At 39.3% G+C, this 72,089-nt stretch overlaps 2 protein-coding genes across 2 annotated transcripts in view; one reads left to right on the top strand and one right to left on the bottom strand.

The window, feature by feature from the left end:
• Positions 1-23,172: 23,172 nt before the first annotated feature.
• On the bottom strand, positions 23,173-48,371 carry LOC145996764 (uncharacterized). Its single transcript, XM_083133294.1, has 4 exons — positions 48,309-48,371; positions 44,687-44,758; positions 30,132-30,278; positions 23,173-23,308 (listed from the first exon to the last, which is right to left on the bottom strand). The coding sequence occupies exons 1-4, from the start codon at positions 48,369-48,371 to the stop codon at positions 23,183-23,185; spliced, it is 408 nt and encodes a 135-aa protein (XP_082989420.1). The 3' UTR covers positions 23,173-23,182.
• A 14,144-nt stretch (positions 48,372-62,515) lies between these two features.
• The window catches only part of LOC145996928 (soma ferritin-like), a 10,524-nt gene continuing 950 nt past the window's right edge, over positions 62,516-72,089 (top strand). The window contains exons 1-2 of the mRNA XM_083133501.1: positions 62,516-62,797; positions 67,702-67,926. Coding sequence (XP_082989627.1) covers positions 62,699-62,797; positions 67,702-67,926 — 324 coding nt within the window. The 5' untranslated portion in view covers positions 62,516-62,698. The remainder of the gene's footprint in view (positions 62,798-67,701; positions 67,927-72,089) is intronic.

The raw sequence follows: 72,089 nt of genomic DNA, 5'->3' as shown, positions 1-72,089 counted from the left end.
AGAATCATTGAACAGAATTTGTTCTTGTTTATTTCTAGGGTGCTGCACGTACACTACAGACAGTTGTGACCGAGAAAGCTAGAGCTTTGTCGACCATATTCACAGGTGCAGCTTCTGGTGCCCCTGCATAGGTACTTTTTCCTAATGCAATATGCAAGTTTCCCATTTGAGATACTTTCAAATTGTAAGGAAGACAGTGAAAGAAACTAGTAGGAAATTCTCCTGTAATTGTCAGACCAATTTTTCTGGTCTTTAATCCCAAACTGACTGTTAGTTATTTATGGCTCCGCATTGTAGCTAAGCCATTGTTAATGTTTATACAGGGTGATTCTAAAGGTATAGTACAAACGAAAACCACAGATACCTCCCATGAAATAGAGACGAAAGTTCCCCTTCCACTTTGCCGAGAGATGCCTCCGTGAGGAGCTAGACAACGCCGAAAACGTGTGAAAATGAACTTCACACCCCTGTACAGCCAGTACCAGTGAAGATAGAAAGGCGGAACATACGAAGTCAAAAGGAACACCAAAGTCGCCCATCCGAAAAACACTAGGCAGCAGCTGCGCAACGCATGCGCATGGGGTTCCACAAAGGAAATAGGAGTGTCCCGCAAGACAAGTGAAGGGAAAGGGTAGCGATCGACAACGGTAGGGACAAAAGAAGCAATGAAGCATGAAGTAACAATTGCACAGCGGGAAACAAACACCATGACTGAAGCAGTGCAGTCGAGAAAAGTAGTGCGGGGTTGCAGAACCACGGGAGGACGACGTAGGAAGTAAAAACACACCGAGAATGCAAGCAATGTGGTCCGTGATACTCGACAGGCAACAGACGCGTACATGGTTCGGGGCAGAAATGGCGGCGCTGGCGGTGCAGCGCAAAGGGAGTCCCCAAAACACAGTGGGGAGACACCGCAGCAAGAACAAAGCACGGTTCAACAAAAGAGAAAGAGGACCCGACGGGGAATGGTACCTGCCAAGGAGACAACAAATGCGGGACGAGGGATTCCCCGTAGCAGCACCGAGGGGATGTCACACAGAGGTCGTGCGCCAGCAGGACAAACACAGCAACTACGGGCACAGGAGGTTATTGCTAATGAAAAGTGCACGTACAGATAGGACCACGGACCCCGTACTGACGTTGTAACAAACGTCGTGATGGGGCCCAATCAGCCTCTTAGAAATGAAGCCGGAGGCACATCGCTGGGTGGGAGCGGGCGAAAGGCTGCTGGAGTGTCGTACGGACCCCACCACTCCGTACGGTGGACGACACTAATGGACGAGGTCGGAATGTTTCCATCCCGATCACCAGGTCCACCGTTCCCAGACCTGACGCGGCTGCTTGCTTCCGAGCGCAACCCCAGCCGAACAACTCGAGTCCCTCCTCGGCCGCAGCCTTCCGCTCCGAAACCAAGCGTGGCCTCACACCACCGCAGCCGCACACTGCCGCGTGGGTGTGAGACCGGGCCGAGCAAGGCTGGACAGATAAACTGCGTGGGACAATCGTGTAATGAATCTACGTGGGGGTATGCACGTCTGTTCAACTGCTGGGTTACCCCACATTGGTATACACAATCACCACACGATCGTACGTAGTGCTCCCCGTCGGCTCGAAGACGGACGAAGTACGTGTTGTTGGTGAATGGGGCAAGAATGAAGGACGCTACATGTTTTCCACGATGACAAGGCCCCAGAGTACATGGCCCCACCTGACGGCAGTGGTCAGGTAGTGAAGAGCACAGGCACGGGTGGTTCAGGAACGTCAGCTGATTGTACCACAGCGCCGTGCGGACGTGTGGGCTGATTGGAAGTGCAGCGTCAGGGAGCGTGTCAGTGAAAGAGCCGGTGCGGTGGTGGTGTGCTTGACGTACGACAATTGAGTACGTTGTTTCGAAGCCGTTGTGACGAGTATGTGTGTGTGTGTGCCACCTGTGCACTGCAGTACAGTATTCCATAATTGGCACTATCCTCACCGTACCATGGAACGCTACACATTTGTAGAACTGAGGGACATGCATTTTGTCTACGGCCTTGTAGATGGCAATGGCCGAGCAGCTGCACGCCTTTATCGCGGACGGTATCCGGAGAGGCGACAACCCGACAGCAGGTTGTTTTCGAACGTGCACCGTACCCTTGGTGAATCGGGTGTGTTACGTGCAGGCCATCATCCGGTCACCCAAGACATGTGCGCACCGCGGCGGTCGAGGAGGACGTACTTCCTCGCGTGGACGACACACCGTCCACTAGCACCCGTAGCATTGCACGTGCAGTGGGAGTATCACAGTCGACAGTGTGGCGTGTCCTTCATGATGATCTGCTGTATCCCTATCATCCACAGCGAGTCCACGCGTTGCAGGCTGGGGATTACCCACGACGTGTGGAATTCTGTAAACGACTGTTGCAGTTTTGTACCGACGATCCCCGTTTTTTGCGCCATGTGCTTTTCACGGACGAGGCAACATTCACCCGTGAGGGCATCTTCAATTGCCGAAACAGCCATGTGTGGGATTATGAAAATCCACATGCAGCAGTCGAGGTGCACCATCAGACCCAGTTTGCAGTGAATATCTGGGCAGGTATCATCGATGAACAGATTATCGGTCCATACCTGCTGCCACCACGTTTAAATGGCCGCCTCTATCGCACCTTTCTTGCATCAGTCCTTCCAGAGCTGCTAGAAGATGTACCCCTCAACGTGCGACATTGTATGTGTTTTCAATTGGATGGAGCGCCTACACATTTTGATGGCACAGTGCGAACCCTTTTGCACCATACCTACCCACAGCGCTGGATCGGCAGAGAGGGCCCCGTCCCCTGGCCCGCCCGTTCGTCTGACCTCACACCAATGGATTTCTTCCTGTGGGGTCATGTGAAAACACTCGTCTACGAGACCCCGGTGCCAGACAAGGAAACATTGGTAGCGCGGATACTTGCAGCATCGGCCGAAGTGTGTACCATGCCAGGGATTTTTGATAGGGTTCGCCAGAATTTCCTGCGACGCTGCAATGCCTGCATTGAATGTGGTGGTCGTCAATTTGAGCAACTTTTGTAACAACGTCAGTCCGGGGTACGACTACGTACTACGTACTATTCCTATCTGTAAGTGCACCTTTGCGTGGCAATAAACCTCCTGTGCCCGTAGTTGCTGTGTTTGTCCTGCTGGCGCACGACCTCTGTGTGACATCCCCTCGGTGCTGCTACGGGGAATCCCTCGTCCCGCATTTGTTGTCTCCTTGACAGGTACCATTCCCCGTCCGATCCTCTTTCTCTTTTGTTGAACCGTGCTTTTTTCTTGCTGCGGTGTCTCCCCACTGTGTTTGGGGACTCCCCTTGCGCTGCATGTGTTTGTTTCCCGCTGTGCAATTGTTACTTCATGCTTCATTGCTTCTTTTGTCCCTACCGTTGTCGATCGCTACCCTTTCCCTTCACTTGTCTTGCGGGACACTCCTATTTCCTTTGTGGAACCCCATGCGCATGCGTTGCGCAGCTGCCGCCTAGTGTTTTTCGGATGGGCGACTTTGGTGTTCCTTTTGACTTCGTTTGTTCCGTCTTTCTATCTTCACTGGTACTGGCTGTACAGAGGTGTGAAGTTCATTTTCACACGTTTTCGGCGTTGTCTAGCTCCTCACGGAGGCATCTCTCGGCAAAGTGGAAGGGGAACTTTCGTCTCTATTTCATGGGAGGTATCTGTGGTTTTCGTTTGTACTATACCTTTAGAATCACCCTGTACAGTGATGAAATGTCACTCTGTAACTGGAACTGTCTGCCGAAAATGAATGTGTGACAAGTACATCGTGGAAGCAAAATCATTGTTTTTATTAGTTTTGTGCTTCGTAATATAGTGACAGAAAGTTGTGTAGAAGAAGAGTTCTAAGAATCTATTAGCAAGTGAGATGTTATACACTGCGACATCAGTGTTCCCTTGTTTTCAGTTATTTGTTGATAGATAATGAGAACCTTAGAAATATGAGACTCTTTGTATAGGTGATACTATGCATAGTATTAGTGCTATAATTTTGATTAATTTTTTAGAGAACACTTGAGATAATATCACTGACTACTATACCATTGTTCAAGGGTTGCTTGTTTCCCCACACACACTAAATTTGCACGTTTATTAACATTTTCAAGTTAATGTTAATCTCCTCAGACCTGAGAAGCAAACTAAGGAGTAGTTTTTATGATTTTGCAAATTTAGTAGGTGCTATTTTTATGTGATAGATTTTTTTTTGATTCTGACCTCCTAAACTTATAGGTTCCAAGTTGCATCAATAAACTCTACTATTCTCTGCACAAGGAATAAGAGTAGCTTAATTTGTGGCATTAGGTTTCATTGTTTCTAGACTATCACCACAATGGCAATTCTTATTAATTTGTGAGAGTTTGAAGTAAATATAACTATTGAAGATTTAAGTTCGGTTAGAAAACTTAGTAATAAATTGTAAAGTTCCTTGTACATTCTAAATGAATATTTTGAATAGGAATTATAAACCATAAAGTTACTATTTTTTAAATTAAATTCTAGGATATTAAATTGAATTTGATTCTTTGTGCAATCACGTATGAATCAAACAATAAACGGCTTTTAAATTGAACTTTTACCTTGAAAATGTGTATTTTCCATTAGTTTAAAATCTAAGGCTGTAATGTAATTTAAGAACATTTCAGTACATTTTAGTACTTGGCATAATCAACATGTCTTAAATTAGTTGAAACTAGAAAAGGAAATTTGAGAAAACATGATGAAATTATAGTTTATATTTACTACCTTCTTTAAAAAATTGTACGTAATATATAAGGTGCTAAATTTATTTACGTTTATTTATAAAATGACAAAAGTAATAATAGAACTTGTATATATAATTTGTTCCTATCTCTTTCATTTTATAAACAGAATTTCATGACAAGACAATTATATCATTTTATTCTCTTTGAATGGACAAGAAAATATCATTAATATAAAGGGTATTAGTCTACTTAATGCTGAATGAAAATATGTGAATAGTGTATATATGTTTGTACTAAGTATCTTGTTGGTCAGTTGTGAATTGTTGAGGCCTGATCTGAGGATAATTTTATTGTGATGATATTAAATTGTAAAACACTTAACTGTATTGAAACAGTATTGAAAAATGTAAGAGTATTGCTCAGTGTAGATTAGTTTGGTATGTAAACTGGTGTAAAAAAATTATTTTTAAATGTTACAGTGAACTATCTAACTTAGCATATTTTCTCCACATTAGCAATCATCATGACAAAAAATGTTATGAATTTTTTGTAGAATTTTTACAGAATGTTGATTGTTAAAGAGTTATTGCAGTGCTGAATGTAATTTTAATAAATATCACCGAAGTGTGCATGACTGATTGTACTTCATAATTAAGTAATTTCATTAATAACAACAACAAACAGTATTGATATTGAATTCATGTTGTTAATGTAACATGTACGCTGTCTACAGATTAGTAATGTAAGCATGGACGTCCGCAGGATTTTTTCCAGGGAGGCGCAAGGAAGGTATGTTTTCCAGGGGGGGCAAACAAAGCACATTTTCCCCAAAAATAGTGTTGTTCCCTAAAAAAAACATTGCTTAAATTTGAATTTATGGTGTTCATGCAATAATTAACAAATATTATTGTGGCTAAAATGAAATTACATGTGTGAAATACATAATTTTTGGTTGACTTTCATTTTCCAAGGTTGGCCAAGGACCCCCCTTCCGGACGCCCATGAATGTAAGTATATTTGTAAAATATGTGTGAAAATTTCTTTGAATAATAATAAATGTTATTTTTATTGAAATAATGATTAGTTTGTTGTGCTAAAACTTTTAATTACACTTTAGTTGCAACTATACTTTTAATTGGGTAAGATTTTTTTGTGACTCTCACTGATGTCAGAGTTAAGTTTGTTAACTTACAATCAAAATATTTGTAATTATTTCATACGTGAAGATTTGCTTTTCTGCATTGTGAATTTCACAATGCTATAACACCAATCTTCACGTATGAAATACTAAAACCATGTTTACCACATCCACCATGAATTTTTTTAATTAACTGGAGCTCAGATTAATTTAATTAACTGAAGCTCGGCTTAATTTAATTAACTGGAACTTAGATGTTTCATATTTCACATTCTTTTACAATTTCTGTGTATAATGTAGCTTAACACCAAAACCAGCAATGTTTGATAATGATGTAAGACTTAATTTATTTTTTAAAAAATGTGGATTGGTTTTTCCAGGTAATTTCCATATATCTTTCATCCTGTCATTTGTTCTTGATATCACTATAATATCAAACTTTGTGTTCTACATTAATTTAGTTATGGAAAGATCGGCTTATTGATTGTCTAAGGTGAGTATCTCAACATGCAAATTAAGTATTGTACTCATGGGAGTGCAAGCTGTGTCTGTGGCTTTCGTTAGCAAGATCATGAATTTAACTTAATCTAGGTAACTCAATCAGTAAGCTTGGTGTCAGTTTACTATAAAGTATGGCTCTATTCAAAATATTAAGCAATGTGTTAGGATGGAAAAGTCAGCAGGTTAGCACTCTAAGGAATCTGTGAAAATAGAATTTGCAATAGAACTACTCCAGATCTGATATGTCTTGCATTTTCAAAGATCTGGTCATGAGAATTTTGAAACAGTTATTATGTGTATGCACTTGCAATGTCTCACTACCAGGGTCACATATTGCGTGAGATGTCACAAAGATGGCCTTACTTACATTGTTGAGAGAAAGTAACTGTGCTACACTCAGGACTTACTGGGTTAAAGTATTAACTCATCTTCCGCGTGTATGGTAGCTAACTGTAGCCAGCCGCTGATGAGGATCTGTCTTGTACAATCAACATAGCAAGAAGCTCATATGTTCCTATCTGCATGGATAATGTTGGAGCAAACCAAGGGAAGCTCAAAACTGCAAAGTTGGGAAGCAGGAGCATACTGGGTAAAGTGTCAATTGCTCATAATCTGCACAGCTGAGGGCTGGGGCAAGCCGAGGAAACCTGTATCTGCACATCTGGAAAGCAGTGCCAGATCTACAAGCCTCAAAACCCTGCAGTGAGGGGGAGGGACGAAACAAGAAAGCCTTTAGGGGGCCCTCAGCCATGCGTATGTAAAGAAATAAACGTTGTTACTCAGGGGTACAGAAACGAACACAATATATACAGATAAAGTTAAGTTTCCTGTGCATATAGCACCATGCCATGAAGGCACATTTAGGGCCCCACATATTTTCGATGTCGAACATCTTGGAGGTGATGTGACCAACACCACGCTCCAGCTGCCTTTACACCCCACCGGGTACCACTTGAATTGAGGCTTCGTGGGCCATAGAGCTACTTCATGCGGAGACAAAGCTGGAAAAATTCCAACATTAGATCACCCACCCTGGGTCTCGCGCGTGGCAGTCAGACTAGAATCAAATCAGGCTAGAATTTCACGAGAAATGCAGTGGTGAAGGTCTCTTCAACCTATCTTAATCAGGAAAAGTTATGACTGCATGATTGTAACAAATGTGTCGTTTTTCATTTTCCAGGTGTGAGAAAACAGTGTTATATATATATATCACATCGCCAGGGGCACCGAAACTGGGGGCACCTCCAGTTCTCGTTCACCCAACCACCCTATAGGGGGACCAATAACTTTCAACATATTACATAATTTTGCACACAGAAACTTCACACACAACAGGTGGGAAATTATGCAGGATTCTGGTCTGAAATGGGTAGAATCAATGGGCGCCTCCAGGATCACTCAGCACTTGCTGCCTGGTTGTTGAGAAGGAGCGACCACGGCTTCACTCAACATAAAATTCTCTCGCTACTTGCCGTCAACATAGTCGTCTGCACAGGTCGTCTGCTATACCCTGTCCCAGCTAACTGTAGAGCAGGGCCATGCATGTCTGCAGAGGGGAAGGAAAATCGAGTGGTGAAAGTGCAGCGTTGCCAACCGTATGGTCCTGACCATACATGTACGGACGTACGGTCCAGACCTTATATTAGTCCGTATGCTAAATGCACGGCTTGTCAAAATTTGCTCTTGCAGTTTTATCCCTAATATTTCCCTAAGAAAATCTTAAACCAATCATACGGACCTGGAGACAAGAAAACGGTCCGTTTGCCATGTGCGTTCGGTATTATCCTTTTCAATAGTTTGCAACGCTGCTTAGGAGGAGGAAATCGGGTAACTCCCGTCGTCCATTACACAATCCCGTTTCTCTCACTGTTCATTGGTGGAGACGTCTCGCGTCACTACTTGCACAGAGACTTGTTCTCGTTCGCCTGGTCTACAGTTAGCTGGTACGGATAATAGTTGCAAGACTGCGGAAAGAAGATGCATGGGATACAACACATATACCCGCTACCTGCAAGTTTGATTATTTAGCCCGAGTGTACCTTTAGGTCGCGTATACGATAGACCAACTTTTCCGGTACCTTTTGGAGAATCATCATTCGTCTATGGATAATTATGCACTGGCTTCAACTGAGGTATATTTAGAATTACCAACCAAATACTGCAGTTAATAAAAAGTAATGAACCCAGTACTGCTCACATGAACTTTTTTTTTTTTTAAAGGGATGAACATGCTCATGCAGACACGTGTCCAGCTTGAGGCCGATGGTATGATGAAATTTATGAAGGGAAACTCAAAAATAACACCAATGTCCAGGCTGGGATTCGAACCCGGGACCCGTGGCGCCGTAGTGCGCTGTCTTAACATGAATGTCCCTTCTTCAAGTACATGTCCAGCTTCTTTTCCAAAGTATCGAGGCTATTTCCTGTGTGAAATAGAACTGTACATGAAGTCAAGAAATGCACCTTTTAAGATGTGTAATATTTGAAAATCCATTAACTTAAATAAACGATGACCATGCGCTGTTAATCACGAAGAAAACTAAAAATATTGGCATATTCCTATATAAACGCAAGTTCGTACATATTTATTTAACACCAAAATGGTGGGAGGGGTCAAAATGACCCCTACCTTCACCGTTTCTTTAATAACTATCCCGTTTTTCTTATTTTTCCATCGAAAATTTGGGACTTTTCATAATTCTTTGGCCTTTTTAAGATGGTATATTAAAATCTACAAAATATAATTTCCAGCTGTGAAATTTCATGTTATACTCCTAGAACAGCGGGAGGGGTCAATTTGACCCCTGCAACGTTTCATTTATGCGTGCTGCAATATCAGCATTAGGTTGCGATTCCTGTGTCAACCTGTCTTTAGCATGTTTCCACTTGTCACACTTTACATGTCGTCATGTATGTAGTGTTCTTGGACCGGGAAGGACGTCTCTGAACATATCGCATCAAGTACCAGTTTCTCATGGTCAAATGTTAGTATTCTGGAGTGTTCAGTTGTTGATGATTATAATTTTTATTTCTAATCAAAATGTATGATAAACCGCCTAACACTTTGATTATGTAAAGCACAGAAAATAAGATAAATTATAAATATGTTTCCACTCCAAAACAATTAGAATTGTAGCTAAATGCATTTCTACGAGGGTTCAAAACAACCCCTTTCCGCTGTTCTAGGGGGTATCAGATCCTTCGCCGTTCTAGTGTTAATTTATTTTATTTACAGAATTCTTTCTCGGCTATGAAAGCATTATTTTAAGCAATAATTTTTCTGTGCTTTAATTATATAAAACATTATTAGGGCCTCCCAGATGTCGCAGTGGTTGCATCGTGGCCTTGTAAACAAGGGGTCCCGGGTTCGATACCCGGTGGAGGCACATAGTAGTTCGGATCCCACTTTAAACTGTAGGTTCAGTTCCGATTACCCTTACGGTGCATAAAGTGGACTTTAAAAAAACATTATTACGTGAAAAAAAGTTGATAAACACAACACCGTTATACAATTTTGCACACATTTTGCAACTCATACCCACTGATTAACATTTCTGTTCTTAAGCAAACCTCCGTGGCGGAGCGGTTAGGACAGCACGCTACGACGCTAGGATCCCGGGTTCGAATACCGGCCTGGGAATGGCTGTTCTTTATGAGTGTCCCTTCATAAATTTCATCATGTCTTCACTTATCCTCATCGTCGTGATTAGCCAAAAGTGGAAGAAAAACGACACTAAATTTTAAAAGACAAATAAAATTTCTGTTCATAATTTTTATTTATTATTGTCCTATTAACAATGGCAAGCAATAACGATCCCACTCCAAAGGACAGTTTCGAAATTAATATTTATTTCACTTTTAGTGTAGCGTATGTTATAACAAAGGTTTAAAACCGATAAGGTCACACACACAAACATAGATCCTTTAATTCAATTGGCCACCCACAACCTTTCTACACTCAATGTCACTCTTTTGTGGTTATTAATATTTTTGGAAAGAAAAAATTGTAAACACAAGGAATTTGTTGTAACTAAAGCTCTCAAATTGGGAATATACGATTTCCCCTATCTCACGTGTCCCTTGCAATTGGTGATATTGCATGATACACGAAACACTCCGTGGTGATGTGGTTAGCACAGCTCGCTACGAAGCCAGGTGTCTCGGGTTTAAATCCTGGCCTTGACATTGGTATCATTTGTTGTTTCATCATATCATCCTCATCTTCGCGATTAGCCAAAGGTGGCAGAAAAGCGAATTAAAATAAACAAAACCAATCAATCAATCAATTATGGAGATATTTTAGAATGAGTAATCTTGAATTTCAGTCTGTCCATTATTTGTCTTGGTCAGTTTATGAATACTGTCAATGCTTCTTACAACATCGCAAGTATCATTAATGTTTTGGATTACTCAGGCAAGACTCCCAAGTTGTTGTTTTGAAGTCGTCTTTCTTAACGAAGAACGCTAGTGGCAACCCTGCCACGCGCCCCTAGTAGTTATGTAAGAGCAAGCGTTTGCTGTGTTGGGTTGCATACGTACAGGATAGATTTTAAGCGCTTATAGCGCAGAAACTAAGCGCTTCTGAGGTAAACTTTATCGGGAAAAGTTACTTGTTTTTGTGATATCTACCAGCACCCAAGCGTTGTTGAAAGAGTTTTGCGACACCCTGTATATATTATACAGGGTGTATCAGAAGTCCCTTACCACCGTTTGTAAAATCCGGAGTGATGTATTTTCATGGAATGTGATATGGGCGATACAAAATAGGCCTAGGGGGACACCTTTTGGATTATGTCACGGGGACGGCCGCCATCTTGGTTCCGCTGAATTCAACTTTTTTATTTAAAATGATAGGTGGGCCATGTGATACATGACCATAGGCTAGAATTTCGTCAGGATGTCAAATCTGAAACATATGCAAAACTGTTTGCGGCATTGAACTCCTGACGAAAAAACAATTGGAATTGATATGTCACTTGCCTATGGTTCCATTTAAGAAACCTAAGTTGCGTTCAAGATGGCGGATTCCAAGATGGCGACCGGGGTTGTCACATGTGTCCTTGGGTTCGCCCCACCCCCCAAGCATCACACGTTTCCAAAGTGGACCTCCAACACATCAGCCTTTCCTATGACAATGCTGTCACCTGACTTTGGCCCACCCTGTATAGACGTAAGTGTATAATTTTTTCACGTGACCCCCAAATGTTAACTCCAGATACGTTACCATGACTGCATATTTAATGAATATAAGAAGTAGGAAAGAAATTGGAGAAATTCTCTGTATTCTTCATTCTTACCAAATAAGCTTAGTTACTCAGTGGTACAGAAACGAATACAATATGTAAAGGTAAAGTGCCCTGCGCATATAGCACCGTGCAATGAAGGCACATGCAGGGTATGTGGGGGTAGGCCCCATATATTTTCGATGTCGGCTATCTTGGAGGTGATGTGATCAGCACCACGCTGCGGTCGCCTTTATTCCCCGGGTACCATTTGATTTAAAGCTGGGTGGGTCCTGCAGCTTTATGCGGGGACAAAGCGAAGAAAATTCCGAACTTAGATCACCCAACCCGGGTTTCCCGCGTGTCAGTCAGACTAGAATCAAGTGAGGCTAGAATTCAGGCCCGTACCCAAGGGGAGGACAAGGGGGCCATGCTCCCCCTCTCGAACCATGAAATATCTTAACGCGAACCTATAAAAACCTACAAATTTCAGATTTTCGATTTTCTTCTTGTATAAATGAATGGGTTGTTTCTGAAGAGAGTCAGACTCCAGAAGGAAGTCTGCAGTCTACCATATTAATAATTTTAGTTTTAGAACCATTTATGCCCACCCGATTGCCCACTTGAACAAATTTAAGACGTAACTGTTTAGGGAAATATGTAACTGTTTAGGAAATACCTGTCAAATTTATCTCATATTTAAAACTTGAAACATAATCTAGTTAATAGGTCTGTGGCTAGAAGCAGTGTAATATCTGACTACAGCCAAACTGCACATTTTCCGAGATAGAGAGTACAAAATCATACAGGATATAACAAATATCTTGAAACAACCAAACACGTAAATAAGAACACCTTATACGCGTTACTTCCATATGGTATGGAAAAAGAACTTCGATCCATGACAAGGCTTCCCTATCCTAGCGTTTGGGTAATGGATATCCTGTTTCGACAGTTTGATTATCAGAGGATGCCAACTTCATATAAACATTAAGGGGGGGGGGGGCTACGTTGTCAACAATAACTTTTTGTATATTGTATGTATAATGTATACTTCTTGAGGAATTGGGGGAGAAAGTGCCATGCCCCCTAAATCGAATATTGTAAGTAAATTAAACTTTTCCCAAGAGGTTTAAAGTGCTATGAACAAGAGAAGAATTACTGTAAATGTTATTAATTTTTTGGTCTAAATTACTTCCCGCAATATAGTATACAATAGTATTTGTTTTCCAAAGCGGGGCTATGCATATTTCTATTGAACCCTATAGAACATGTTTTTTCCTGCATTGGCCAGATGAAGATTTACTTCAGTAAGTGATCGTTCTGTAATGGTGTCAATCTTTCGATATTCATTTTGCGCAATAATTTTTACAATTTTTCAGCGATATCTTGTGTGAAAATTCTAGTTTTTCATGCGGGGAAAGTTTAATGCAGAATGAACAAAACATGCGCGTTCCTTCTATGTTTTAAAAATTTCCAAATAAGACATTAATTAAATACAAAGATTCATATGCACTTAATCAATTTGAAAATCCTCCATGAGCCAAGTAAAATGATCATTCATTAACCCTCATCCAGGAAGCAGTACTCTTTCCATTTAAAAAGTAATAATATTAAAACTGCATATTAAGATCATTCATTTGAATTATTCAGAAAACAGCAACAAAAAAAATCACCACTGTTTTTTGTGTTTACATACTTTCTGTCGCCATCCTTGAATATATAATATACACACAGCATGTGTTATATTTAAATAAAAAACAAAGTATTTATTTTATTAAATTACATTAATACTGGCAAATAATGGAGGACAGTTGAAACTTGTGCAAGTGTAAATGTCGAATTTTGTCATAACTTGCTTCCCAAATCTAAAACGCTAAAATTACATTACAGTTGTTAAGTCCACTTTGTGCACAGTAAGGTTAATGGGGACTAGACCTACAGTTTAAAGTGGAATCCAAACTACTATGTGCTTCCACCGGGCATAGGTGCCGATTTCTTCCGACAATTTGGAGGGGAGGGGGAGCTCAGCAAGGCCTAAATACCGACTTCTTCCATTTTGCGGGAAGAAGGGGGGGGTCCGTTAATGTGGATCTAAGACAAAACACTTTAGAAAAGCATTTGAAAACGTGTAATTACAATTAGTTAGCTCTGCAAACTTAAACATATACCTATATCAGGGTACCACGAACTTTATTAGCTGAAGAAAATCACCATGTTTCATTATATAATTACCGGTATACAACATAATACTTTACATGTAACTCTTGATTAAGAATTTGATTATCGAGTTCTATTTATAACACTTATTTCCATCTATCCTTTATTGGAATTTAATTTAATTTTGATTTGATTTTTGTTATTTAGAGTTGCTTTTCTTCCATTTTTGACTAATCGCGACGATGAGGATGAGTGATTAAATTATCGAATTGATGAAGGGACACTCATAAAGAACACCCATACACAGGCCGGGATTCGTATCCGGAGCCCCTGCCTCAACTGGGTACAATCCTCCATATTGAGTTGATATGCCCAGAATCCTGAGTAATTTAACGCCTGTTTGTATGCAAAATTCCTGTGTGTGAAAGTTTTTATAATTATAAATAAATGAAATAATTCTAAGTAGAAATCTGAGGAAATAGGAGTCTCACAAAATCCTCAATTAAATTTTGTTTGAAAACAATGTTGAAAGTAATACATTGGGCCCCTCCTACGGGAGCTTAAACGAACTTTGGGGGGCCGCCCCCCATCCTGGCCCCTTCGCTTTCGGCGTCCCTGATACCGGGTATGCTACAATACCATTTCAAATATTTTTTCTGCTAGGTGGCTTCCCTCCATGTAGGGCGAAGCCTTGTCCCTCTCCTAGGGGCGGCGCTGGTTTCACAAATATAGATACTTCTTGTAGCCAAATAACTTCCATTGACAAATTCATAATTTTCGCATGAATTAAACAGTGCAGCCTGCTGTTATTTGCTACGTTTACCTAATAAAGTAGGTTGTGGAAAATTCCTTAATAATTTAAGAGGACAAAACAATATATCCACTATACAACGCGAAGTGCACAGTGAGCAGTAGAAATCACGGACAGGCAGATACAATGAAAGAAAGAGGGACTTAAATGAGTATTAAATAGGGAGATTATATCAAGACTGACATAGGAAAGACTGTAGAAGTAATAGAGGGGAAAACCCCCGAGCAGCAACAGATCTTTGAGGGTCTGTACCTGCCAAGTGTTTCTTCAATAGGTGATGGTATCGAGCTCCTTCGCCACCTTTTTCTTGAGTGGAGGGGATAGAGAGAATACAGATGATAAATTTGATTAGAAGAATTGACGGAAGTATTACGCGTGCACGTATGCGTGTGTGTGCGTGTGTGTGAGAGAGAGAGAAAGAAAGGCAAAAAGAAATGAAAGAAATACCGTGCGTCCAGTTCCTTGCGAGGCCGAGAGATCGGCTGAAGTGTGGCGGGCGGCGCTAGCGGAGATGCCGACATTTTCGACCAGTAACGTCTCGCTTATTTTTATAGACATATCCTTAGCATGCAGATATTTATATTAATATTGCAAAACGAGCACTAACCTATGTTATAAGAGTTGTTCAAAGTGATGTCCACATACAATCACACATTCCTGGCATCGTTTGATGAAATTTTGATTCACACGCAAAAGTTCTTTTTCCGTAATTCTTCCAAGTTCTACTCTTATGTTGTCTTTCAGTTCGTCGATACTATGAGAATTATTTCAGTAGACTCTATTTTTTAAGGTCTAACCGTCTCTCTACCTGGAGGTGAAACGCCAGGGAATTTCCGTGCAAATTGCCTACACACGTCTCGACACGAGTCTGCTTTCACGTAAGTGTCATACATAAAAATTATTTGTTCTAACGTGAACTTTGCGGCTGACATTTCAATCGCCTCACTTACACACTTACACACAACACACACACACAATGCAATTACACAAAGAAGTAGCACGGCAAGAAACCAAGAACCACACAGTACGAAATTAACACGCTCTTGGTTCAAGGTCTGTTCCTCACTACATTCGCAGCTCTGTCCAGGGTACCTGTAGTCGCGAAGGAAAGAACAACTCAAGCTCGGAGCTTTCAGATTGCAAACAATGCTCACGAAAACCATTGACTTTTAACGGTTTAGTCTGCAACGTAATCTTGATACAGTGTTACACATTCGAAACCTCCAAACGATTCCAAGGGAAGCAAAACGCTTTCGAGGGTAAACTTAAGCGGGACGTTACTAGGGATGGCCGATATCGGAAATTTTATATCGCGATATATCGTCACAGACGATGCGATTTTTTTCCGTATCGTGATATCGGCGATATATCGCCTACCAGATAGGCTATATATCGCCAAATTATCGTGACTATATATCGTCTAGTTAATATCGCCTGGACGACATTATTTCAATATCGCGATATATCGTCTGTACGATATATATTGCCCAACACTACTCTTGAGTTATTCTCTATCCTTTATCCCCCTGTGTGTGCAGGGTTGGTTTCGTCTTTCAAAATTTAAAGGGAAAAAAGTCATCAAAATTCAAGATGGCGGAAATTTCTGCAAAATGACCACAAATCAGATGATGTGACTGCATATTGTTGTAAGCCCGTTTTACCTGGGCTTTGAGGTACAGGGAAGTTTCATTTAAACATTTTAGGTAGAGCTTAATAATGTTTGATGGCTGAACCTGCTCCGTAGGAGGGTAGAGATATGGAAAGTTGGTGTAAAAGGTTATTCACGCTTGTTCATACCTGGTAGATGTGTGTGATGTCTTGTCCTAATGCTTCTCGCAGACCGAATCGTGAAAGTTCCAAGGTTCTATCCAGCGATCCTCAGTTCACCAAGCCAAGCGATCCCTTGCGCCTTGTAGCATGCTTAGGCAGCGGTAACTCCGTGTTCCATCGTCGTAGTTAGCAGTGTAAAGTGTTGTAGAGTAATCGGACTAGTTATCCATGTAGCGTCGATGAGTGTCAGAATCAAAAGAGAGCTAGCTCCGGGTAGGAGCTTGCTTTTATCATTACAGGCGTCGAAAGGTTGTTAAACCTTTCGAACGCGGTAGATCCTGTTTAGATCCACGCGTTTGCCTTTCCAGTTCCTGGTTTTTACGGAAGTTACAAGCTAGCGCATTCTTGAGATCGCTCGCTGGTCGGACAAGTTCAGGAAATGAACAAGTGTGAATATTAACATACGAGGTTTTCTCGGTCTAATGGTCTCCATATCTCTACATTCCCCTTGTTGAAATAATCGAACCACTCTGTGATGGTCGACAACTTCATCCGGAGTAGATTATATTTAAAAAATTAGGATTTATTAACAAATCAAACGTGTAGAAGACCAATACAGGAAACCAATCAGTAGAAGAATCACATCACCGTAGAAAAAAAAATGGTAATCACCAGAAGAGTCATATCATCGAAAATAACGTGGCACTAAACATCGTTGAGAAAAAAAATATAAAAACACGTAGAATAATAAAAAAAATGAAAACTGTAGGTTATAGCCTCATATAAACTCAAAAAGTACGAGCACAACAACTAAGTCTTGAGGCATGGATAAAATAAATGCTTAAGCGTAACACTGAACTAGTTTTGATTGAGTGATGACAGCACAATAAAAAAAAAACACATGTCAGCACAGTGTGAGGAAACGCCGGGAACCGCAAGCGGTTGTTTTTTTTTTTTCTGTTTGGTGAGTTCAAAGTACACTCGGCGGATCATACACAATGCTGGGCGGAGCCTTGAGGTATGTTACCTATGGCAACTCTGTAAACTGCATGCCGCCATAGGCTGGACGTGCTGTGCAGCTGACGATAATAAAAAAAAACACAAAAGAAAGAGACGTATCTCTAATCCAATATGGGTAGCATTCATGGGCACAAACTTTGGCACTGTAAATGACATATGTTTGTATTAATTGCGTGTGCCTTACGGTACTTGAAATAGCTGAGCACCGGAACACTTGTAGCCGATGTAAGATAACAATAAGTATCATGTGTCGTCGGGAAACAAGAGCAGGATGCACTCAGTGGGCGGGGCCTGTCGATGAAGATCGCCGTGACGTCAGCGAAGTTGAGTCTGGAAGTCAAATTTGCAATGGCGCTTCGGGGCAAGAAACGTCCTGGGTAAAGCGCTCCACATCCGGGTCGCGGCGTGAGAGATGGAAAGATCAGCCATGAGTCCAGACGGGAACGGGTCCTTGTTGGTGCTGGAACTCCACAAGATCGTTGTTGGTCTCTGCGATGAGCCTAGGTCTGTCGCTCGATGGTCGTCATGGGTCGAGGACCATCCGTGGCGATGAGATAATGAAACAAGCGTAAAGGGAAAATTAGGAAAAAGCAAAAGGTAGTGGAGCAGATTTTACAATAAGTGATGACGGGTTATAAAATCGATTGAAAAGGGACTTTCAGTTAAAACTGGTGAATCATTTTGGGGGGGAGGGGAGGTAATATCTAATTTGAATGACGGCGAAGGGGCGTTATTACTTGTATGATGTAGAGTTTTGAAGGGGGCCTGTTTATGATTAACAGGTTTACCATGTTGTAGGGAAAGTTCGCCGGGGGGGAATGGGGGGGGAATAGGTGGAATAATCGGCCTAGCCGGATTAGGGGCCGGGGGCGACGGTGGCTTGACCTGAGGTGCCGGAAGTCGGCGTCCTTTCGAAAGAATGGTGGTACATTGAGTGGAAGTATTTATTTGTTTCGTACCAGAGATGAAAGGGGTCGGTGGAAGAGGGGGTGGTGTGGGAATGACTGTTGTCTCCGGGGCATGTGAAAGTGATTGTAAGGCAATTGGGGCACTGATGGAAGATTTCTCTAAGCGTAGTTGGGGTGTGGTGACAGGTGATTTGGGGGAACGACAGCAAGATATAATTAATAATGCCAATAAAATAAGTATGCCAAGAAGAGCTATTACGATGGATGCGATAATGGCATAATGAGCTGGAGACATCTTGTTGTAGGGGTCTGAAATGAGAAAAGAAAGGGGAATTCAGCGATAATAGAACGAACTAAGTGATTACGAGACATTTCCTTCTGTAATATGTGTAAATGTCGTTTATAAAAGCAATTGCAAGAATTTTACGTGTCTTGTGGACAAAGGTTTAAGCGCCTTCGATTCGCTGCTAATAAAAAAAAATTGAAAAAGAAGTGAAAAAGAGTAAGTAATATATTTGTGTAATAGTTCATTGAAAAATAAAGTAAGTTTGTAATTTCATGGGATATGAGCTATACCATGTTGTATGCTATCAATATTTGAACTATAAAATTAAAGGAAAGAGTGGGAACATTTGCCTATTTTTATTATATGCTTTATTAACATATTTAGTGTATTGCAGCTTTCAAAGAAGCAGTTCGCGTTACACCTGAGCGTAAATAAAAAAAAAATTGCTATGGCCAAAAAGCCAAAAGTTCAAGCAAGTTCTACGCAGTTCATTTGTTCTTTAAATCACTGATCTTGTTCTATCTTAGTTCATTCGTTCTTTATTTCTTTGTACTTTTTTCTTCATTTGAGCGTATATGTACCAGCAAATGGGGAGAAAAAAAAAATATTTGCTAGTTCGGATCATAAACACACTAAGTACTTATTAGTCAAATCAGCTAAGTGATATGTTCTGACTATTACTATGCGTTTAAACGCAAAATATAAAATAACATTAAAATATCTGTAAAAAAAATTAATTATTAGGCAAGAGATGTATTATAAATGTTCCGACGATTGAGATAGCATTCTGTAATCCTGATCTTGTTAAAATAAAAATAACCATGTTGTATTAAAAATAAAAATGAGTTCGTTCTAACGCAGAAATGCAGTGCGTGCACTGGGAGTGGAAAGAGGGGGGAGGGGAGTCGATGAGCGTGAGAAAATGCTGGATCATGCTAGCACGTGCAATGTAGGCAACGACGAGCGAGGAGGCTAAAGCGAGTGACAACGGAATGGCGTGTTAATGAATGTTAGTGGGGTTATCATGGCACTAGTCGTAGCGGGCTTTGAGTCTAGAAATAGTAATAGTGTCAGATTTCTCCTTGTTCCTGCCGTCGATGTAAGTTACCTCGTAGGAATTCTCGTTAACTTTACGAAGAATAGTTCCTTTGTACTTATAAGAGGACGCAAAGGCTTTTGACACGCCTGGAGTTGGAGTGGCATCTAGAATCCATACATGTTGTCCTGGTGAGTATTGTATTTTCCTAGAAGTGCTGTCTACGTACTTTTTCTGCTGTTCGTAACGCTTGTTCAAGTTGTCATGTGCTGTCTTACGTATGGAGGTCAGGAGTTCAAGTCTCTGTGCGTTCGTCTGGGAAACATTGTCGGGGTTCGAAGGAAGGACTGCGTCAGCTAAGATCCTTGGATTGTAGCCAAATAAAGTAAAATACGGGCTCTGGAGGGATCCAGAATGGATTGTAACGTTGTGGCTAAACGCTGCGCTAGCTAGATAATCACACCACGAAGCTTTCTTTTCTAACACAAAGACTCTCATAGCTTTCTTTAAGTAACTAAATGAACTCTCAACTAATCCATTCGTGAAATGGGCACAAGTATCTACATATTTTAGTTGTACACCTGTAATATTGGCTAACTCTCGTAAGAGTAAACTTGAATTGGGTGTGGAACGATCTAAATAGATCGTCTCTGGGATGCCATGGACTAAAAAGACTTTCTCAACTAAAGCTGTTGCTATGTTTTGTGCATCGTGATTAGCCAAAGGAGCTGTAATTACATACCTTGTACAACTATCGACTACTGATAGGAAATATTTGTATTTGTGCGTTTTTGAAGAGACTAAAGGACCACATACGTCAATATGGATTCGTTGGAAAGGAATTTGGGCTGGTTGAAATGTTTGCAGCGTATGCGGTTTAGAACCTTGTGGTTTCTTTGAAATCTGACAAGGGATGCAATGTCTAACCTTATCGTACACAAATTTCTTCATATTGGGGAAAAAGTAGCGCATAAGCATTAAATCCATATCTCTACAATATAGTAGAGTCCATACAAACAACCAGAATTTCTGGCTCTCAAAATTCCAGCAGAACTCTCCTAGCTCCTAGATTAAGTGGAAACTGCAAGATTTCGAATACGTGCCTGCTCTAGCCATCTCATCACTTGGAAAGAAAAACATTTTTTTTCAATATATCAAGGAATTTAATCGTTGATCCAGGAAAAGGGTACAGGATTGTGTTTCTTCTCTCAGAACTAGTCCTCAGCCGGTTGCTCCTCTCTCTCAGCTTGTAGCATCTCACACAGGCGGTACTGTACCTTGCAAGAGAATTGAGAAAATAGAAATTAATAATACCATTCATTAGTAAACTTCAATGCAATTCAAACAAAATATGTATAGGGTTCTGCCACGACGAAGCCAATATCTATGATTGTGAAGACAACGAAGGTTCCAAGTTCGAGTCTTCGTGTGTGCATGGGCATTTCTTTCAGTGCCCTTTCGTCAATTTCATTTCGTCATTCATCTTCATTCTTGGCATATTAACTCATTTGTGGTCTTCATGTGTCATTTAGTCTGAAACATTCCAGAACTCAAGTAGTCGGTAGCGTGACAGAATTTGTTCATCTAGTATTCTTGCAGATTTGAACGCAACTAAATTGGCATATTGGGGGTGGAAAATTACATAAAGGTTATAAGATTAAATCTGTAGGAATTGTAGTCAGTCAGAAGATAAGAGCTTATTTTCAAATCACATTATTCTAACATTGTTCCTGAGCAGTTTTAGGATACACAATTTGTGAAGAAACGGCATAAACCTCAATTACAAATCAATGCATTAATAGTAAATTAACGAATAAGAATATCGTAAAATAAACAGGGTTTTCTAAAAGTCCTTTCCTCATTTAAATTCAACTGTCAACACTGCGCATTGAGAGGATAACGTGACTGCGAGAGATCAGGTGATTCAGTAGGCAGATGTATTGGCCGTAGAGGAACCACATCATGGCCCGCTAGGTTGCCAGATCTGCATCCGTCTGACTTTTGGCTGTGGGAATATGTCAAAACGGAAGTTTACCCGGGAAACCCAAGACATCTGGATGACCTCAAAGCAAAAATATCTGCAGTCATTTCAGTCATTGCGGGAATTTCGGATTCAGGACGAGATTGCAAGAATGCATCGATGTGAATGGTGCCCGTTGGAGGTGTGCGATGAGGACGACAAACATGCAGTGTTTCCAGGAAAAACTTTAAATACTGCTGTGAAGTACAAACTTTATTTCACTGAAATATATCTGCTCTTTATAAAGTTATAGTGAATTTAAATGTAGGAAGGACTTTTCGAAAACCCTGTATTGTAAACCATCTTGATAAAAAATTGACGGTGGTGACTATTTCGTGTCTATATAGTTTATATAGCAAAAAAAAATGCCCATTATTTTAATTTACAAGGTAAATTATGGTAATAGGTCCCAACCTAAACAGAAGAAGTAGCCCTGTGCTCAACTATTACACTATTAGAAACTTAAGACCACTATACACCATTGTAATAATACCACTACTCCGTTTCCCTTTCTCTGCTTGGCTATAACTCTTCCTGGCAGGGCTAAGAAAGCCAACTTATTGTACACGTTCCATGGCCAATCAAAATGATTTTCTTACCTCAAAGGCATGCCCCTTTCTTTTAACAGTGCCATCTATTGGTGGAAAAACAAACCCTTGGTAAAAGTAATGCATGGCCATTCATTTACCTTTCTCCCTTTTTGGAACTTAACATCATAATCGTAAGCCAACAAAACATATATAACTCAACATCCTACAACTTATCTCCAAAAATATGCTATTTTATTTCAAACTCTTGTCCTGTGTAACATCAGATGTATAAGGATGTCCTCGATGAATGGAACGTACGGTGTTCATCGCTTTCGCTGTGTGACCTCCTCTCTGGTGTGAAAATGAGTCCACTTTCACAAGCATTTGTAGTCACCACAAGATTAAATACAGAAACGATAACAATTAAGAACAGGTATATCTACAACAAAAACTCAAGACAGTACAATTTTTTAATTAAATAAAGTTTTTCCTTTGCACGTAATCTTCTAGCATGGATTTTGCATACATTAGATGTTTTATGTAGAGCATTTACAAAGTACTGTTTCATAAGGAAATAAAATTAGCTAATCGAAATGCATACCAACCAATGTTGTGAAATACGATGAAAAATTTAGTGAAATCTTCTCTTCTGGTCTACCCTTTAATTTTTTCTTATATATATTTGAATTGGTCCACTTTATGCACAGAAATGCTAATCTGGACGAGCTACAGTTTAAAGTGGGATCCGAACCGCCATACCATGTGACTCCACCGGGTTTCTTGCATATAATGTGGGATGCTGCGACGCCCTACCCCACGACGTACAGTATGTGGGATGTTAATCGTATTGATTTAATTTTGTGCACTAGATGGCAGTAAATGTAATTACAAGAACTACTTAATTTTCGTGAGAAATATAGTACAACTAATTCCTAAGAACCGACATTAGTTTGTAGTAAATAATACAACTTATTTCACAAGCAGTTCTTGTGTGAATGGTTCGAAGATGATGTTAGTCTGAAGAAAAAGATCGTACCTGCTTGTCAATGTCGGTTATTCAGAAGATAGCTTCATAGGGAGAGAGACTGCAAGTTCATGTACTTCCATCTGAGCATAACGATAACGCGTTATCGTCAAATCTTTTTGTAAGGGCGTGGAGAGTGCACTGTCCGCACCTGACTAGAGAGAATCAAAAGCACGTTTAGCACCTGTGCTGTGCAAGTGGGGCACAATGTGCACCAATTGCAGAATCAATCGAAATCGTAACGACAAAAGTCGCATTCTCGTTTTGTCTATTTTGAGAATTTTTCCATATTCATCTTATTCGGTGTTTGTTGGTGTCCCTGTTCCTACGCACCTGAATTAATACGAAATGAAAAGATACTATAAATAATACTATAAATAATTTATTGGAAATACGCAGCTTGTCCAAAATGAGAAAACCTCTGTGGCGCTTTCGTCGAATTTTCAACCGCAAGGGAGCGGAGGAAGCATGGGCGATGCAATCAGCTGATTACCGTGCCAAAATGTGCGGTATTTTCCCATACGTAATCGCCAGTGCGTGGTTCCACTCAATAACCGGAACGCAAACCACAAATGGATAGCCACGAGTAGTAGTTGCAGTAATGATAGTAATAAATAATATTAAAATACGTCTTTGTCTTTTTGTACTTTCGTATGATCCACAGATATTAGACACAGGCCAACTAATTTTATGTCCTTCTAGGCACCTTACGGAAAACAGCGTTCTGTCTCTGGTGCAACATTTTATAGTTATTTTATTGGTACAACCTCTAAATCACAGAAAACATTATTTCTAATAAAAATATCGCTACAATTTCACTATTCGAATTACATGAAGTTTTTCTAGATATCTCAGGGAGGCACTTGGGCACAATTGAATTTGAAATGCGAAGAGAAAACAAGGACATATCCCCTTTAGTTTGCGAGTTTGCCGCGGTTCTTCTCATCTCGTTGATTTTATTGATCGATTGATTGATTTGGTTCACCTTACTTTGTCTTTCTGCCACTTTCTGGCTAATCACGGAGATGAGGATGAGTGATATGACGAAATTGATGAAGGGACACTCACATAGAACACCTACGCCCAGACCGGGATTCGAACCCGGGATCTCTGGCATCAGGACGCTTTGTGCTAACCACTCCGCCACAAGGGTCGGCCTTTCTCATCTTGTTTGAGCTCCGTTATTGAGCTCAAGTATCGTTTCTTTGCTACAGCACCCCTCTTGAGAATACATCGAAGGAAGATGATTTCTATGAATTCTAAACCGTCGTTTCTCAACCTATGGGGAGCAACCCACTGATGGGTTCAGAGAGGTTGTTTGGTGGGTCGCGAAGTCGGGCTCGAAAAATTATTGAATGTGTATTATAAGCTCTTACATTTAAATGACTGAGATAATTATATTGTTTTAACTATTTAAATTCAACCCATTTTGTACATTTCTGTTATTCGCGCTACCATTGCACATGAGTCACATTAGTTCGGGCAGTAAAAGAAAAATGTTTTCAATTTCAGCATGTGTGTGTAGTTAGATGTTAGACTGGAGTAAATTAGTATTTCAAATTACATATTTACTTTTTTAGAATGAAGTATGTGTAATTTGTTTAAGCAAGCATAAAGGAGGGCTTCTTAAATTACTCGATGTGAGAAAAAACTATGTTTTAAACTGGTTGCACGCCCCTACAAGTAATACTGCTGTCGCCCATGCTTGTGGGTCCCATGAAGTGTAACGTCCTTCTAGGTGGGTCCCGGACTGAAAAAAGTTGACAACCACTGATCTAAGCCCATTCGGGTAAATATTCGAAAAAAACTCAACCGCGCTTTATTCTCTCGAGTCAGGTTTTTGAGAAAAACAAGTAAGGGGCCTCCACCGGGATCCAACCCGAGAACCCTTGACTACAAGGCGACAACCTTAACCACCAGGCTGTCGAGGAGGCCCGCGTTTCATGACTTCGTGTTTCTTCTTGCTGAAAAGGAAATGCATGAATTAAGGATCTCTATACAGCAGTACGTACAGTCATGGAAAAAAGTTCTTCCCCATAAGGCTTTAATAGGAGCAAGTAATGCAGGAGGGTAGGCAACACATATTGCACCCTTCGATGATCGGGTGATTTTGCCTGTCTTAACACCGAGAAATGTGTTCCACGCGAAGGTCAACATGACAGGAAAGCAAAGAGGGTCACGTGACTATTGGTTACGTGGAGTGCTTCTCCACGTCCCCAGTTCTTGATCCACATTGCAGAAAAAGTAGAGCTGCATGCAATATATGAAAATAGGTTGTTTTCAACTACACGCTTAATTATGATTTTCCCAATTGTAAATCTATCAGACGTGTCTCCCGATTTAGTCGGGACAGTCTTTTACTTTGAATTCCTGTTTGTCATAGGCGTAACTTGACGGGAGCAGAAAGGGCATTTGTAACCCCCCCCCCCAAAATCAGGTTTCTTAAAGCTGCTAAAACAGGAATTAAATACTATGATTTGACGCGTCCAAAAAAAGTATTATATTGAAAGATTTTTCCCAAATACGTAGATAGCAATTTAATACTTTGAAAGTGTCTCAGATTTGTTTATTACGTCACATCTTAGTGTGGCACAGGTCTACTACAAAAGTGGAATTTCGTAACAGAAATATGAACCCACTCCTTTTATTTCGTAGCCGATTTCATCTTGAAACTGAAATTAATAATATTAGTTAACAATGTCATTGGTAAACAATAAAAAAATGTGTTAGAACCAATTCTTTAATACCTTATCATAATCTTTATCGCAAGTTTAAATTTTGTTGTAAGTCCACTTTATGCAAAAAAAAAAAGGTAAAGTTCTCACCTGTGCTTGGCGCTACGCCATGAAGGCGTATAGGGGGTGTGGGGGTAACGCCCCACACTTTCTTGATTCGTTCGTGAGTGGGAGTGATGTGACCGCTTTTACTCCCAGGGTTTCCCCCAGGTACCCATGTCATTCGACGCTGGGTGGGCGCTGGGGCCGCTTCCAACGTTAGAAAAGTTCCCGGGCTTGAACCGGCCGGGAATGGAACCCGGGGCCTATAGCATGGTAGTCAGACGCGTTACCGACTGAGTCACCGGCACAGATAGACTAATCTGAAGTGCATACAGTTTAAAGTGGGATCCGAACCACTATGTGCGATCACCTGGTATCGGCCATCAGTGAGGCGCACACAATCTTTGTATTTCGACCTTTTTAAACCTATATGTATCATATAAGAGGTTGTTTAACGTTGCTATGCCTCTATGGATTATATTTAGCCAGTATTCGAGCACATAGAGTCAGATTTCATAGAATATAAGCTTCTCTTCCATGTTTATGGTTTCCTGTCTGCAGTAGAAAAACTGGCAGGTTCCCATAGCTTTTCTTTCAATAGTCTTCCAATGGTTGCATATCATATCACTCAAATTTGATTCATTCGTTTCGAACACAATCCCCGATGGCGCAGTGGGATCGTGGGCGCCTTGTAATTAAGGGATCCCGGGTTCGATACTCGGTGGAGGAACATAGTGGTTCGGATCCCCCTTTAAACTGTAGGTCCATTCACGATTAGCCTAACAGGACATAAAGTGGACTTAAGACACCAAATCAAGCAACCAACACAATCCCGTTATTGTCCAGATTATCGAATCCAGAACCTTCGTCGCGAATAACATAAGCAGGAAGACAACGTGAAGTAACCGAACAGAAACAGAACCTAAAACCTACATCGGATAGATTGGATTAAGTCGACGATACAGCACGGGTTCTGAAATGAAAAAGAATACGAAAGTTGAAGGACCTCTATACGCACCCACTTTTCCTCCACTCAATGGGGAAGATATGCTTCTAGCTGAGAAGCCTTTACGCAGAAGTGCCCTGAGGGAACTTCAAGGCCACGATGATAAAGTGTTATACGTGCAATGACGGGACCAAAACATACGTCAGATAGCTGTGTTCCTCCTTATTTCGTACGCCATTGATAACTGGAACACGTGACCTCGTCTTTGGTAGAGCAGAAGCCTGCTTGCTTGCCACCACCCTTTAGTTCAGTGACCTTCGCCCGTAGTCAGCAAGAGTGAATGACTCACCATATACTTGTTGTCTGTGAGGCTACACAAGAATAGATATTTCGTCAGTGGCTGTAAGTATTGTTTCATCTGCAGTTATATCAGTTAACATTTCAATAGTTTCCTTCCTAATGGTTACGTTAGTGATAAACATGTAAATTAGTTCTCGAGAGTGAACGTTTTATCTATTTGAACGGGGAATTTTTATACAGCCTGCATGTATTATTTTTTCCTGAAACAAGAAGAAATTCCAAGACGCAAAAAGAGTTGTATAAGAGTAGTTAACAAAAGGAAAAAAGAAAAAGAAAACGAAAATGTAAATGCTGAAATAAATTATGGTAGAGATCGAGTGAATAACATTTTGTCATGGGGCCTCCTCGATGGCGTAGTGATAACGTCGTCGCCTTGTAATCAGTGGATCCCGGGTTTGATACACTGTGGATGCACATAGTGGTTAGTATCCCACTTTAAACTGAAGGTCCAGTCCAGATTAGCATATCTGTGCACCAAACCAAAACTAAGAAAGAAATTGTTACAATGTAAGAAAATTTCATGTTCAACCAGATACGAAACAAAAGGGAATAATATATTGCAGGTTGGAGTTCACATCTGTAGCATCTAACCAGCACAATTATGAATCGCAACATATCGTATCAGATCCATTTTTATTATACATGTATGATAATATAAGAGAAGTAGAGGAAAGAGAAAACCAAGCGAAACACGGACGCCTTCTCCAGAATTTCAAATCTCGTTACATAAGGTTCTGGGTTGGAGTCCCGAACAGGCATGACTTTCTTGATCTTGCCCTTTTATCTGCTTCATTTCATCATAATTCATCGTTATGGTTTACCTGCAGGGGAAGAATAATGACAATAATTGCCAATACAAAGCCAATGACAAACAGAACAACTCGATTACGGAGGTGCCAAGAAGAAACGAGACTTGACAGTGTCTCCGTCTCTCGGTTTGTCGAATTGAAAATTGTTCTCCCGTTCTCGGTCTCGATTAGTTAAATATAGAAATCGAAAATGTATGTGAATGAATATACATGTATTTTATATATTCCGGTTTTGTAGGAGATTTCGTGAGAGATGAAATAAGTACTCTTCCATCGTATTTATTTTTATAATTTTTATTCCCTGTTCGATGATCGCGACGATAAGGACGAGTGACCATTACATGAAATTGATGACGAAATAGTCAAACACCCCCGACAAGGACGGTACTCAAACCCGGAAACTTTGGCGACGATATCGAATGTCAATCACTTAATTAGCTTGACCACCGAGCCTGCTTAATGTTGTTTCTGTCAGGTAATTCGTAATAATATCCCACATTCACTATCATTTGCTTCATAATTTATCTTAATGTTGTGATTAACCTGAATTCAAAGAATTAGTTGAAAGGCAAAAATTTAAGATTGAATGTCTCTGATGTTACTTCGTGCCGAATAATATGAAGTGGTATTATGATATGAATTTTTTAATCATATAATATGCCTATTCATTCCATTGATTGATCCCAATTGAGCACACAAAATATGGTATAATGTCCACTCCATGGAGGAGCGGTTAGCACAGCGCGCTACGATGCCATGGGTCCCTGGTTAGAATCTCGACTTGGGCGTGGGTGTCCTTGGTAAGTGTCCCTTCATCAATTTCATCATAGCATCACTCATCTTCATCGTCGCTATTTGCCAAAAGTGAAAGAATAGCAAATCTAAATAACAAACATCTAATCAAATCGAACATCTCTACCGATTTAATTCTATACGGTACCGAATTCCCACTTTATTACTGCATCTTAAGTCATTTTACAGCATCTCAATTGTTTTCCGATTCGAAAACATTTGGAATGTTGTTTTGTGCAGTTGATTGTGCATTGTTTCGTTGTTTGGATTGTTTAATTAACGTCGCATTAATTAGTTTTAGACCAATCGTGACGGGGGAAGCAAGAGCACAAAGAAAGCGAAAAAGACAAGGAAGAGACCACGGCTTTCTTTAAAGATAGCATCCCGTGAATACAACTCAAGTGACTGCAGAATATTATGAATAAAATTTATTTCGCTTTTTCCTTTCATTTCTGTTTCAGTTATTTTACTTCGCTTTTCTTCTACCACTCGCGTTACTCGAGTCGGTGAGGAAGAATTATAAACTCGTGAAATGGACGATGGTACAAAAAAATATATGCCTCTCCCACGGTTCCATTTGGTTTGGTTTGATTTGGTGTTTTAAGTCCACTTTATGCGCAGTAAGGCTAATCGGGACTGGACCTACAGTTTAAAGTGGGATCCGAACCACTTGTGCCTCCACCGGGTATCGAACCCGGGACTCCCACGGTTCGAAACTGTCAGTACAAAATATTGTCTTATTTTTAAAATTTACGGGCAAATATGGTTTGTCACGTAGCAATTTTCGCTTATCTCTTTCTCAAGGGGTTCCATTGCCTCTCTGATGTCGTAGTGGTAACGTCTTCGCCATGTAATGAAAGGCTTCCGAATTCAATACCAAATAGAGACGCATTTGGTTCGGATCCCATTTTAATCTGTAGGTCCAGTGCATGAACTGGACTTAAACAATTAACGTGTGGCATGTGGTCTGTGATGAGAACCATCATTTAAGCGAACCTTCTTGACAATGACTCTAATATCACTCGAAAGAATAGTATTTCCTTACGAGTAGCTCTTGTCAAGAAACCAGTTCCTGAAATTTTCTTCTGGAGGCATCGTAGCACCCAGCTGTTTGTTGTGGCTGGGGCACGAGTCATGTGACTCATGCTATCAAAGCTCAATCCTTCCCGAGAACTCGGAATCACCAGGCAAACTTAAGCGAATATTTTGTTATTTGGGTTGCATAAACAACAGGCTTTAAGACGTTACGAAATTCTACGTCCCGTGGCCCAGGTATTTTTTTCTAAGACTGTACCTCTCCGTATGTATAGGTTACTCTTGCATTTGGTGCATTATGCGAGACGTTGGAATTGTGACATCCTTTCCCTTGATGAGCGGCTGTGGGACGATTGTAGCTCCCCAAGGCTTTTGGACGGATGTCGAACGTGGATTGTATGGATATCTGAAAATAATGCTATCTTTAGTGTTAGTAGGGTTTAGAGCAGACGCAATTCGCTACAAAACGAAACATTCACGATAAATCTAGATTCTGTTCATATTTTGCATTTATTATACAGGGTGGCAACGAATTAAGGAGCACCTTTTAATAATCAATTACGTTTAACAATGAGAACAGTACTTATAATATTGCACATGGTGTTACGACGCCAGGGGTTCAGAGGTCCCGGGTTCGAATCTTGGCCTGAGCATGGATGTTTTCGAGTGTCCATTCATCAATTTCATCATATCATCACTCATCCCTATCTTCGCAAATTAGCCAAAAGTGGCACAAGAAGCGAAGTAAAATAAAGCAAGCAATCAATCAGTATTGTCAACTTTTTACTTTCTGAAGATAGTTACTGAGACATCACAATGGAAATGTTATCTGTTTTCCAGATAATTATCAATTTGAGCTCTATTTAAATCAATGTAAGCTTGGAGACGTAATTGGCTTTCCTTCTATTTGTTCGTCGCTTACAAGATTTTTAAGGTCTGAAACACTTCCGGTTGCATCAAATAACTTGTTGATTCTTGAGATAGTGTCACTGTTAAATGCTACAGGTCCACATTCCTGCAGCATCGTCGCTGAACTTCACCTACACGTTATTGGTAACGGAATACACGGACACATTTGACACGCTGCTCAATACTTAGGCGACTTGCTGCTTTTCTTAAACAACCTCCACTTCTTCCTCTATGTTTGTTAGATTTTACATACGTGTAAAGAGAGATAAAAAGGGAAGAATAATACTCAATTCATACAAATCTTACAGTGACAAAAGGTGCCCCTTAATTCATGGCCACCCTGTATAATTCAATTTTGCGATTGTTTAGACAGATTACAGAATATTCTACGTAGTATTAAGTGTTTACTAAGCATGCCATTATTATGGAAGTTATTTTAAGGTGCAAAATTATGGTCGGAAAAGGGAAAAAAAGGTTTCAACACTGTAGTAAATAATATAATTAGTTATAATTGCATAAAGTAACCAATATTTAGGAAGTAAACGTAGCATTTACTGGGTTTCAACCAGCTTGTTATACTGGATTAGCTCAACCTTTCTATGTTTTGGAATATAAGTCGCTGACGCTTGGAGTTCCTTCTACAGAATGTGCAGAAACTCCGCTCAGCATCAACTGAAACCAATGGAGCATATCTTGTAAGCACGCGGAAAGGGAGTTCAGTCGAAGTTGCAAAAGCTTCCACATTATCTTTTGCTACATTATCTTCGGAACTATCTATACTATTTTATAGCTCCCGTTTTGCTCTACAGAATGAGACTAGAGGATATTATGTAGCTGCTCAAGATGAGTGAAAATCGTTTATTTTTCTGTACAATTTCTTAACAAAACCTGAAAGAAAAGGAAGGGAAAAGGTGCTGAAGGATCAAAAAGGGGCAACAAAGTGTGTTTATTTTACTTGATTTCATGTCCTAAAATACATATCACAAACAGCTATATTTTTTGAAAGGTGCTGCACCTTAAAATCCGTTCTCTAGTCATAATTATCACTCTGTCCTGAAATACCTTCCTCTGGATATGACATTTTTCTCTGAAGGCGGTTATGGCATTTTAGTACATTTTAATCTTTTTTTTTACATTATCTTGCTTATTGTATGTTTTCACGAGAGGAGGACCATTTCTTAGAATTTAATTTCAGAGTTTACTTTTTTCAAAAGCAAAACAACTTTGGTTCCAGGAAATCTGGTTAAAGTAGTACTTCATCCCTCTCCGTCCTTGACCAATATGTAAATTGTTGTACTGGAGAGCTACCGTTAGACTGACAAGCTATTCTCAGTCCGCCATAAGAACAAATTCATTATACATGACTTCTGAATAATCCTGCTGGTTGTTCAGATGTCAACTGTGCAGGAATCCTGCGCCGTGATATCGATAGAAGTGAAAAGGAGCTTCACAGTGTTGTCAGAGACAGTCACTTGGCTTTGATTTATCTACGTATGTTTTCACTGACTGGCAAAATAAAATTGCAAGTCTATGGGTAAAACAGATTTTTTTGTAGTTTTTCATGGCTTTTTGGTTTTCTTTTTGTACATTACAATCCTATTAGCTGAATATTACCTTGTATATTAAATGAAGAAGAGCTACTGAGACACTATGTTTTGTTCTCAAAGAAAATGAGGCAATTTGTATCCACTGTGAAATTGTCGCATATCCTCAGAACTTTGGGAATTTGTCCTGGCAAGAATTAAGAGTATTATATTTACCTTTCCTAAAAAGGCGTAACTTTTCTATTGGCACGTTGGAGAAAGCTTATTGGGCAAAGGAGTTACAATTCGAAGACTTTCTACGTTGAAGCACATTTTATTGTAAGAGTAACTTTTGATTTTGCATGTATAAGAACTCCATGACAACAGTAGTATGGCATGGAAACAATGCAAGTATTTTTGACACAAATGTGAAGAACGATTGTTACGTATTTCGTCTGAAAGAACAAGCAGGCGTCTTCCGTAGACTTACGCTCTCGCCACGATCTCACGTCGTAAAGAGATTAGAACCTGGGACCGCCCTGTCGAGAACTCTAAACACTACACCACGCCTTTACTTTCCGGTCAAACAACAATTTTTATATATTCAGTCACTCCAATATTGTAAATGTCGTTGGATTTGATGTAGTTGAACTTTTACTTTAATTTTGAATTGCTTTTCTTGTATTAACAGCTATCTTCGAGAAAAAAAATTCGAAGTGATGAAGAGAAACGAGAATATTGGTAGTAGCTGTTGTGAAAATGCGAGTTATTTCTTCTAACTTATTATTGTGATTAAACATTATTAATGGAAAATATCTAGAGGCTTCTACATTGCAGAACGATGTTCTGTTCCTGTGATACTGCAACAGACGAAATGCCTTGTGTACTGACGAAAGTCTACTGTTCAGAACAGTATTATGAAATGTATTTGCTGTTGCGTAAGGAAACGCAAAACAAAGATATTCTACATAATAATTATAAAGTGCTCATTTCATTTCTCATTAACCCTCTGCTGAGGACGTGGGGTCTTTTGATATCCCACATGTGTTTTTTCAAGGGTAACGACTAAATTTTACATACCTGTATCACCAACGGTTGAAATATATTATTTTGATTTATTTCCTATAGCATCGTCATATTATAACCGAAAAACTAATTTAATTTTTTTTGTTAATTGGTCCTAAATATAATGGCATTTCGTACGGACTCTTGGGGCCTTTGAGGACCCCAATAAATATTTAGGTTTATTGTTTCTACTAAAGTTTATTCTGAATGACATATTTTAATATAATAAAATAAATTTAAGGTGAAAACACTTATTTGAATTACAGTAATGATTTGCATGCTATCCACCAATTTTAATTTCCTTAAAACATAAAGTTCGGGGTCTTAAAACACCACCAAGTGCCCATCCACGTATTATTTCTAACGTTCCCAGCAGAGGGTTAATAAAACCACAGAATAATTTTTCCATAAACCTGTATGTTAAGTAGATTCTAATTTAGGTTTGGCCGTTTATCATTCTTTATAATTATCATTCCAATTCATCATAAATATACTTATGCCAGTTGATTTTTAATGTCACGAAAACGAGAAAAGCATGCACTTTTATACATGCTGTGCATGTAGTTTGAGGATTCGAAGGTGGAAATAAAGCTTACATTATTTATAAACGTTCAAATTCTTCGAAGCCTTCCCAATGGCATAGCTGTAACGTCGCCGCCTTGTGATTAAGGAGTCCCGGATTCGATACCTGGTGGAGGCACAATGTGGCCACTTTAAACTGTAGGTCGAGAGCCGATTTGCCTTACTGTGCATAAAACGTACTTAATGCGTCCTGCAATGTAGAAGCCTCTAGATATTTTAAATTAATAATGTCTAATCACAATAATAAGTTAGAAGAAATAACTCGCATTTTCACAACAGCTACCAATATTCTCGATTCTCTTCATCACTTCGAATTTTTTTTCTCGAAGATAGCTGCTAATACAAGAAAAGCAATTCAAAATTAAAGTAAAAGTTCAACTACATCAATATCCAACGACATTTACAATATTGGAGTGACTGAATATATAAAAATTCTTGTTTGACCGGAAAGTAAAGGTGTGGTGTAGTGCTTAGAGTTCTCGACAGGGCATCTAGCGGTCCCAGGTTCTAATCTCCTTACGACGTGTTATTTTTTTTATTCTCCTTTTATTAAAAAAGAGCATTGTAACATTATTTGTAATAGCAGTGTAGAGTGGCTACATTGTTATGCATCTGGAATTTACTAAAAAAAATAAGCAAATAAATGAATTGACACATGTTCAAAGGGATATTTTTACGTATAAGATCGTGAATTATGATATTCTAACGTCAATTGTGTACTGCTTCAAAGACATTGACAAATATTCATGAAATAACTATTCTTATTTCTGGTAATTTAGGACATACTAATTTTACCCCTTTACCCACTCCAGTTCAAAGCAAGGATACCTCCGCAAATATCGAAAGAAAAGTTTTCATCATGTGCAATTCTCCATTAAATGTTTGCGCCGATTCGTAGTACTTTCGTTTTTTTTGTTACAAACAAGTATTCTCTACACACTACATGTAAGAGGAGAATTGCATCTATATTTCACCCTGGTCAGCTCCTCCTAGCTAATCTCAAGAACGAAAGTTTGTAGGGTAGTGGTGTCGACCTCCGTGGCGGAGTGGTTAGCACAGCGCGCTGTAACGCCAGGGGTTCCGGGTTCGAGTCCCGGGTAAGGCATGGGTATTTGTGTTTGTCCAAACGTGAAAAACTGAGAATACTGTAAAAGTTGAAAAGTGTAAAAGTTGAGAAAGTGTGAATGACGGGGAATATCACCGCGTAGGGGTATTCCTTTATTAAAAAAAAAAAAAAAAAAAAAAGTGGTTACTGTTGTAGATTGTCAACCTGATGGTCATAGGTTCAAACCCTTCCGGTGGCAGAATATTTTCGTAAGTTTTAGACATATCCCATTGTGTTCATTGTCCACGCCATGTGAAACGGAATTATTCTGTTTGGAATTAACGATGGGGGGGAGATATGTTAAATAGAACCTCCATTTCAAAGAACTGAGAAGTGGAGAAAAATTGGATAATTCTTATAAATATGAAAATTACATTCATGTTTTTAGTGGTATAATTGCAGATAGAATCAAAGATCTTACGTGCCAGATTTTATCTCGCCCTGAACTCAGCCAAAAGGCATTTCGCACCGATCTAATACATTCCTCTATTCATTATAAAATATTATTGAATGTTTCATATCGATATTTTGAGCAATGCATCAATTCTTGACGCTGAGACGATATTTTCTACAAATACCTCATCTGTCCTCTCGTCTCCTTTCTCTTCTCTCCTTCTCTCCCCTTCTTCTCCTTTGCTTATATGTCATATCGCCTTCCCTTCTGTTCTCGCCTCTTGTCTCCATCCCATTCATCTACACTCCTCTTATCTCCTCTCCTGTCTTAGATTTCCGACCCCACTGCACTCATCTCCCTTTCTTTTCATTCTCTCATGTTCTCTCTTTTACTCTACTCTCAACTCCCCTCTTCTCGTCCCTCCTCTCCTCTCAAACCTCCTCTTCTCCTCTCCTCTCTTCTCCTCTTTGCTCCATTTTTCTCATCTCGCCTCGCATCTTTTCCCTTTCTCCTCATTACGTCTCCTATCCACATCTGTCCTATCTTTTCTTCCCTCCTTTAGTTTTCCTCTTCCCCTTTCGCTCTCTCTTTTCTCCTCTCATTTTTGTCCCTTTTCGTTTCCTTTCTCCTCTTTTCCTTTATGTAGACTCATCAGCGATGAAATACTAGAAAATTGATTTTCTTTCTTTCAGAAAATATTTCTTATTTGCGACAAATGTAATACTGATATTGTTTTAGTGTTTTATACAATAATACTTGGTTGTATTCCTTTCTCGGGTTTCATAAATATCTATTGCGCATATGGCAACCCTGAAACTGAGCCTAACTCTACACGCAACTCACCAGCGCCTTACGTAATTTGGGTTGCCTTGTTTAAAATGTCGTTGTCCTAAAACTTTTGAGAAACACTGTTGAATGCCTCTATTACTCGCCTGTATATTCGGTTCCAAACAACAGGAAATGTGCGACGAAGGCAACGTCGAGGCCGTCCGCGAGCAACGACAGCAAGAGACAACAGGTACGTACCTTCTGCTTCACCTGCAAGACAAGATCTTATGACCATTGTACTGGGGTCGAAACACCGGAAAATATTTCACTTCCGGCGGAGAACGTGCCCTTTGGGGAGCGGATACTACATTAATTCCCGAACCTAAAACGACCCAGACCCCAAGATTTTAAGCCTCGTTTGTCTGTAATGCGTCTTCAAAATGGCCTCCATGACAAAGATTCTACTCCTGTTCATTGCAGTTATTTTTCATTCATGACGTCTTATTTCCACCTAATTTGCAGTTCATAACTGTATTATGATAATAAGAAATTAAAAAGACCCACTTTATCAAATATTATTAGTTATGGCGGCCAATATGGCCGCAAGAAGTCTAAAAATAACCCTTTCAGCTATGTGATCATGTTTGGGCTAAAACCTTTTGTTTTGGAGGTTCCAGAATTCAACGGTGACATCAAAAGTAGTGTCAGACTAAGCCAACGAAAAAATAATAGTTCAATTTCTTATAATCTGTATATACAGGGTGTTTCAAAAGTCTGACACCAAGGACAAACTGCGTTATTAGTGCAGATGGCGAAAAATGGAAAGAGGGTAAAGTTGTTGGAAATATGAGGTTTTAAATATAATGTGTTTGAATTTTCAACGTAGCATGCACCGTTGAGGCTGCACGCTGGTACGAGCCTCATTGAGAACTGACATTGCCTTGTTGCCACATACTTTGTCCTTAAAGGGAGCATTTACGTTATCGCAACACCGTAATGTACTCGGTAAAGTGAGAATGATGTCGCAAAATTAGAGGCAAAATAAGGAGTGCGTGCGTGTGTGTACAGAAACACAGACACATACGCACACTTACGCACAAGCACACAACTACAAAACCTGTAATTGTGGCTAACGTTTTCTGAAATAGAGGTTGTTCATTAGGGTATACAGATAGTGATATGAACAAAGGATAACATTTCGAAACTAAGGGGATCTTAGTTTTTCTCTTCTAATCAGGGTAGATCACCATTAAAATATATTTGCGCTCAGACATCTTCTGTTGACACATACCGGAAATGCCAAAAATAATGACGATTAGCAAGGTAAGGGGTCGCGCAGACTTCGTTTTCGGTGCTCTAGGTTCGCCGTATAGAGTAAGTTGTGTGTCTCAATGAATAAGGAAAGACATCTGGGACCGTTCATCGAAAAAATGGAAGCAGTGGACCAAAACCACAGAAGAAAAATATTAAAAAATGTAATGATTCGTGTGTTACGAGTTGCGATCTTCCTTCACCACGCTACTTCTCCTCCAGACGCCTCTGGCACACAACCAAAGGGCCAGTAGCACGCATGGACGGTATCGATATCCACATCTAATCTTTAGTCCCATTTCGGCGATACTCTGGACAACTGGAATTCTTAACCTCTTGTGGTACAAACATCATTTCTGTACCTACTTCATCCAGAATTTGGATGGGACTACATCATGTCGATGTGTCGATGACGTGCTGGCTGTTGATTGCATAATCTGTTTGGTCATTGATAGCACTAAAGTGAAGTTTGTGGATTTACTTTTGTGCAGGTATATCAGAATCATGACACCGGAAACTATATAGAAGAGCCGATGTCCAGACCTCCCTGATGGCAATCTGGTAACGTCGTTACCTTGTAATTACGAAATCCCAGTTTTTGGTGCGCGGTGGAGGCACATAGTGGTTCGCATCTAATTTAAACTGCATGCCATAGCTTTGCATAAACCGGACTTTGAAATAAAGTAGAATGTCAATGTCCATTCTTGGGCGATTCATCACCATTAACAAGCTCTCATCTTACGAGGGAAGCAGAGGTGGTGAGGAGCTACCTTTAGTACAGACAAGATGTAGTCGTCGGAGGGCGGGAACCGCCGTTTACTGAAGTGACAGAGCTTGTTCGGGAAGATAACAAGAAATTGTGTGCGAGAATATCCATTTTCACAGTCATCAATGGACAATGGACAATCCGCCAGCTTCCGAAGTAAATGCATGACAAATTGAGATAATTTTGGGGAAGTTAAGCTACGAGAATTGGGGCTCCAGATGATGAAACAGTTTCGGAAGAAAGTGGAGTAATTTTAAACGGCTGCAGAGAGGAAGAGGACTAAACTAAGTGCCAGTGTGCCGTGAAAATTCTGAAAAAGCAGTGTGACTTCTTACGAGACCAGAGTTCCAAGAGACTGCTGCACACGATAGGAACAAACGCTAAGACCATCCAGAAGAACTTGATGGCACTGCAAGGCATCGTGAGAGAGAAACAAAGCATTTCAAATACGTGTCAACAAGGTACTCGTATATATCAACCGCAAGTACCTCCTTAGTACGTCCAAGAGTTCAAGGGCACTTGTTTTACACAAATTATGCCTATCTGAACCACAGGCAAGCTAGATAATGAATACATGTTTTTATATCTCTATTATTCTTATTCGGCCCTTCACTTATTCATGTAATAATAAGAAAATATAAATTAATTTATATATTTTAATAAGTGTTACTTGAATTTAACATAATTATAATTACTTTACATTAAAGATTATTATTATTATTATTATTATTATTATTATTACACAGGTCTGCAAATAAAAATTTAACAACTGCATGAGTTCTTTTCAGTGAATTTTATGTTTCTTGGTGTGCTGAATCTGAATATGACCTCCATTTTTCCCCCAGCACGTACCGTTTTCTTGCAAAAGAAGAGAAAATAGTATTGAATCCAGAATTCTCGGTCAAGAAAACAGAATTTTATTATCATCTAAAACACAATTAAATTTGTCATCCATGAAACACAGTTAATTGATACATGTTTGTTCACAATGTTGACCTGTGAAACCTTTTTTTCTTCTCTTTCATACTTCTGGTGCGCTTTCGTTTCTCAGTATTTCCAGTTTCCCGCTTATCATCCAGCCATCATATTCACGTCCCATCTTCCTTGGTAACGTCTCTCCATTTCCATAACATCTTGATGTAATCTTCCCCCCTGCTGCTCGCTGTAGGCTCCTAAGTTTTCAGGAAAGTAGTGCACGTGGGAATGTAAAAAATGAGCCTTTAAGCTCATGTTGCAGCCTTGAGCTTTAAATGCAGACAGCATTCGTTCTACAATCTTTTTGTAATCTGGATCTTTGTTATTTCCCAAAAATTTGTGAACCACATCTTCAAATAAATCCCATGCTTCTCTTTTAATTTCATTCATGGAGTCTGGAAACAAGGAATCAGACAAAAGTTTACGTATGTCAGGTCCTACAAAAACTCCCTCTTTCAAATTGGCTTCAGACAGTTTCGGGAACTTGGAGCACAGGTATTTGAAACACTCCCCATCTCTTGGTAGAGATTCCACAAAGTGCTTCGTAAGTCCCAATTTGATGTGAAGAGGTGGGAGTAGAACTTTTTCACGTGGAACCAGGCTTTTACTTATGGCGTTCTTTTCACCAGGAGTTAGGGCATCTCGAAGTGGCCAGTCGGTTTTTTTTTTTCAATGAAGATCTCGGGCTATACTATCCCACAAGCACAGGAAGCAGGGATACTTTGTATATCCTGACTGTTGGCCCAACAACGTGATTAGTATCTTGAAGTCTCCACAACCCATCCAGCGATGACCTTCGTACTTGATTTTCTCAAGAGTTAGAGCCAAATCTTTATAACTTTCTTTCAGATGCACCGAGTGTCCAACACAGGAATTGAAGCGAATTCATTTCCATTATGCAGTAAGACTTGTTTTGGAAGAGTCTATAAATATGCGCCATTGGGATGATTCGTATTCTATGTCAAATTGCCTCATGAGAACAGGGACATCACTACAAAAAACGAGATTTCTCTCTTTAGAATAAAACGATGTGAATTCTTTCTCTGTATTCCTGTACCACGAAAACGACGTTCCAGGTGATAGAAGGTTTTTATTCTTGAGTCTTGATCCCAAGAATTCAGCAGCATCTTATGAAAGGCCCAAATCTCTAACAAGATCGTTTAACTCGTTCTGAGAAAAAAAGTAAAGGGCCCTCATCGATAGAAAAATCAGAGCCAGAATCTTCCTGGGCTGGTATTGCATCTTCTTCTTCTGATTCCAATCTGATATCATCCAAATTAGGGGGTGGATGTGGTATTGGAATTTCGCTGGAGTGAAGGACTGGACGAATAGCCAAATTTAGGTTTGGGTAAGTTATTTCTTTTTGTCTCGTCTATTGAAACCTTTAACATTGACCGAACAAAAGTAGCAGTCATTACTGTGGTTCTGCTGTTCACGCCACATCATTGGGATGCTAAAACGAGGAGATTGTTTCTTACCCTTATACCACAAGCGGAGATCATCTTCGCATCTCCTGCACACCTTATGCGGAGGGAAGCCCAGGCCTTGTCTTCATCCCAAAGTTTCGTTTGAAGTATGCGAAATAAATTGTCTTCACAAAATCACTTATATTTATTTCTTAGTTGCTATTTAACAGTGTATTCGCCACAAATAAAACAAAATCTATCCGGAGAAATAACACAGCCTCCTGGAGCCATATTGCACGAAGATGACCTCTTACTGGCAAGCTTGAATGCAGAACAAGTAATGATGGTTAAAAAAATAACCTGTACGTACAGTTACTGAATAGAACAAGTCAGGGCTTGTTTAATCTTGTTGTCACCCACACCTCCACGACAACTTTTCCCAAGAACCGAATGAATCACGTGAAGACATGATGGTTCTGTGAGCTGGCCCAAATCCCCCTTCCCCACATATCCAATCCACTATTTCCTTCTCTCCCCCTCACTGTCCTCCATTTTCTCTTTTCTTGCTCTTTATCTTTATTTTAGAAGTCATTTTTTAATAAGAATTTTCAAATCGAGAATAACTCACACCTCACACAATTTTTTTTTTTCAGTGTAAGATTCCGAAGCTGTACACCCACAAAAACAACTTTTGCGAGAAACTCTGACGTGATGGGATTTTTAAAATATTTTTCCCGTATTCAGCATACAAAAATCTATAAGAAACAGTTGAAAAATCCAATGCAGTATTTTGGTTGTAGATCTGTGTTATTGTTATAAATTTACTTGAATATGCTAACGAATTATGGTTTCTGACAGCCACGAATCACCTTCAAGAAGTTGAATCAGTTCAAGAACTTTTTTATCAGGTTATTAAGAAAAATTACTATGACTGAATGGTTAACACAGTTGAATAACTTTACGTTAGAAGAAAGAAGAACAATGAAAAGGATAAATTTTGTACAAAAATGTTTACTTTCCAAATAGATAGTGAATACTTTTTGAATAATATATCTTATAAAATTCTATATTGTTTAGCTATGTATAAAAATATTAGTTAGATGAAATTTCTGACTGAAAAGCACTCCTCCCAATTGTTATGTATGTTTCTGCTACTGCACTCCAGAGCAAATACAGAATACCAGAAGTATTTTCAATTGCTTTCAAATTCGGTATACTCACTAATTATGACCTCGTAATCACGAATCTGCAGTTAAAATTTGGCGGTCACGTCTAGAAATTGCGAAATAAGTCGAAAGAATTGCGTCCTTGAACAGAATAAACACCATTGATTTATGAAGAAAACAATCATTTTTTTTTTGCAATGATTAGCGTTTCAAAACTATGTTTACGATCAACCTTAATTTTTTACTATCTTTGCCTAAGCTAACCTAACCTAACCTTACGTGAATGGTTCGTGGGGTAAACATATTTTTTTTTTCAATTTTACGCAAAACGCCATTTTCTCACATGCGAGAAACATGGTTTCCATGTTATAACATAGCGGTAATTGACAAGCTTATTACGGTAGATGTATCTACACTTAAAAAGTGATGAAAATTGAGGTGTGGAAAGAACAGAAATCTACCATGTTCTGTTATAAAATCTTCAAAATTTTATTTTACTTAACTAAGGTCAATTTTCTAAATTATAAATTTTGCATTGTTGCTACTACGCAGCAAATAAACTTATCAAAGCTCATGGCACATAGAGTATAATAAAGATATAAAAATATGAAGCAAACATGGGATCCGAACTACTATGTGCCTCCACCAGTATCGAACCCGCGACCCCTTGAATGCAAGGCGACGACGTTACCACTATGCCATCGGGAAGACCCAATGAGTGTAAATTTCTAGATTTTCTCATCAATATATAAAAATTCTTAAGTTGTTATTTCTAATGTCAGCATATATTGATTAAAGCAATTAGGTAAAAAAAAAACAAAAAAAACCATGAGTCCAATGTTAATATGACCACGAGTATAATGTATCACTGAAATCAAGAAAGTCGTACCTTTTTTTAATGTCTGACAACGGCGCTTGCAGTTAGGTAAATCCTCCTACCAAAAATTATTTCTTTCTGGCGAATTCATTTCAGGCTTTAAATGGCTAAAACAATGTTGTTGTTCTGCTTTCATTATAATAGTTCCGTAGGATTAGTGCCATGAATACGATTGTTAACAATTACTTTGGATTTTCATACTGGTGGTATTGTTGTACACAAACAAGAAAAATGCCGTCGTTAAATATTTACTGAAAACAGGATAAAACTGCTTATACCTTCTCCCGACAAGCAACCACAGTCCATGTGATTTTCTCTCCAGGACCGAAATTGAATTTAAGTTTGCATTCTGTAGAATCTTGTGTGTTGCACTGCTCGAAACATTGCAATCAAAACAGATCACCTCAGTGCATGGAATTCAGCTTATTTCTGCGCATGCGCATGCGCCGCGCTGCAGTAAGCCATGTGCTTGTACGTACCAGCTAACCGGTGGTTGAGTTACTATGTAACGCCAAATTCTGAGACTTTTCAGCAATAACTCGCAACGTAAATTCTGTCATTTCTTTTCCTGTAAGTAAACTTATTCTTGGGTTCTAGTACGCCCTACCGCCTTAAAAGTATGTTTTTAAAAGTTTCCAGTGGCAAGCTACGTCATGCAGGCACATATAGCGGGAAATGCGGAGGCAGGGCCCCACATAACCTCGATTTATGCAATTTTTTAGTTGATTTGGTCAACACCACGCTCCGGTCGCTTCTATCCGTCAGGATTGCTTCCAGGTACCTAGTTATTTGAGGCTGGGTGAACTCGAAAGAAATTTTATACTGGGACATGGCCCAAAAATTCCCCCATTAGACCATTTACCCTGGGAATCGAACCAGCCCTGTTAAATATTATAAGGGTGTGCGGTATCTGGTATAGGTTATTTGTAGTATAGTCCACTAGATAACACTGCGTTTGCGCATAGAAAAACTGGCTCATTAAGCAGGTTTTCCATAGTTGGTCAAACCCGCCCGTGCAGACGTCTAGCGGGTAAAGTCACCGGTAATAAAAATTGGACACCTAGGTCCTAAAATACTCTCTCTCCTCTCTCAATCTTCCTCTCTCTCTCTCTCTCTCTCTCTGTCTCTATCTATCTCTTTCTCTCTCTCTCTTCTCTCTCAATCTTCCTCTCTCTCTCTTTCTCTCTCTCTCTGTCTCTATCTATCTCTCTCTCTCTCTCTTCTCTCTCAATCTTCCTCTCTCTCTCTCTCTCCCTGTCTCGCTCTCTCTGTCTCTCTCTCTCTCTCTCTCTCTCTCTTCTCTCTCAATCTTCCTCTCTCTCTCTTTCTCTAGGCGTTGTGTGCGTTGCATAGCTCTACGGGGAAGAGTGAATTTCAATATCAACTTTTGCTATAGAGTAAAGAAAACACATAACGATTAAGTGAGTATTTCAGGATATGCATGCCTTTTTTGCTGGTGACTGTACACCTGAGTCGGGATCTTTGGATCCTAATTCCAAGCCAGATATGGATACTTTACTGCAATCATTCTCTTAAATTGCTTAGAAACTTAGAGAGTATCAAATATAGAAAGTCATATATTACTAAATGAATTTATTTTTTTGAGATTCCTAACTAATTTTGGTGCTTCTCTCTGAGAAGTTTTGAGACAATTTGGTGTTTATTTCCATCATTTTGATGGAAATTGCTAATTTACTGTCACTAAAGTGCAACGTGACTAAACAGGCGAAACACCGCTGTGTCACGCAGCGAATAAGGGTCCACAGGATGGTGGGGCAATTTCATTCCACTAACGTTGAACTATAAAGTGTGAGGTACAGTTCCAATCGTTTGTATTCCCAGAAATAGTATCTTAAACGAGGCTGCCATACTCTCTGTAGGCTCTAAAAACACTTTCATGATTTCCCTTGAATGGTCAAAACGTTGTCTTGTATGAAAATACAATGGAATGTACTTTTCCCACCTACCTCCAAAATTGCTAGAGTCTCTCCGGCCCTCTTAGTGATAAGCCCTTCTGTATCGGTTGTCTTCCATTTGGGCTACTTCACAATAATTTGGCCCGTGTGCAAAAATTATATTTCCACAATAACATTATTCTTTAAACTCACTCGTAATTTAAATGGCAATAAACACATAGGAAACCATAGCAACAAGAGAAATATTAGTACATGCGATTGTTCATGTTATCATTATTTACTCAGCACAAGTATATATAAATATATATGATTGATTCGGTGTATTTTATTTCCCTTTTCTGCCACTTTTGACTAATCGCGAAGATGGGGTTGAGAGAGGATAAGCTGAAATTGATGAATGGATATTCGAACCCGGGACACTGTCTTCGTGGCGCGATTTGCTAACCACCCCTCCACGGAGGCTGACATTCACACACACACACACACACACAAAACATATATACAAATATGTGTGTGTGTGCATGTCTGTGTGTGTATGTAGTAAATATGTGTATGTGTGACCCAACCAAATTAGCTGACTACGTAATATGGAAAGTGATTATATCTTTACATAAAAACTAAACTTAACTTTCTGTCGGAACAGCCATTTAAGGCCCAGGGCCTTCCAGAGTGACTCTCATATTTGGTAAGCGCATCGAGTCCCATCGTAGCTGTTTTCTGCCTTTCGCGACCGGATCGCGTTGTATACAAAAGAACAAATAATGTTTAACAACATAAAACAGAATCTTTTAATATCTCCCTTCAATAATATAATTCCATACACTAAATTTATAGAAGGTTTAAAAAAAAATAGGCTACTTCTAGGCTGAAGCATCCTGTCAGGGGAAACGAACCCAACGATGTAGTGCTCACGTGGTCGCCTTGGAATCTAGTGGTCCTGGATTTGATCCCCGGTGAAGACACATTGCACGCTGTAGGCAGAGCCCGGATCAGCCTAACTTAACATGGAGTGAACAAAACAAACCTTGACAAGCTCCTTGAAAATTCAAATCGGTGGAGATAAAACGAAAGTATTTTCAAAGTCAAATCTTACGATGTTGACAGGTTCACCTGAGGATGTGAATTCTTCAGTTTCAAGCTTATTCTGTGTGTCTGCCGGAAAACAATTATCTTCTTAACTAAAATATTTTGATTACATATGAGTGTGTGCATGAACATATCGAATATATCTAAAACTCAGTTGGTTAGTTGAACATATTGGTGTTTTATACGAGCAAAGAATTATTGATGTTTCATGCCTTTCATATATACATTTACTTGTGCTGTCTTGTATTGAAATGACTCTCGCATAACTATTACACATTCGTAATTTCACTTATTTTAATATTATCCAACTTTATGACAAATTATTTCTCACATCACCGGAAATTGACAAAACGATTTTTCAGAAATTCCTTCAAAGTTTTCACATCGGACATCAACGCTTCTTTTGGGATGTTGGCTACGCACATTCTCTGATAAAATCCATCTTGGCTGAGTTTAAGGCATTCATACTGTCTCACATGTAGAATTTTCCTCCAAATTAAAAAAAAAAAACAAGTGTTAGAAATATGCCCCAACAAGGATTTAATTATTTATATTATTATCAATTCATAATTCAAAGAAATTATTTGTGTTTTAATTTAAAAATGGTTATACACTAATAAGTCAGTTTATATGTGTCAACTCTACACTATATGTTACATTAAATTGATATTTTGCAAATGAATTTAGTGTCCACTTACAAAACAAACGTTTCTGTAACATTCGTAGCAAGTTTATACTTTAAAATACCGGTTTCCTCTAATTACATGTAAATGTATATTGATGTTTATTTTTATACAATTTTGTACGAGTCAACCGTAAAATTTTAGTTAATTTAATGCATAAGAAACAAATGTTTTACGTCACATGCATTTCATGATATAAAGTTTTATTTGGAAGTGGACTCCCCCGATGGCGTGGTGGTAACGTCATTGCCTTGTGATCTAGGGGTACCAGGTTCAATTCCCGGTTGAAGCAAAGTTGTCCGGAACCCACTTAAAACTGTAGGTCCAGTCCCGATTAGCTTATCTATGCATAAAGTGGACTTAAACAACAATTCACAGAGTTTACTTGGGAGTTTCTGACTTGTTTCATATTTATGAGGCTTATTATAATTTAATTAAGATTAGTTTTAATGTTTGATTGTTTATATAGTAAAGTAAAGTATTTTCAAGCCGACGAATGTTCCAGGAAACTACGGAGGGCTTATTTCCTACGTAATCGAACTATCTGACTTCGTTCTCCAGGAAATTGCTTGTTATTAAGGGACTTAGAATTTGTTTTTTGAAGAATTTTCAATTTTGAGCTAGCGAGTTGAAATTCGGCACAAAGGTAACTCACATCAAGGGAATAAAACGTGTTAATGCGATTTTGAGATTTCCCAAGAAATGCGGCGGCCATCTTGGAAAATGGCGGATTTTCGCCTCCTTGTTATTAAGACTCATTTTATTCGTTAGTCTAGGTGTGTTACAGCTATGTGATCGCAGAATAAATTGGTCACACATTGGAAATGAAAATAAGACAAAATGTTTTGAATCTGCAGTACGAAATCATATTTATATGCAAATTAGTTTCAATCACAAAGAAGGAAAATAAAGGGGGAGAGAAACAGAGAACTTTTGTTCCAAGGAAGCTGGAATTCTTCGAATAGAGTTATTTTCGGTGGGTCCGGTCACACACTATACACGCCCCCCCCAAATTGTTTGATTTTCTATCATAAATAGTTACGTCATAATAACTGTGTAAAATTTCTTCATTCATTTTTACTTACCCTGTATATTTAATTTTGCATATATTCGCCATCTACATTTCGATCATTCGAATTATCGAATTACTAGAATATATAAATGATGGATATCTAGGGAATTTTGAAATCTTATCAGAATTATCTCGATACTTAGATTATCTGGATATTTTTCACATAAACCATAAACATAACATTATCCAAGTTGAAATCCGTGAGAAAAGACTGATATTTATGCATTTTTAATATAACTTCATTTGGTTCATAGAAAAGAATCGCGTAACTAAATGGGGCAGAATTTAATTGTTTACTTAGAATCTGATTTCTGATTTGTGACGTCAAAATTTCAAATATAAACATCTAATCCTCCAATAAAGGGGCACCTTATCATTCTAAGGGGATTTCACACCAAGTATAAATCGACACGTGTCACTTGTCGCTTTGGTGTGAAATCTCCAATGAAAGTAACGTGTCCTTTGCTAGGTATCCGGTGGAGGCATTTGCACGGTAATTACTTGGATTCCACTTAAAATGTAAGTCCTGTATCTATTGGCCTCTCTGAGCATATACGGCATTTTTAACAAAAAAGACAAGCTTTTGAAAAAGTAGAAAAGTTATCCTTGAGCAGTGGCGTGCACAGGATTTTTTTCGGGGGGCCTGAAGTATTGAAACTGGATGGTTAGATGCGCTCAGGAATATTTATCATATGGGTGGTACGTACAAAATTCGTCCTCCATGTATGTATGTATTGTGTGTGGGGGGGGGGAATGGGGGGTGTATATCCCACCGTCAATGTGGGTGCCATACATTTGAGAATTGCAGTTGAAATTGCAGCCTTGTGCTTACGGATGCCATATATGGATGCGACATTGTCTTCCCTGTATTGCTTTTCCCTCCTGTGCTTAACATCTTTACAACTTTGCCAGTAGATGTCTCTTGGTACCCTCTACCTACTGTAATTCCATTTTTTTAAAAAAAAGATTCGCAATTGAAAAAAGTTGCAGTAATGATCGTAATATGGCAGATATGGTATATTTTTTAGTTCAATGATTTGCCACTTGGTGCGCTAAAAACGCGATCGTATAATTCTGTGTTCCGTATTGTTTTTATTGTGAACATGAATAAACAGGTAAGTTTTCACTTCATCGTGTAACGCGCATCCGTTGAGACATTTGGTAGCCCTGGATCACGAGACCAGCGAAATTGCGTGGCCATTTGCTGAGAACATTGGCCCGGAGGTGAGACTGCTCAGTCTACTGGTTTTATTTTCTCTCGTTATTGGACATTCCTTATTCCTACGTTTCCACCTGATGAGCAATGTTGTAACAATTATGCTTTTCTTATTTAGTTTGATCCTTGTTAAAGGTTTAATTTTAAGTTACAATAATATTTTTTTCAATGCAGTGGTCAGTGGTTATCAGGAGCGCAGGATTATTCCTTGGGGGGAGGGGTCAAGATATATTCATGTCATTCTACGTAGGTAAGAGAGTAGGTCGAAAAATGATATTTTCTAGAAGCAATGTACCATAAAATGAGGGTGTGAGAGTGTTCAGAGGTGAGCTTTACACATCTTGTCCCCAGCCACGACTCAATGTGATGTGGGTGGCACCAGACTCTAGCCTAGATATATTCCAAAAATTCCTATTTTTTTAAGTAAATATCTCAATTCCAGAATCGAAATTCAAATTGGAATAATTTCAGAGTTCCTAAATTTTGGGATTTCAAAATTCCAGTATATATTGATTTTGAAATTCTGATGACTCTTTATTAAGCCATTAATTCCTGATTACATGGAAATATACAAACACATATTCATTCATTTACGTACAATACATATTACATAAACATATAACATACGTAACACATGAGATATATATACATTTATCTACATACATTTAGGCAAGAGGTTTACACGTAATTCACAAGTATTGCACACTGGAAATGGTAACATTTATATTAAACAATCTATATTCTATCAGAGTTTCGTTTTCTATAGCACTGAATCCAGGGGCGCCGACTTGTCAAAATTTTTTTTGGGGGGGGGGCTCTGATCACTGAAATAAATGAATGAATGACTCACTCACTCCCTTTTTTTAAAAATAAAAATTACGTCCTCATATAGCAATGTTTAAGTAGCTATTATATTCCTCATGCAAATGAAATTTAACAGGAAAAACGTTTAGAAAATGTTTCAAAGTTTCTCGGTGTTGGGTAGTCGACTCAACTCGCTTTGATCCAGAGGTCTCGGGTTCGAGTCCCGTCGAAGGCATGGGTGTGTTTTAATGTCCGCAACAGACATGTGATGGGTTGCAAATAACGAATATTTAACAGTTTTATTTAATTATTTACATAAATGCTAACACAAATCGCAGGAAAATAGTTTTACTTTTTTCTTGCTACAATATTTTACTTTTTAAATTTAATTTTGCAATAATAAAAAAATAGCATGTACACTAAGATATAAAGTGACATACACAACAAAACATATGAACATGATTTAAAAATAAAGCAAAAGTTGCTCTACGCAGTGGGTTATTTTTTATGAACTTATCAACGAGCGGTCTCAGGTCCAAATTATCAAGCACAGTTTGATGTATGTGGAGTACAGCTAAGCTGCTTAGTCTCTTCTGCCCCATTGTAGATCTCAAATATGTCTTTAGTCGGCTAATAGCACTGATTGACCTTTCGGCTGTGGCTGTCGTCACTGGCACAGTGCGGAGGACCATCATGAATTTGGCTTCTGGAGGGTGGTGTCTTCCAAAAGAAACTTCCTTATGTCACGCATGGTAGTTAGAACCACTTTCTTCTGTATGGCGATATCACGAAGCATGGACATGTGTAAGGAGAGCCTATCGGCATCCAAATCTTGCCGAAAGAATTCTCGCGTTTGCTGAAAGTTTGTTGTGCAACTGTTCACAGCTGAGATGCATTCTTTCTCTACGGCTGTTACTTTTTGTAGTCCTGTACATTCATGTCCTTGTTTAACACATGATTTTGCTGTGTCACACACGTCAGTGTATATTGATTTATAATACTATTTTGGAGTGTAGAACTTGTGATGTTTGGCAGCATCAGGGTTTTCAAGTCTCTTAGGGACGTGACGTTGCCGGGCCAATTCTGGCTCATCAACGAGGCTTGATTTGCCCTCTGTGCATTTCAGCCAGAACTGCTCAAAACTCATTCGCTTTTCTTGAAAGATGTCAGTCAAGTATTTTAGTTTTGATTCCACTTCTGTAGAACCAATTCGTGGAGACAATCTTCCAGTTTACCTCTTCTATTGGACCCATCACATGGCAGTAGAGGGAGAGAAAGAAACATGTCTTGAAGTGAAGCATTGTCTCCAGGCATCCAGCACATTTTAATGCTACGTCAGTAGAATCTTCTTCAGAAAATTTCTCAAGAAATTTGAGAAGGTTTTCATAGTTCCTTAAGATCTGTTGCATACTGGAGGCTCTCAACGTCCACCGACGAGGGCGAAGTGGTCGCAGTCCAGTATGGCCAGCCTTCTCATTCACATCAATAATATTCCTAAATATTTTCATTCTTGTAGGGGATTCCCAAACAGTCTTTAACAAGTCGTTGGCTAAATTCATTATGTCTCTGATTAATATATGTAAAATAGTAAATAATAATTATATACTTAGTATATAGTAATAAGTCATGTGTTTTGCTGTCTCCGGTCATAGCCCGCCCACAAAGTTGATGGTTTAGCGGTCTCAGCCCCCCCCCCCCCCAAAGTTGATGGTCTAGAACATTTCAAATGTGTATTTAAAGTTAAGTTCATGTGGCACAATTCGGAGTAAACTTTACAAGATAAGAAAAATAATACATTAGATCCTCTTAAGCAAAATTATTTGGGGGGCTCTGCCCACACATCATTAACATTGGGGGGGCTCGAGCCCCCCTAAGCCCCATGGAGTCGGCGCCTATGACTGAATCTATTATTATTTTATATCTGTCAAATGGAAATGAAAAATCTACACATTGGTTATTTGCAACAAGGATATTGTAACTGTGACACATTCTATTTATTGGTGTTTCTATATTTCTGAGTTTTTGAAATTTTAGAAGTTAGAATATTTATGTTACGCAGATTATTTTTTCTTATATTGAATTGTATTTGACAGAGAAAGGAGCTGTTGTCTACAAGTACAAGTTATACAAGTACAACTGTTCTAATATTTTCCTCCTATTACTAAGCCTTAAAACCAAATATGTCAAGCAGATTATTACTATAATTCACGTTGTTTTGTCGTGGGGACATATCATATTTTTTTGTAAAACAGATACCTTAGGAACCTTTTCTGAATTCTTTCTATGCTATTTTCATACGATCTATACATTGGAGACCAAATAACGGATGCGTATTCAAGTCTACTTCTTACTATGCTATTATATAGAGTTGTAATACAATGTAGATATACTCTTAAAATCTCTAGAATTCCTTATAACAAAACCTAATGATATGTAGGCCTTATTTACCATATATGATTAGTGCAACTAGCAGAAGACTTGCAGATGACAGTTGACCGCACCGCAGGTAGCGAGGGAATTTTATGATGAATGAAGCCGCGGTCGCTCCTTCTCAACAACCAGGTAGCAAGCGTCTCCAGGGTTCTTGCTACTCAACAAATGTTGGGTTGCTGAGTGATGCTGGAGGCGCCCAAACGCTGTTGAAAACAGCAGACGACACTTGTCACCAAAAAGATCCGTTTTGCTTGTTGTGCTATAGTGATGGGTTCAAGCCGTTCATTTGTGCGAGTCGACTCATGAGCGCTCGCTCACTGAGAAGAGTCGTTCAAAAGAGTCGCCAAGCTTCTTTTTCTCGAAACACATGCCTGAAGAGGGGGAAGGGGGTAGGAGGTGTTGAAGCAGATGATTGTATTTAAGTAAACGAACACAACGTACGTCCTTCAAGATTAATAAATTGTATTGCATTTTTGTGTATGTGTGTGTGCGTGTAGCCAACTAGATGGCCAAGATTCTGAAGTAATCGACATTTGATCTTGCCACAGAAGTTTCCGGGTTCTAGTCCCGGTCTGGGCAAGGATATTCTTTACGAGTGTCCCTTCATCTATATCATCACGCATCATCCTCATCGTCGCGATTACTTAAAATTTGAAGAAAAGCGGCATAAAATAAGAAAAATACAAATACGATTCTGTATGTGTGTGGATATACATATATGTGTAAACAGTAAACACACACACACAAACAAAATTTATTGCACATACTTGTTTTCTTACTCTGTCTCATGAGTGAGATTTTCTTTATTTGTATCTTGTTTCAGTTTACATTTCATACTGCGGATAATGCAAATTATGCAGTACGATAGCATACACAGAAATGCTATATAATTATATCAACCTTTTATTAGTAATAACGTGCATTACATATTCTTCCTTTTTTGCATTCGATCACTAGTTTTAATATCGCAACAAAATGCACTCCAGATCTGCGCTGCGACACATGCTTGCATTTCCACGAGCATTGCTCGTTCACGACTCTTGAAACAGCACGAAGAGTCACAGCACAGTCCCACGACTCTTTCCCCATCATTCGTTCACGACTCGCGAGTCGGCACGAAGAGTCATTAAGCACCTTAACGACTCGCTCGCCTTAGCGACTCTTCTCCTCCCTCATCGTTCACGACTCGCGAGTCGGCACGAAGAGTCATTAAGCACCTTAACGACTCGCTCGCCTTAGCGACTCTTCTCCTCACTCATCGTTCGCTCGCGAGTCGCGAGCTCTCTTACACAAGGCGCGGGTGCAGCAGTCTCGCCAGCAGACTGGATCTACAGTTTAAAGTAGGATCCACCCGCTCGCTCTCCGCGGATGGCTAACAGCTGTGTTTAAGAAATATATATCGCTCTTGAACATTATCCATGTCCATAGCTTTTTGTTGTTCTACAGTCATTCAATATAAGTTTCTGCCAATATCATAATGTATGATCGAATTTCTATAAAGCGGGCCAAATTATACGTATGTATTTTTTTTAATGTTGCTTTCTACTAGTAAAACACCTTAACACGTAGGCTCACCGCAGATGGCCAACAGCTGTTTATATCACTCGTGAACATGACCCATGTCCATCTTACGTAGTTGTTCCTAATTCTGCAGTCATTCAATAAAAGCTTTTTTGCAGTATCATGTACGATGAGATTTATGATTAAACTTCTATATTTATTCTTTAATGCTGTTTTCATTAGTAAAATATTTACACGTTAATGTTAATGAAATATTTCACGTCATATGAAAACGATTTTGTCAGACAATGTTTAAAGTTCACTTTATGCTCAGATAGTCTAATCGGGATTGAAGCTACATTTTAAACTGGGGTCTAAATCACTGGGCAAGGTGCCTCCACCGAGGATCGAATCCGAGACAGGAAGCGATTTCCTTACCAGGATTTAACAAGGAATGAAAGGATGGCTGAATAATATAAATAAAACATACTCCATGGTGCATGTTCTTTGATTCTTGGTTTCTATGTTGGCCAGCTTGAAATAATCTTGGAGTGACAGATAAGTGGTGTCGCCCTCCTCAAAGTAAGCCTATTGACACCGAAAGTTCCGGGTTCGAACCCCAGCCCAGAGATGAGTGGTAATCTGTATTTAACCTCTTGTCAATTACTCTAATCACCATCCATCCTCCGTCGTTGCCTTGTAACGATACCTGGTGGATCCCACTTTAAACTGTAGATCCAGTCCCGATTATCTTATCTGTACGTAAAATTCATTCATCCTCGCTGTCAATTCTAAGTAATTAGGTATAAAAGATGCATAAAATACAACAAAGCGTGTTAGGCAGTTAAAATATTAAAATTGAATTAATAAATTATAAAATATAATTACTCCATGCTAATTTATAAGAAATTATAGCATTTTAAAATTTGTTTGTTCCTTAATGGGAAAATAACTAGTAGCTTATTTCTTCTGTTCATTCTCATGTTAACAGATTTGTTTTCTTGGATAAATAAAATTGAACGTGTAAATTAAAAGGTTTACATGTGCACGAAGCGGAAGAGCAACTCGATCGAGTATCGTGGTGAGACAAGATGACTTGGCACATCGTTTCAACTCGTGAATGAGAATGCATATCTTGTTCGCGATTTGATTTCAAGTTAAAAACACCTGTCTGGTCTTGTTCGCTTATCGATTTCAAAGCATAAATCGGTATCGTTACTCCAATGAGACGAGATTCTCGGACAGTACATTTTACACGGAGTGTCTCTCATCATCTCACCAACTTTGGAAGGGTTGGCCCTGTTTTCATTGCGATTTTGTAATGTCCTGCTACTTGTGAAACTGATTCACTTCCAACAATTTCAGTCGCCTCTGTGGAGGAGTGGTTAGAACAGTGCGCTAAGAGGAATCTCGGAATTGAGTGTCACTTCATCAATTTCATTATATCATCACCGATTTTCATGTTCGCGATTAGCCAAAGTGGCAGAAGAGCAAAGCCTGGGCAAAAGTGGTATCCCGAGCCGCTATGTGTTTCCACCGAATATCGGCCTCAGGACTCCCTGCCCTCGTGCCGCGATGTGCTAACCACTCCGCCACGGGGGCCGGCCTTCCCCATCACATCTCTGTTTTATACTAAAGGCTATGATTGAATATGAATTTAAAATTTTGTGTGCGTCACTTAGGCTATTTTGCACCCTTCACTTTATACGGGATCCAGCCCCTTACCAGAACTAAAATAACATAACTGTAATGTCCTGTAGTAACTAAAATATTAAAATAATCTGACCGTTTAAAAGCTGAGGCTGTAAAGGCACTCAGCACACATAAGGACAAAACACAGGACAACACACACACACACATTCCTACGAAAATTATACTGGCCGTAGGTATAGACGCCAGAGCCTCGTTAGTCTGCAAAATGCAGTCCAGGGTGTACTATGTGGAAGTGAGGTTGACAATTGGGTGTACTACGTGGAAGGATCATCCCTTACATCCCTTAAACTATATTTCTCGAGACCCTTGATGTGCTAACCACGCCGGCATACATTATAGAATACTTGAGTTAGTTTTGTCAATATTAATTTTATTGATTGCATTTTTGTTTTGCAATGATTTTGCGCACTGAATTTTCATATTTATCTTTGCTTTTCATTTGTGTTTTACTTTTATTTTGTATATAATGCTGTGTTTCTATTGGTGTAAATTTGTGATTCGTCTCTAATAACGTTATCATTCCAATGTGATTTAAATTTTAATCTTCTAATCTCACGTGTATAATATGTAAGTATATGTATGTACACATGCATACAGAGAGAAAGAGAGAGCGATTGTATTGGGAAATTGCATGATATGATCGTTAGAGGGGAAATCCCCACCGTTCCCCGCATAATTTCAAATTTGTTCCTTGTATTACACAAAATATATTAAATTAATGTTATAACAAATTGAATATCCATTATAGATCGGATTATAAGAAATTGTGTATAACTGCGTGTGTGAGCGTGTGTTTGTCTCTCAGGTTCTTTATTAAAAAAATCAGAAAACAGAACATAATGTAGTATTCAAATATAAAAAGACCTTCATTTCACGAGTCCACTTATAATTAATTCATTATCATGTGGTTTGTTCTATTAGGTAATTCTTAACTAAATATAAAAAATTGTAAGTTATAATTTTTGTTTTAATACATGTTTGTTATTTTCACTAAAGGTTTACCATTTGAACTTGTGGTTGCTGCTTGTATTACGTCATTTTTGGATTTGGAGTAACAGAAAACAAAAGGTGTTTATTGTCTTTGATCTTGCTTTAGAAAATAATGATTGGTTGATTGATTTGGTTTATTTTACTTCGCTTTTCTGTCACTTTTTTGGGTAATCGCGAAGATCAGGATGAGTAATGAGGTGTACTAACCACTCCACCATGGAGGCCGGCGCTTTAGAAAATAATTAAAAGTAACAATCGCTTTCCACACTAAGTATTTTGTGTTGCAAATTATAAATTACTGCCCCCCTTTTCTGATTCACCCTAATAGCATAGTGGTTAACGCTGTCATGTATTAAAATGGTCTGCTTGGCAAAAATTGTTATAAGTCCACTTTTATGCTCCAATAGGCTAATCGGGTCTCCCCGATGGCGTAGTGATAACGTCGCCGGTAATCAAGGGGTACCGTGTTCAATACAAAGTGGAGGTTCGGATCTCACTTTAAACTGAAGGTCCAGTCCCGACTATCCTATCTGCACATAAAGTGGACTTAAACAATAACAACTCAAAATAGGCTAATCGGAATATTGTAATCAAGAGGTCTGTGCCTAACACCTTCCCAAAATTTTTACAAGACTCCCCTAATATTTTTACTAACATTTAATTTCTTGTAATTTTAGCGCTAATGGTTTGGCCGAACTTGAAACTACAGGACAAATTTGTTGGCTGTTCTTCGCTGCCCGTCATGGGCTGAGGTTGCGCGCTTTCTCTCTGCAAACAACACTCGCGAGCAGGGTTTCGGAGCGGAGCGGATCAACGCTCCGACTGTTGCCAACGCTCCGGAGCGAGGAGCGAGATTCTAAGAAATGGTTCGCTCCGCTCCGGAGCGGAGCAGCGGGAATCGGAAAATTTCTCGCTCCGCTCCGGAGCGAGGAGCGAAATTTTAGAAAATGGTTCACTCCTTGACACGCTCCGCTCCGGATCGGAGCAGAGGAAGTTGGAAAATTTCTCGCTCCGCTCCGGAGCGAGGAGCGAAATTTTAGGAAACGGTTCACTCCGCTCCGGAGCGGAGCGATACCTTGTGACGCTCCGCTCCGGAGCGAGGAGCGATATTCTAAGAACTTGCCCACTCCGCTCCGGAGCGACTCCGGAGCGCTCCGAGGTTGGATAATACGAGTGTATACAGAAAACTAACGATCAAAGGTTCCGAGTACATTAGTAATTTTGTTTGTGAAATTTGTACGGCATTTGAAAATCGCCCGTTATTGTTGTTATAAAACTGATTATTACTAAAGCTAACGCCACGGAAACAGTCCAGAAAAGATTACGTCACTCACCTACAGTGTTGCCAATAAGCAAGGAATAATCCTTACACAATACACCAGGGAAGGCACAATCAACCGCATACGTACTGTCCGTGACTGTACAACGCGCAATGTGTCAACTGTGAAGCGTAGAAGAAGTGTGGCAAACCTGGAGGGCCAGGGGTGTGGAGGAGGCAAGGGGAAGCTTCGATCTTCACTGGACTGTTTTCGTGAAGAGAGCGATATTATTATTATTATTATTATCACTTTTACTACTCTACTACTACTTCTGGGGACAATATATTTCAATAGCAGGTGTGCCACCTGTGGTTTTATAAGTTGAGAGAATGGAACCACTCTCATTTCCTGCCACCAGGGATCGCTTCTGAAACTCATTTCGGTTCAACTTCTGGTTCGGGCTAAGCACTTCGGCATATCGGCCCGACGTTACAGTCCACGCCGCGGGAGAAGTGAGTTATTCCGGAATATTGGTTCGAGTAACACTGGCGAAATTACTGCAGAGAATGCATTCGACCTTCTAAAAGGCCAGAGGAAAGGCGAAGCAACTTGTACGGAGGAAGATAAAGGCAGACAGGTGTTCATGCAAAACACTCGCTGGTGCATGATTGTCATATCTAACTTTCTTTTACGCTGGTTATGTATGATACTTTGAATGTAGCGAAAGGGAAAAGTTTAAAGTAATTGGAAATTCATGTTGCTAATTTTAACTTTTCGATTTTTGAATGTATGAAGTTGAAAATCGGAATCATGCTTATTAATGTTACCGTCGGCCAATAAGGAAACGTTTTAATTTGAAATACAGAGTTTTCATATCTAACTTTTTTAAAAATTCTGACACTAGAAAGTTGAAAACCGGCTTAACCAAAAATGTAAGTTGCCACATTTGGTTTACTTTTATGAAGGTATAAAGTCGAAAATCGGAATGCTGTTTGTATACAGCCGAACAGGGGAATTTAAATAGTATGAAATACAGGGTTGTCATATCGATTATTTTTCCCAATTTTAAAGGCAGGAAGTTGAAATAGGTATTTAATGGTTACATACGTATACTACTGCAAAAATTACAAAATGTCTGGTTGCCATATCTAACATTTCAAGTTTGTAAGCAGTAACCTGGAAATAGGCATGGTGGTTATAAGAAAATTGAAAACATTTTGGAAAGACGACGAATGGAATGTTGCTATATTTAACTTTCTGAGTCTAGAAAGCCAGAAAACGTATACGTATAAAATTAATATTTTTTGTATTGAGTACGTTGTACACAGCAAACTGAAAGCAAGTTTTCAGTAATGAACAATGTGTAGTCAGCAGATAAGTCGAAAGAAGATGTATAAACCTTAATAACAGTGATAAACACAAAATGTAATATTATCTACTTGGATAGGGTCATGTCCTGAATTTTATGGTTTCATTTTGAAAAACAGGGCTGCGAGCAATACGTGCCTTCCTCACTGATGGCATTTGATTTGATTTTTGTAACTTAGCTTTGAATTTTAGCTAATCGCGACGATGATAATGAGAGAATTGATAAATGTGTACTGAAAAAAAAGTAGCGCCCTGTACCCCGATAACATAGTGGTAACAACGTCTCCTTGTAATGAAGGGGCACTGGGATCGATACCCGGTGGAGGGACATAGTGGCTCGAATCCCACTTTAGGTAGGATTTAAACTGTAGGTCTATTCTCGATAGCGTATTGTTGAGTCTTAAATCCACCAAAAGTCCATAACAAAAGGCATTGTTTCAAGGTATGTTGAATGTATAATTGCAATGTATATTGTGATAAATTAATCCTTAAGCAAATATACATTTGTAATTCTGTTTAACAATAAGAGATGTCACTTTCCTTTAAATCTATTCACAAAATCATAAAAATACAACTCGGGAATTCATTTCCAAATGAACAACCTCTTATGCATATCTTTTACGTATGGGTGTGTGTGTGTGTGTTTTTTTTCTGAAATCTGGCAAAGTTCTAATAATGTATTCACTTCATAAATGTCTATTACATAACAGAAAGCATCATTGGGTATTCAATATCAGACGAATAATGAATTCCATGGGAATATTTCAGCGAGTTCGTGGATTTGAGTTCAGCTCTCAACGAACAATGGTGTTGGTTTGACCCGCGTTAATGTCATTGGTGTTTCCTTTGTGTTTGTTTCTCTATCACAGTATAATTCTTTTCCATAGTTTCGGGGTCCTATTTTTTTACCGACTTATCGAGGATTTGTTTAAAATTACGGATCATGAGAAATGTACGATTAAAGGCAAGGTAAAGTCCGGAAAAAACAAATTGAAACTTATACTTAGTTGAAAGGACAATTGGTTATTGTTGATTACAATTATAGAAATAACTTTATCGAAATACTTGGTTTTCTTTTACATACATATTTGTAATTCTTTTTGTGCACCATTCCATTCCTACTTGAATATGTAGACTGTAAATAAAAACTCGGCATGGTTTCCTTCAATTCATTATTACAGTATAGATCTTCCATGATTCTCTTGGCTTATGATGCATAGAATTAACAATTACGGATTTTTTTCGTTCTTTTTTGTTCTTTTATATTGATTTAACAAATCTAGTCACCTTATTATTCAATTAAACGATACTGGTTGGAATGATTTCTCCATTCGCGTGGACGTCCGGAAATGGAGGGGGCCACGCCACCCGGAAATTAAAGGTAATCAAGAAGTACATATTTCACGCATATAATTTCATTTCAGTCACAGTAATATATGTTAATTATTGCAAGGGCGTTGCAGGAACATGATAACTTCAAACTGTAGAATATTTTTAATGGGAGTAATACTATTTTGGGGAAATTCTGCCTCATTCTGCCCCCCTCCCTTGGACAAATATCTTGCTTGTCCCTTCCTGGAAAAAATCCTGAAGACGTCCATGTATCAGCGGCGTTAAAAATTTCATTAAATGTCCATACATCACCGTTGACAAGCACACATAATATGCATGTAATGATACAAGAGAACACAGCTTTTAAAGGCTTCTTTTTATGACAGTGAAGAGAAGAATAACACGCGCAAGTAATACTTTTAAAAGCGAACAATCTAGCCAGAATTGGTGTAGCATAATTCTAATACAACTGGCAACACTTGATCTGTCTGGCAAAGGCGATGTCTCTACCATGTACGGATAAGTCGAACGCAACGTTCAGCGCAGCGAACGAAGTTCTCAACCCCGAAAGCACACACAAACAAGCTACGTACCAGTTTCACCCTCCTCCCCTCTTGAAACGGGCACAAGACCAATGAGCTAGCCGATTGCACTGAGTCACCTGCAAGGAACACGGAATACGGCACAAAACGAAGCTGTCTGTTGTATGGGGGAGGTGGGTCGGAAAAATCCGTAAAGCAGAAAAAATTGAGTGCTCGAAATTATTCGTAACCCATTCAACACATAACATTCAAACTCTTATATCTAAGTCACAATACAAAATTTGAAATACCCCACGGATCCCTGACGTCATAGGGTGCTGTGATGTAGAGCGACCACAAACAAAAAAGCTTCGGTCAAAAGTCCCCGCGCACATCCTCCTTCACCCGTTCGACTAGGACCATAAGGAAGCATGATCCACTCTGTCCCTCGCCTCCAAGCGGGGGCGATCATACAGACAATCAACTAGAGTACGTGGAAACAGGACTGCAGGCTCTTTTACATGTGGTTCCACTATAACCACTCCGTCACGGAAGTCGGCTTTAACGCGCCCATTCCATTATTCATAGTTGCATTACAGCATTCGTGTCAAAAAAACCTCCTAAACGGATCGGAGCGTGCTGTCAAAAGCACCACGCTCCGGAGCGGAGTGCTGTTGCCTCACGCTCCGCTCCGGATCGGAGCGTGCGTCTAAAAAAATCTGAACCACTCCGCTCCGGAGCGGAGTACTGCTGTATCACGCTCCGCTCCGGATCGGAGCGTACGTCTCAAAAAGCTGAACCACTCCGCTCCGGAGCGGAGTGCTGTTGTATCACGCTCCGCTCCGGATCGGAGCGTGCGACTCAAAAAGTCGAACCACTCCGCTCCGGAGCGGAGCGTGTCTCTCAAAAAGCTGAACCACTCCGCTCCGGAGCGGAGTGCTGTTGTATCACGCTCCGCTCCGGATCGGAGCGTGCGATTCAAAAAGTCGAACTACTCCGCTCCGGAGCGGAGCGTGTCTCTCAAGAAGTCGAACCACTCCGCTCCGGATCGGAGTGCTGTCGTACCACGCTCCGCTCCGGAGCGAGGAGCGGAGTAGAAATGACGTTTCGAAGTCGCTCCGGAGCGCTCCTTTAGTACGCTCCGCACTCCGCTCCGAAACCCTGCTCGCGAGTCGCGAGCTCGCGAGTCGACTCTTTCCTTCGTTCAAAGAGTCGCTAAAGTGTGCCACGACTCTTTGAACGAAGGAAAGAGTCGACTCGCGAGCATGCTCCTTCCCCTCTCATCGTACACGGCACGTTTCAGCCAGCTTTACTCAACTAGGGGTAGGGAAAAGGAACAGAGAGGACCCCCTCCCTCTCCTCTCCAGTCCCCATTTGCTGCCCGCAGAATCGACTTGCTTTCTTTCAAAAATTCCGACCGCCAGGCGAGTATACACTTGCGCATGCGCCTTCCTCGCAAAATTCGTGGAAAGGAGAGGGAATAATGGAATAATAGTTGCTTGGCGGGCGGAGGAGTCGTGGCACACATACGACTCTTTGAACGTGTCGTTCAATTCTGGTGAACGAGTCGTTCACCGCTCACAAGAGAGAGTCGTTACTTTTGAACGACTCGTTCACGAACGACCCATCACTATTGTGCTAGTTGAAACATGCCTAACGTACGTAGCAAGCTCGGGCAACGGGATCTCTCACCTTTAGCACGCTCCTGGACCACCTTATGGGTGAAGTCCCATCCTTCGATTTGTGACATCATAAAAATTCCAATTCATTATGCTGTCTTCTCCTAACCTACTAACGAGAGTATTTTGCGTAACGTCGGAGGACGAAGGGGAGGGGCTTGACGAAGAAAGGTGGTTGAGAAGCGTGCCGTCAGTTATATCCCAGCGCAACTTACAAGAACGACGCAATCGCATTGCGCAGTTGTGAAATCAGCTGATGTAATGTAAACTGCGTGAGAAGACACTCTACCATTATATAATCTTTCACTACTGTTTTGGGTCGCCAGTGAGTGAACGATCAGTAGCGAAATTGGAAATTTTGTGTTTCTTATCCAAGTGACAGTGTTCTTCTCTTCTAATTCGTAAAAATGAGCCAGGTTCGCCAAAATTTCGACGAGGCATGCGAAGACGCCATCAATGAGCAAATCAATATGGAACTTCATGCCAGCTATGTTTACTTATCAATGGTATTTATGTACTGACATTTATTTTGGTAACTGTTCCGATTGTTTTATGATTTTTTTCAAATTCTCCTAGCATGAAGACTAATTATCATAGAATTGTGGCAATCATTGTCACACGAAATTTGGACCTTCCTTAAAGTAATGAGCACTGTTTGGATTTCGAAAAAGTTATTTGTGTAGAAAAAAAACAACAACTAAAAAATTACCTTACACAAGCATGCGCGCTTCCCATAGACAATACATAAGTATTGTAGACTAGTGGGAATTAATGTAGAAGTAAATCAGAACCTTGGTAGAATGCATTTAGGCACTTTATTTTGATGCTAAACCAAACTGTTACCGTAGTGAGGTTAGGCAGGCCAGGTTTGGTTCTCTTAGCATCAAAATAAAGTGTGAGCGAATTTACAATATAGAGAAAGTCTCCAATTTTGTTAATTTTCGGTATACTAACTAATTTTGACCTCCTAATCACGAATCTCTTGAAAAAAACCGGGGGTCACGTCTGAAAATTTGAAAAAAAGCTGATTGAATTTTTTATATATATAGGTGTATATGCGTAGTTTTACGAACAAAAATGTAATCTCCTGTCATTGTGTCCAACCACGCCGTTGTTTTACAAGAAAATGATTTATGATGTTCAATTCTAGTACGATCCCTATTTTTTCGATGAATTTAGTTGTGAAATGAGTGCTAATGGAACCTAACCTAACAGGCCTAACCTAACCTCATGTGGATGGTTCGTGGGGCTAACGTCAATGGTTTGTGGGGCTACCCGTGGATGGTTTGTGGGGCTACCTGCGGATGGTTTTTGGGGCTAACGTCAATGGTTTGTGGGGCTACCCGTGGATGGTTTTTGGCGCTAACGAACAATTTTTCATCAAAATGTACAATTTCCAGACGTGACCCCTGGTTTTTTACAACAGATTCGTGATTAGGAGGCCAAAATTAGTTAGTGTACCGAAAATTAACGAAATTGGAGACTTTCTCTATATTGTAAATTCTAGCCATAAAGTGCCTAAATGCATTCTACTAAGGTTCTGAGGTAACAGTTTCGGTAAGACTGCAGAATATGGGCTGCTTAGGAGGAACGCAGTTCATAATTTTTTGGTAACGTTTTGTAGTTAGTAATCGGGAAAAGTAAGTTTTAAGGTGCGGAAAAATTTTTTTCTTTAAAAAAAACAGAAAAACGTGTCCAGGTTGGGCGGTATTGAAATCGTAGCAGCGAAGGAAAAGGCATATTCCTGCACAAATCTAGTGAAAGCTAAAAATGCCTATGTTGTTAGGTAGCTAGGTTTAGTTCACTTAGCCTAAATAATAATTAGTCATTGTATTTACGCTAATGAAACCTAACCTAACAGGCCTAACCTAACCTTGTAGGCATTCCTCGAAGAAATAATGAAAGAAACTGTGCGCAAACAATATGGACAAGAAAGAATGGAGAAATGCATTGCATTTAGTAGTAGGAAAAACATTTTTCATTATATTTATGCTACTGGAATCCAACCTAACAGGCCAAACCTAACCTTGTAAGCATTCCTCGTCTGAAATAATGAAAGAAACTGTGCGTCTGTGGGTGGAATCCGGAGCGACAGATCAACTCGAATTCCGCGAAACGAAGGGTCTCACTTATCGCACAACACTTGAGTGCGTAAACAATATGGACGCAAACAAATGGAGAAATGCATTGCTTTTAGTAGCAGGAAAAACATTTTTTACGTGCAATAATATAATAGTAATCGTAAAAGGAACACCGGAAAATGGAAGTAGAAGGTACGTACTTTCAGGGGATATAAATTTTGTTCGTCTATTTAGAGGGAAAAAGCAGCCCATGTTCTGCAGTGAGACCACAGTTTCATAGATCGGAGACACATTTAATCGGATATTTTGTGTTTCGCATGGTTCGTACTTACCAATTGTGGATTGCGGAACATAGTTCAAGGTGCCATTATGCTTTTTACAGAAAAACAAACTCAATTTTTCACATTGTGGGTGCTTTTTTTTTTATCCCTTTCTTCGCTTCCGGAACACACAATATGGCTGGCACATATTGACTCATGTTATGGGTATGCAGTGTTTCAACCTTCTGCACCGAAAAATACCTACTATCGTGTTCGTCACTGGTGGGAATTATACATTATGCACGGGTAGCTGACGATAGCCCAGATAGCTGACGGATAGCCCCACAAACCATTATGCATGGTAGCTGATGGATAGCCCCACAAACCATTTCCGATAAGGTTAGGTTTGGTTACGTTAGGCAAACATAGTAAAAAAAAGGGGGGTTGAAACACTAACAGGGGATTACGTCATAAAACGTGTAAAACGTACGCAGCATCCGGTTGTCGTAGGGCAAGCAAATGAAAGCAATGGCAATTTTGTGTCTGTGAGATATTTCTCTTGAAAAATACATGAGGTACTTGTTTACTATCCTTTGGACACATTTATTTATTTTTACGGAAGAAACTACTTACCGTTATTGTAATAAGTTCCTGTAGGATTGTCGAACATCGGGAAGGTGTTTTGTGTGATGTGGGAATGTTTCATAGCTGAAATTCATGTTGTTCATTGAAAATTAATTCTCCGACGGAGAATAGCGTTTGGCGCGTACACCTTCGTACGCCATCGCCTTCGTACACCGTCGTGATTGTGTTTTGTTCATGTTCATTGGGTATCCAGTGTTTCGAACTGTCTGCGTTTGCAACGAGAGTTAGAAGCATGACGTGTCCTGGATGAGTGGTGAAGTTTGTACCAGGTGTAGAGGATCCAGTGGGTTTTCTAATTGAACACGGGGTCGTGAAGAAAGGAAAGGAATGTCGTGTTAGTATCAGGATCTAGAAATTGGAAATAATTGCGAACCATTGGCGCGTGGTTAGGTTAGTTCAGTTAGGTTAGGATACATAGTTAAAATTTGGTGTCGTGTTAGTATCAGGATCTAGAAATTGGAAATAATTGTGAACCATTGACGCTAGCCCCACGAACCATTGGCACGTGGTTAGGTTAGTTCAGTTAGGTTAGGATACATAGTTAAAATTTGGTGTCGTGTTAGTATCAGAATGTAGAAATTGGAAATAATTGCGAACCATTGACCCACGAACCATTGGCACGTGGTTAGGTTAGGAAACATAGTTAAAATTTGGTGTCATGGTAGTATCAGGAATATATATATTTGGTTCTGAAACAAAAAAATTCGCGAAAATCGACAGTTTCAATTCCGAAAACTAACGCCTTATTTTCGCTTATTTTGCAATTTCTAGATGTTTCGCACTATTCCAGGACGGATAGCCGCAAAAACGATTCACGGATAGCGTGACGAAAGATTATAATTTTCTTCGTAAAAGAACTCGAAAAAAAGATGAAGTTTGTTCACGGGCATTTCTTGGGTTCCGAAGGTTGAAACACTACATAACAATTGAAAATCAAGAAAAGACAAGCCCGACGCGTCATTATTTAGGAAGGTGTGCGTGCCATATTGTGTGTGAGGCAAGCGGGAAGGCTAGGAGAAAGAAGTACTGGTAATGTGAAAAATTGCTCTTACTTTGATCAAAACAACGTCAATTACACCTTCAGGAATGGTCCGCGAAGCAGATACGTAAGTACGGATGTCAAAAATTTGACAAAAGACAAGCACGACGGGCGATTATGTAGGAAGGTGTACTTGCCATATTGTGCCTCAGGCAAGCGAAAAGGCCTACGAGAAAGACGTACTGGTAATGTGAAAAATTGCTCTTACTTTCATCAAAACAACGTTGATACACGTTCAGGAATGTACCGCGAAGGAGATACGTAAGTACGAATGTCAAAAATTGAGGATACGAAAAAATTAGGGGTGTCCGAAGGATAGTAAATTTTTATCATACATGATTTCCCGGTCAAATATATTCCATGATGAAAGAAAATACCTCGATGAACGTTGTAAACCTTTGAGAAACTCATTTCCGTAAGTAGTTTCTTGTATAAAATTGAAGAAATGTGTCTCCGATGTATGAAACTGTTACCCCTAACTACAAAAGCATATATTGAACAAAATCTTAAGTAATCGCTGAAACTCTGCAGTGTGTGTTAACAAAAGTAGATCGAAATCGAATCATGTTAAAATTTCATTCGTAGCATGATGAAATCGCAATAAAACAAAATGAACTTGGGCCTTTGTTTTATGTACTGCTTCATAGAATGGTGACCTGTAAATTTGATCATGTGCTCATTCTGTGTGTATGTCAAAAACTTATGCATTTGTTGACAGTTTTTTTTACATACATAACATTGTTCAGGTAACAGAATGGCCCTATTGTGCAATATACAGGATAATATACAATGTAGTTTATTTGTTGGTTACACATGGGATGTATATAACTGCAGCTGAGAGAGAGAGAGAGACCATTAATTCTTACTCCTCACTTACAAGTTCTGCAATATGTTTCTTTATACAGTGTATTTGCAAACGATACAATTTAACCTACTGCTTCCTGTAATATAATTTTCTGTTCTTATTAATGAAGATGAAATATTTCCTAATCAACTGCACAAAGAGTGTAAAATAAGTATATCAACATACACTATATGGCCTCCCTGATGACGCAGTGGTAGTGTCGTCGCCTTGTAATCAAGGGTTCCCGGTGGAGGCACATAGTGGTTCGGATTCCACTTTAAACTGTAGGCCCAGTCCCGATTAGCCTTTCTGTGCATAACGTGAACTTAAAACTTCAATTCATTGTTGTAATTAGCCAAAATGATGTAAAATAACCTAATTTAATTAATCAGTCAAAGCACTATGTCTCTCCACCAGGTATCGAACCCAGAACCTCTTAATTACAAGGTGACTATGTTACCGCTACGACATCAAGGAGGGCTGAAAGCAAGGTAAAGATATGTAATTTTGGCAATACAGTGGCAACAATTCTTATTTTCAGGCTTACTATTTTGATCGAGATGACGTAGCCCTGCATGGCTTTTACAAGTACTTCAAAGAAGCTTCAGACGAGGAACGTGAACATGCTCAGAAGTTGATGTCATATCAGAACAAGCGAGGGGGAAAGATCGTACTGAAAAACGTATCTGCTCCTGATAGGGATGAATGGGGAACTGCAGTGGATGCTATGGAGGCAGCTTTGAATTTAGAGAAGAGTGTGAATGAGGTCAGTAGATTTTGAACATTATATGGCAGTAAAATGTGGTTAACATGTTATAGTTGTTCCTCCCTTAATGAAAAAAAAAAAAAAGTTTGCTTGGTGACTGAGCATGTTAAGTGTTAGACTTTCAATCTTGTCCACAAAAGTTTCTGAGTTCGAGTCCCAGCTTGGACTTTTCAGTGTCTCTTCATAATTTTCATCATTACTCATCCTCATAGGACTTGCCATCGTAGCTCAGTCATTAGGGCATCTGAGTACCATGCAAGGGACCTTAGTTCGATCACCGGCGGGGAAAAACCAGAATTTTTTTCCCACCTTTTCAAGTGGCTCTGGCGCCCATCCAGCATTGTATAAAGTGGGTACCTGGAGAAAACTCCCAGGGGTAAAGGTGACCAAGGGTGTGGTGCTGATCACATCACCCCCACCTTCGGCCATGTTCAAGAAAGTGTGGGGCATGATACAGGGTGGCCCAAAAAGAAGGTAACCGAATAATTTTGGTTACCTTTTTTGGGCCACCCGCTATACTCTTTCATGGTGTGGTAAAGAACAGGGGAAGCTCGTTCACATATCCTCATGGTCTCATTTAGCCAAAAGTGGCAGAAAAGCAACATAAGATAACAAAGATACAGAAGTAACTTTTTTGTAACATATTGTTGTAATTTGAACATACTGAAGAGTAGATAGACAAACAATGTAAAAATTATAGGAGCTGGTGACTGCCCATACACCCTAAAAAAATATAACTTTTTAGGAACACTAAGTTGTTGACCAAGGCAGTTTATTAAGATATAAAAACACTTAACATGTAACGTTTCAACCCTGTATCAGAGTCTTCATCAGGGTCGAAACGTTACATGTTAAGTGTTTTTATATCTTAATAAATTGCCTTGGTCAGCAACTTAGTGTTTTTAATATGGAAACAAGGATTAATTATATTATAACTTTTTAAAAATATTAAAATATGTTCCTGCAACTTAATTGTTTCTTGTAATACAATTTGTATAATGTCACTTTTGTTAGTCTCTGCTTATTTTATTACAATAAGTATTCAGAAATATTTTAAGTACAAAGTAATTGTTTTGTTTTGTAAATTCATTTTCTGCAAGAGCAACCATCACACATATACTGTACTTGTCGCTTGGCTGTGCTATAGTTGCATTGAACTTGTTCCTGAAGTACGTCTAACTTATCATATCTATGGAAGGTAGTGGGTAACAGCATGGATGAACCATTGCCATATCCAGTTAAGAGATATTACAATTATAACATGGTTATGTTTTTTACAAGCATTATTTGATAAAAGTAGGTTGTATGATAGATATTTACCAAGTTTTAGAAAGATGTAAAAATTTTTTTGAATTATGGGTAAAGCCTGGATTTTTAGGCACTATTGCACAAATAATTAAGCAGGCATATTTGAAATTGGACACAAACTTTTCATACTTACATTATTCTCTCTCCCTCCTTTACTTATTTAAATTTTAAGTGCTAATGATTTATGCACAATAGAATATATACATGTAGTGTTTACACCCTGAAACACACAGGGTGATTCTTTTGTGGCAAGACCCATGAAAATTTGAATGTCTGCTCGTTGAAAACGTACAAATAAAAAACATGTGGCACAAAGAATCTTATATTTCGGAAAATGAAGAAAACAAAGTCATCTAATGGTGAATGACAATCTCACCATCAAGATGCTGATAATGATCTGCCACATTATTGCCGTTTATGCTCTTCCTTTTAGCTGTAGTTGACACTCATTACAGTGTCATGGACTTGTATAGAGTACAGAATGGAGTGCACAGTTGCTGACATACAGGTTTCTTTTCAATTTTCGCTTAGTGTGTGATATTTATGCAGAGGACAGAGTTACACGCAGGGTGGCTATTCAAGGAACACGATAAAATTAAAGTATAATTCCCAGTTTTGAAGACGAACTTTTAAAAAATTCAAGGGTATACAAGAAGATGTTCTCTCTATTTCAACCTTACGTATTACCGCCTCCCTATATCCACAGAAATATATTAACTACAAAGAGTCCGTGCGATTTTACCATATGCAAAGAGTCTAATTCAATTCAATTAAATGGTATATATACACACACATTTAAAATAATTTAAGATGTGGAATTTACATTTGCGATATCACATACTCAGACTTGAAATACATCTACAAAAACAAGTCACAAATGTTATGGGATATATTAATCTGCGAGAAATGAGAATTTCAAACTCACATTGCCTAATAAACTTCAAGATATCTTGCCATAATCTTCTGTCTGTCAGAAAGATTGTTCTGCAAAGGACACTAAGGAAGTTAACTGATTGAGAGAATTCTGTTCCATGCAGATTTCGTTTTTTTTTCCTACCTCGATAAAAATAAATGCTAAACTGTGATAACTTGCCTCGTGGCATTTATAAATATGTATAAATTGAATGGGATTTAGATTAATTAAAGTTGCAATTTTTCATGTCTACAGAGAAGAATTCATGCATAATTCCCGGAGCCAATAATTCACGCAGAATCCAAGGAATTCCCAGTGAGTAGCCACCCTGTACACAGGAGCAGAGCGCATATTCATTGTTTGCAGTTACTGGCAGGCGGACTCGTTTAAGCAATATGAAACAGCATTTTTGACTAGATTTGGCAAAAGAATGGCCCCAATGATTGCAAGTTTGGTGAAACAAATTCATACATGTGAAGGGAACAGGAATGAGATATCCGTGTAGGTGGCAAACCAGCTGATGAACGGTGAAAAAATGATGAACTATGTAGATTGAAGTGTAGTACATTGGCTTGTTCTAATATTGGTCATAGTGTTAGAGCTTGTTGCTTAAGCCTAACCATGAAATCTGCTACAGATTCGCCACTCTCTTGCACGCATCGTCTAAATTTAAATCTTTCAACATATTTATTGCTCCTAGGCTTAAAATGTGACAACTTATCTTTGAGCACTGAATAAGGCTGTAACTGTACTTGATCAGGGGCCAGCACATTTTTCAATACTTTAGACGTTGTCTCTCCAATCACAGAAATCAATAAAGGCACTTTGTGCTCCTCAGGTAACTTTTGAACAACACATAATTGTTTAAAACGAAGCAAATAATTGTCGATATCCTCTGTTTCAGACCGAAACTCAACAAATGTTATAGGACTCAACATAATGAGACTTAATCAAATTTGCTACTCACATGAATATCAACAACTGTTGTACCATATGGTGTAAAGGGAATTAATGTCATTCCGACTTATACCCTTACTTAAAGTGATGCAAATCCTGCAAATTAGTAATACATGAATACACCTAGAACCACTTGATAGTCAATCTTCTACAGTATTCCATCCTAAACGACTGCGCCATAAATTATATCGTCTCGATCCCCGTTGCTTAAACTTTTATTTATCATGAAATAAGTCTAAGCAACGGGGAGCGAAACGATATCACTAGCTTGACAACTACAAGGTGCAGAACACCTACTTTTAGCAGGATGGTGCTATGTTTCACACATTGGATGAACGAAAAGTTGCAATCGGCGAGGACTTCTGGCAAGCATCATTATCTCAGTTTCCTGCCTCTGGCTGGGTCGGAATAGAAGTCAAGCTTCTCCATTTTTTCCTAGTCTTCCACCACTACTCTCTTTCCACGGTCTTCCAATCTTGTCTTCTTCTCCTAACACTCTCCACTATCTGCTCTTTCCACCGACATCCTTGTGCATTGTAAGCTCTTACTGGTAGTCTTTCTGCATCCATCCTCTTCATGTGTCCGAAACACCTCATCTGTGCCTGATCTATCCTGTCCTGAAGCTTCACCACACCCACTGTCGGATCTCCTTATTCTATCCCTTCTAGTCTTCCCCAGTATACTCCTTAAAAATTTCATCTCTACTGCCTGCATCTTTCTTTTGTCTCTCTCTGTCATTGTCCAAGTCTCTGCTCCATACGTAATTATTGGCACATAGTACTTGTTGTATATTACCTTCTTGCATTTCATAGGTACATCCCTGTTCCATATTAACCTTCGAACACTTTGATAGAGTCCACCACCCATTTGTCCTCTTCTGTTTACCTCCTCATCTATTTTTCCACTTCCCTCAATTATGCTTCCTAGATATTTAAGGTTCTCCACTACCCTCAACTCTTCCATGTCCATCTTGGTTCATTTCTGG

The sequence above is a fragment of the Lepisma saccharinum genome, chromosome 13 (assembly GCF_977018435.1).
Source record: "Lepisma saccharinum chromosome 13, izLepSacc3.1, whole genome shotgun sequence".
Lineage (NCBI taxonomy): Eukaryota > Metazoa > Arthropoda > Insecta > Zygentoma > Lepismatidae > Lepisma > Lepisma saccharinum.
Note: the sequence above shows the minus strand (reverse complement) of the source record. Positions and strands in the feature narration are given on the sequence as shown.

Bases quoted from the DNA above. Each gene is read 5' to 3' on its own strand.
- LOC145996764 (XM_083133294.1), bottom strand. From the start codon at position 48,371: ATGTTAAGCACAGGAGGGAAAAGCAATACAGGGAAGACAATGTCGCAT. The intron at 30,279-44,686 runs GTAGGTGGGAAA...CATTATTTTCAG, and splicing joins AGACTCTAGCAATTTTGGAG to ATATCCATACAATCCACGTT. The intron at 23,309-30,131 runs GTACAGTCTTAG...GATTCTCTCTAG, and splicing joins TAACCTATACATACGGAGAG to TCAGGTGCGGACAGTGCACT.